The sequence below is a fragment of the Littorina saxatilis genome, linkage group LG4 (genome assembly GCF_037325665.1).
Source record: "Littorina saxatilis isolate snail1 linkage group LG4, US_GU_Lsax_2.0, whole genome shotgun sequence".
Taxonomy (NCBI): domain Eukaryota; kingdom Metazoa; phylum Mollusca; class Gastropoda; order Littorinimorpha; family Littorinidae; genus Littorina; species Littorina saxatilis.
Window position 1 is genome coordinate 11,484,207 of NC_090248.1, and position 72,089 is coordinate 11,556,295.

The 72,089-nt window shown below is 41.9% G+C and overlaps 1 protein-coding gene across 4 annotated transcripts; it reads right to left on the reverse strand.

The window, feature by feature from the left end:
• Nucleotides 1-492: 492 nt before the first annotated feature.
• Nucleotides 493-42,058, reverse strand: LOC138963956 (serine/threonine-protein kinase WNK-like). 4 transcript variants are annotated; one of them, XM_070335812.1, is made up of 17 exons: nt 40,261-42,058; nt 28,169-28,192; nt 24,657-24,832; nt 23,903-24,123; nt 22,277-22,434; nt 21,792-21,880; nt 20,412-20,637; nt 19,423-19,623; nt 18,895-19,075; nt 18,475-18,551; nt 16,477-16,569; nt 13,409-13,629; nt 12,254-12,464; nt 11,536-11,727; nt 8,823-11,219; nt 7,182-7,270; nt 493-6,523 (listed from the first exon to the last, which is right to left on the reverse strand). In XM_070335812.1, the coding sequence occupies exons 1-17, from the start codon at nt 41,161-41,163 to the stop codon at nt 5,503-5,505; spliced, it is 6,480 nt and encodes a 2,159-aa protein (XP_070191913.1). In that variant the 5' UTR covers nt 41,164-42,058; the 3' UTR covers nt 493-5,502. The 4 variants fall into 4 exon arrangements, with proteins under 4 accessions (XP_070191913.1, XP_070191916.1, XP_070191914.1 ...); XM_070335815.1 differs by having other exon boundaries at nt 9,210-11,219; nt 40,261-42,053; XM_070335813.1 differs by lacking the exon at nt 28,169-28,192 and having other exon boundaries at nt 40,261-42,056.
• Nucleotides 42,059-72,089: the final 30,031 nt, after the last annotated feature.

A 72,089-nucleotide genomic window follows, 5' to 3' on the forward strand; every position in this document is an offset into this window, starting at 1 on the left:
AGTTTGACTAAATGTTGTAATTTCGCCTTACGCGACTTGCTAATTAATGTTTCAATCCGCCCAAAATAAAAAGATTGTGTATATTTTTTGTTTTGATCTCTCAGCAGCTTTTACGTTGATACATGTATATCAGAAAAAAACAAAGTAGTTTCAGCCAGTTCTGGGTGCTCTTTTTAAACTCTCAAATGTTCTTGTGTCCAAAGTGTAGACCATTTTTCTATGACATGTGTGTGTGTGAGTGTGTGTGAGTGTGTGTGAGAGAGAGAGAGAGAGAGAGAGAGAGAGAGAGAGAGAGAGAGAGAGAGAGAGAGAGAGAGAGAGAGAGAGAGAGAGAGAGAGAGAGAGAGAGAGAGAGAGAGAGCTGCCAAAAGACAGACTCTGAACTTTTTTAAAAACAGGAAGCTGTTCAAACACACACACACACACACACACACACACACACACACACACACTCTCTCTCTCTCTCTCTCTATCCAACAAAAATAAATGGCATAGCATTCGTTTCTTTATTTTCACATCCTGAATAACCTTCAAATTATCAGACAGCAGTAAAGCATAATGCATTTAAAGCATTCATGTGGGACATGCGCCGCAGGTCTTTCACTTGCAGAATTCTTTATACAGCACAATCTTAGGTGTACTACAAATCCGTCAAAATAAAATTAAAGTGAAATTTTGTGAAGAAGAAATATGACAAGTGAGAAAAAAACGCACACACAAAAGGGAAAAAAAAGGGAAAAAAAAGAGAAAAAGAGTCTAAAATAACACAATGCCATAACTTCCACTGAAAAGCATACTGATCTTTTCTGAAGGTTTGTTTTCAATGCTCTTCAAAGACACCAAGAGCGCCAAAATATCCGTAAATCATAAAAAAACAATACTATAGGACATTTTACAATCATGAATTTTCTTGGTAACCATCTTTGAGCAAAAATAACTGGACACAAGCTTGGAGGGAAGAGACTAGATGTGAACAAAAAATCTTTTAATGTCAATCGCCCAAAGCGCTCAACACACCAATGCCACTGTGCAAGAGGCAAACGGAATCAGCAAGGCCGCATGAAGAGTCCATGTATCTCACAGTAGTACTATTTATTTCATGGACAACGTAGAGAGAGAAAAACTGGCATGAGCACTTTTGCAATAGGCAGCGGAAACGTGGCCGTCATGACACAATAACAACAGGAGTACCGTGTTTAATTTCACAGCATTTAGCACCTTAGGCGTCACTTCTCTCTCAAGATTTTTGACCACAATCGACACCTTGCCTACGACTCAATCGGCACTGTATTATTTTAATCATGACAATGAAGATGTCAAGAAGTCACGCTGAACTCCAAAACTAATGTGGAACAGCAAACAGGAACACCAAACTTTGTCAACTGAAGAAAAATCACCAAACCCACATATCTACAAACATCATTTGCAATTAAGATGGTAGGTTTTTGGAGCACATTGAAAAATTAAAACAAATCAACCACAACTAAATGTTCAAAGTGAACAGACATCATTTCTTCGTGTATCCTTCCCTATCTTCTTGCCTCAAAACTTCTTCATTAAAATGCGAAGCTCTTCCACCACTCTCATCTCTCTTTCTTTCTTTATTTGGTGTTTAACGTCGTTTTCAACCGTTCAAGGTTATATCGCGACGGGGAAAGGGGGGGAGATGGGATAGAGCCACTTGTCAATTGTTTCTTGTTCACAAAAGCACTAATCAAAAATTTGCTCCAGGGGCTTGCAACGTAGTACAATATATTACCTTACTGGGAGAATGCAAGTTTCCAGTACAAAGGACTTAACATTTCTTACATACTGCTTGACTAAAATCTTTACAAACATTGACTATATTCTATACAAGAAACACTTAACAAGGGTAAAAGGAGAAACAGAATCCGTTAGTCGCCTCTTACGACATGCTGGGGAGCATCGGGTAAATTCTTTCCCCTAACCCGCGGGGGGAGCCACTCTCCTCTGAACATAGCTGATCAAGACATATTTAAAAACAGTGCAAAAAAGTAGAGGGTGCCTGACAAATGAGGAAAAATACAGTACATGTATCATCATCTCTAACCCCTTCTGCATCCAGGTTCTCCCTGAAACTTCAACTATTCTTACTCTTCTCCAACCCTTTAAACCTCTATAAAAGCAAATTTGTACATGTTGCTAAACAGCCAAACCAAACCATTTACCAAACGTGTGCTATTTACGTTAATAATAGCTATGCGTGCACCAACAATTACTTTCTTGATTTGATCCACACTGTTCAAAAATTAAAGCGGAAGACAAATGGTTAAAATTATAAAAGAAAAAGAACCTAAAATTTTCATTCAAGTCTGATGGTAATGCACACTGCATACTGAAAGATCTACCCAACATCTCTAAATGTTTGGTTGAAACATTACTTGTGAAACATGCTATCCAAATATTCACACAAACGAGAAAACTTCAGGAAACACAACTTGTCACTTTTGAATTCAATGCTTTAATGATGAAGATCATTTACAGATTAAAGAACACATTTAATTTGCAAGGAAACTCTCCCAAATGCACAAGCTTAAATTTTGCGTGTGCAAAAACTTTGATCCATCAATTTGAAAATGTATGTAAGAAGCTATTAAGGGTGTGTATGGACATAGTTGAGACTGTATGTGCAAATATGATGCATAAATGGCAATCAAAATGAAGCCACACATCAAATGGAACTGAGCTATCTACACATAGGTATCCACGACTTGCAGTAGGGTTTGAGACTGTGTGCATTGTGGCTGCCCTTATTAGTGTCAGCTAGCCCATTTATTGGGGGGAACACAAACTTCTGGTTTACAGTTCTTTTAGAAAAGGATTTAGACATGTGTTGCTACGGTCTAGTCAAATGTATCATTACATCATTTTTTTTCTCAGCTGAAAGTGATTGTGAATCTGTTGCTCTCTGAGACATGACAAATCTGTAGAAAGGGTCAAATATATTTTCCCATGAAGTTTAGCACGTGAGAATTTTGTGTGAGAACGTTTTACTTAGAATGATAAGTGAATGGCTGCAGCTGTGTTTCGGCTTTTAGGGCTTCTGTGTGCTGATCAGTATTTCAAAGCAATCCATGTTGTATGTTTCCACATGTCTACTCTGACCGGAAGTTCATGTTCCCCCCCTAAAATGTATGACCTTCACCACGGACCTCTTAATTATGCTGGGTCACGGGGTGCTGCAAGTCGTGGATTAGTGTTTTTGCAGGCATGATGATTTTCAAATTGCGGCGTATAACTTCAAAATACTATTTCCCCAAATAAATTCTCACATATTTAATTTTGTTCAAGACAGAAGGAGAAGAAGAAGAAGACACTAACCAAAAACAAAGCTGAAATGCTTTGACCATAATCACTAAAACAAATAAAGATAAAATCGAACACTAAAATTTTGAACAGCAACACAGGCAGAAATCATTAAAATGAGAAAAATCAACTGATTAAAACCTTTAAGTATCTCAACTCACACATTTCAAAAAAAGACAAGTGGTGTTTTAACTTATGATTTCACCAAAGACATGACATTGTCAATATTATAAGGTTCCAAAACTTCAACTTTCTATCATACATGTATTTAATTTTGCATGAATATATTTCATAAATGACAGAAGACAGAGGCACATGGCATACACCAATAAAGTAATTTTAATACACTTATAAGATGGAAGTTGACACAAATTCTCAACTTCCTTAAATGTTCCTAAAATAAAGAAACACTGCTGATGCAGTACAGAATGATGTACACAATAAAAATCAGAAAGCAGACATCCATTCTATCTAAGACTGACGAGGTGTGAAACTTTCTTATACATTCTTAGTCAAAATGTCGTCAACAACCAGTACGGTACATGCAGACTGCATTTATTTTTCACATGGGATGATCTTACAGTTTTCACTCTGCTCAGATTTAAAAAAACAAAAACATTATCTCTTCTTGTCCACAAAATCTCACAACAGGCTTTTTGTTTATTGCAGGGAAAGGGTCATCATAGATGAAAAAGGTAGTTCTGATGTCCTAATATATAAACACAAATTAAGTACATCAATACACATGAAACATACCATACTCTCCTGTACCAACAAATGCTTTTGTTTAGTGAATTTTGACATCGATTCATGGAAGGACTGAGAACGACTCATTTCTTAGACCATACCTGCCCAGAGCTTACAAAGTAAGAATGAAAAAGTCCACGAAAAAAACACTGTCATATTCGTGCTCACGTTGAATATACATTTCTCTAGCTTTTCTCTTCATACATCTTAGACTCTGACTTGTTTCGGATCGGATTCGTGCAAGAAGACACATGGCTTTAGTCACATGCAGAAAACAGAAAGAAACATGCACATATAATGCAAGAAAACAAATGTTGTACACTGACAGAAGTCAATACAGTGACATAGGTGAAAGAAAAGCACAACCCTGCAATATTCCGAGATGACACTGTTCTTCAAACAAAGCCACAGGAAAGTCATGTTGTATTTTTAAGATAGTGATCTATAAATATTTGTTGTCTTACATGTTCATTCTTCGTATGGATGAGTGTTGTCTCCTCTATTCTGTCTTAGGTGCACAGGGTAAAGAATCAAGGTGAAAGCGGCTTCATTAAATAAATGCATTGGTGCAAGGTTTAAACCTTCTTGTCTCTTGTTTTTCTTTCTTTTGCATTCATGAACACAGCATAAAAATAAAGCAATCACTTATATCAATCACTGACCTTGCACAAACCATGCATGCCCTAACACACATGTGCACTCACACTCACTCTCTCTCTCTCAAGGGAACATGTCTGTTATGGACCCATAAGTACCACCCTCAGGGTACAGCAAATTATTATTCGTGTTGCCCAGCTCACCCCTTTTCTTATGATTAATTTACATATTTTACAAAAGTAAGTTTTTCAATCAGAATACAGGCAAAAGTATGATAATACTGGTGATACAAGCAGCATGTTACTACAGACGGTACCATAGCACATACCATTTTCGACAGACGGCTGCTACATGCTATTGGCCAGGCCATCAGGCTCTACACTCTCAGCTACACTTTCTGTAAAGGTGCCAAAAAGGGAAATCCTTGGGGAGAGACAGAAAGGATGGATCCTGTGGAAGCGAAAGGCAATAAATAGAATATTGGATCATTCAATCAAACAGACTAAGGGTTCCTTGGTAGGAATGTCATACAACTGACATAAACCTATTTCTGTTTATCCGTGCTGAATGATCCACTGTCAAAGAGTCACTGGCAAAGCAATCCCATCCAGTTCAAGAAGACGTCCCCCGAGTCAAGTCACCGAAGCATGGATCCATTTCATGCCAGACTGAGAGGCTGTGTGGGCTCCTGTCGCGCAACGAAAAATCTCCATAGAAGGACGCACATGACAAGAGCCACAACCATGACGAATGGAGGGGAAGGGAGAGAGAGAGAGTTCAAAACAAATAATCCACGAAAAACGAAAGACTTGTGGTATGTTGCTGTGTGGCTCAGCCACTAGCACCAGGCTGATTGTTGTTGTTGGCCCCAGGACTCTGGTTGGAGGGAACAAAACCAGAGTTGCCGCCATTGCCAGGTGGGGCCGCCGTAGGGAGAGGGGCCGGGCCAGCGACGGGGATCACTGCAGGGTTTATGGGGGTGGTGGGATGCTGGTGGGCCGTAGGCATGACGAAGGTGTTGTTGCTGAGGGAAGTGTAGGGCTGTCCTTGCGTCCCCGAGGCAGCAAAGGCGGGGTAGGGCCCGTTATAACTGTAGTAGTAGGGAGGGAATGGACCAGTGCCAAATATGGCGCTTAGCTGGCTCATCTGCTGAGACACCTGATGATGATGCTGTTGACTGTACTGACTCTGTGCAGCAGGGTGGGGCAGGCCTAGCCCTCCAACACTGGGAAATGCTTGTTGTTGTTGCTGCTGCTGCTGTTGCCGCATCAGCTCTGGAATGGAAGACTGCGAGGCAGACATGTCCGTGCTGGACTTTCGACTGCAGTTTTCGGAGCCCCCCTCGCTGATGTGGTCAGGCACGGCAGACTTGGCCCCACCCTGCGCCACAGTCACCGGTGCAGAGTCAGCACCAAACACTGGCTCCCAGCCCTTCAGGTCCCTCTCATGTTTCAGTTCGTTCAGCGACTTCTTCACAGGCTCGGACTTGGGGCCGACTGGCGGCAGGCGGGAGAAGTCTGCGTATTTGAGCATGTCCTCCAGCTTCAACATTTTGCGGGCCTTCTCTTGGGGGCTGCCGTCAAGGTGGGCCTCGCCTTCAGCCACACTGCGACGCTGAGAGTTAGGGGACAGGGGGGTCCCCTCGTGGTGAGGTGGCCCACCGTGAAGGGGGTGGTGGTGGTGGGGGGTGGGCAAGTGGAAGGGGGAGGTGGTGAGGGCCCCCATAAATAAGGGCGGAGTGGTGGGGTTGGGCATCACTGGGTTGGCTGGGTAGCTCAGGCCGCGCTTGTGGAGGAATTCCCCCAGCTCCTTCTGGTGCCGCTGTCTCAGCGCTTCACTTTCTTGTGCGTGCCTGCATTCAAAATAGAACTAAACAACTGAGCGTCAGTCACAGGTTACAAGATGGCATCGTTCATGACTCCACTATCCAAACAAACTTAGTTTTTTTTAATGCTACTACAACTCAAAATCTGTCAGCAAAGACAAGCTACAGTCCCTTTGACAAATTCTGCACTTACCACATCATCTTCAATTATTAACCAAACAAAAGGTTTTCCTGTCTTTCTTCTGTAGGAATTACTTCTCCAACCCAAAACTTCAGCTCTTTCCTTGGACCACCCATCCCTGCTGGCCCAGCTTCAATTACCCCAAAGCAGTGTCTTAATCAAGTCACCTATGTGTTGTTAATCACTTGACTGCATTCACCGCAGGCCAGTTACTTTAAAAAGAAGCGTTGATGTCCTTATTTGGTAACTGACTTGAGGTGAATGAACGCAAGCCATCTTCAACATGACCAGCAACTCTTAATGAAGACGCTGCTTCACAGTAACATTCAGCGGAACCCCCAATTTGAAGCCAAAACTTCCTTTTTGTCAGGGCCTTTTTTCCTCAACTTTTCTGTATACCTTTACTTTCATTTTTAGGACTCCCGCTCATTCATTGAAGGCCTAATTTTCTCATATTGTTGGATATGTTACAAGGCAGGTTCTACTGCACCCCCCGACACCAACCTTTTGATCATGTCGCAGTACTCTGGGTCCTCCTCCAGTCTGTAGGGCTTCTTGCTCTCCTCCTTGACCGCCTCCACACCATCCTCCTCCTGCACAACACACCACCTACATTTTGCACACATCATTTTATCGCAATTATACATCCCAGCATTTTTTTTATTTTCATGACTTTATTTTCTCATTACTCTGGAATTCGGGTCGCTTCCTCCCAGTGGAAAGCTAGCAGCGACAGAGTAGTGCTACCCAGGTGTGTGTGTGTATCTGATTAGGTGTAATCAGCCTCCTGCACTTATGGCAGAATGCCAGAGGTCTTTTACATGCCACTGTGGTGACAAGGGGGTAGGACATCGAAACCATCTCTGAGTCTGCACATAAAGTTGACTGGTGTCCGTCCTGGCCCGGATGTCAACCCGTAACCTACAGATCACAAGTCCAGTGCTCTACCAACTGAGCTACCGGGCCCCCAAAGACGAGACAAAGTGCTCAGATCTACAATGTTACTGGAATGGTATTTGGCCTAGAATCCCCTCAGATCACCTATTCCCTCAGAAACCAATAATAAATGTGCACCAACAGAATTCCCTTTATATTCCACTGCTGTTTCTAGTTCATCAGGTATTTCAGCAAACATAGTTAATCAGACTTTTTGGAAAACATCTTTTTATGGATTAGGAGATACATAATCATCCACGATTTCCCTACCTTTTCTCTTTAACCTTTTCTATTTTCAAAAAAATAGATAAAACATTAGAGAACATGTTCAGTGGTAATGTTGGATACTTTGTCTGCTTAAATATCGAATTACCTGACACGACTTACTGACTGACGTTCTTTGTGACAATCATTCCCCTCCAAATATAATAGCACTGCAGGCTTTTACATGATTTGACTCACCATATGTTAGCAAGACCAATTTCTGTGAGACCAAGTTGTTTTTTTACAGACATACTGTGCGGTAAACGTTATGCTTAAAGGCAAAATGCTTTGACATTTTTTTAATTGGTTACAATAAAAAGTTGATGAGTTTACTTGACTGGTTAATAAAACCTGAATGTTTAGCCATTTAGAACCATTTAGAATACTTCCTCAGAATGTCAAATCCATGAATTGTATGAAATATCAATTTAATAGCCCTGTCCTCACATAAGAAATAGGTAATGAAGGAATTCAACAATAATCCAAACCCGTTCAATACCATATTAACTAAAGTTAGTAACATGATATGCTACTAGTACTATCATATGTCTTGTTAGTAATCCACCAATTAGGGAAAATTCCTTGAAAAATGTGTGAAAATACAGTAACTTGAATAAATAGTGGATGTGTGAAATGAGACCTCATATACTGATACCGGAATAAAAATTGTGAACATTGCATGCAAACTGTAGTAGAGCTGTGTTAAAGTCTTAAAAAGTAAAACCAACACCAAATAAAAATACGCCCCACCCCAAAACAACCCCTCACATTTCTTAAAACCAACCCAACCCAACCCAACTACTGACTTGCTACCAGAGCTACAGTAAGTGGACAGTATGTACTAAAATAGCAAGGGTGAAACACTACAAATGACCCAAAGGGGTACAGGTGAATGACGATACACGGCTACCAGGCCCTTGGTAAGTGGGCGGGCCCCTTACTCACCAGGCGTTGCGCCCCCTTGGCCCTGACAAAGGGGGGTCTGTCTTTGTGCACTGCTGGGGAGGTCTGGGTGGCTATGTCTGCCTGTTCTGAGGAGGTTGACCAGCCGGGGCTGCTCTGGGTCACGGCATGAGCCAGGATAGGTCTAGCGGCATTAGCGTAAGCCCCATCACCATACATGTAAAGCTCCTCACTACCGTAACAACTACTGGGGGGGAGGTGGCTAAGGGAGGCCGAACGTTTCTTGTAAAGGTTTCTCACTGCGGACGTGGGGAGATCGAAAGAGGCAGCTCTACCCATGCGCTGCGTTTGCAAGGAGTGGACGTCGGGGTGTAGGAGTTTACCGTTGGGGTCTTGGACCACTAAACTACAGGGAACGTTGCTACTTACATGGGACAGTTTTCTATCTACGCCTTGCGACCCATCTTCCTTGTTAGAGGGTGCGGACGGAGTACTGTGTGGCGTGCTAAGAGCAGAAGCGGAAGCAGCAGAGTTAGTAACGTCCTGCCCGTCATGCTTGGCCGAAGTGGACATCCTGTGGTCACTGTCCGACACGTCGGGCTGGCTCTTGCTATCTCGCATTGTGGTCACCTTGAACCGCCCTTTGATCTTGGTCGCCTCCGTGGGAGAGACACTACTAGCGTTTGTGTTTTCACCCTGCGACGTTTCAGTCAGACTGCAGGGCAAGGTCTCCACAGGGAAACGAGACCTGATCACGTGCTGGCCCTGGTGCAGCAGAGGCTCAGACTTGCTCTCCGAGGGCCCACCCCTGACGAAGGAACTTTCTGACGCCCCTGGCGCAATGCCCACATACAGTGAACTGTCAGCATCGGAATGACGATAGCCTTCTGCGTGATCCGCAGCACTCTCTGGATTGACAGGGCTCACCCCTGACTGTGGAGCAGGCACAGGGGGCACCATGGCCATGTCTTTCCTGTTGCCGTGAATTGTTCTAATCAGGGCCTGCTCCAGGTTGCTAATGTTGGACAGTTCCGGCTTGCCCTTGCCCGACCCTCCCGGCATCTGCCCACCGTCCTCCTGGCCCCCACCGTCTTCTGCCATCCCTCTGCGTGCCGTCGTCGGGGACCTGGGTGGGGACACCACCCTCATGGGAGAGTAGATGCCAGACTCGGAGCCTTGCGAAGCAGTGCCAGGGTTGGTGGGGTGGACGTTGGGCATGGAAGGGTTTTGGCGTAGCGGGTAATGCGGTACGCCATGATGCTGCTGTTGCGGCATCAGTTGGTGGTACAGCTGGTACATCTGCCACAGGTGGTGCATCTGCTGGAACTGGTTGCCGGGGTAGTAGTGTTGGGGGAACTGGTAGTTGGAGGTCAGGTGGGGGAACATCTGGTGCATGGCCATCATGAACTGAGGGTTGATGTTGAGCGGATGGTGGGAGGGCAGGTGCTGGGGGCCGTGGTGAGAGCCAGCATCGTGCGTTGTCTTGCCGGGGGGGCTGTCGTCGTGGACCACCGCTCCACCCTGTTGGGGCACCGCCTGACTGCCGCCCTGGTCCGCCTGCTGACCCGCAACACCTGGCTGCTGGAACTGCTGACCCACTTGCTGGACAGGCTGCGGTGGTTGCTGGCCGGCTTGCTGGTTGCCTGGGTACACAGGGGAGGGCTGCTGCTGACCCACCAGCTGACCGGGCTGAAGTGGCAGAGTTTGCTGCTGAACCACCGGCCGTCCTTGTTGGACTGCTGGCTGGAGCATCTGCTGACTGGGTTGAGGCGGCTGCTGTTGACCAACTGGCTGAACCGGTTGAGGCTGTTGCTGCTGGCCAGGCTGAACCTGACCAGGCTGTGCCATTTGCTGAACTTGCTGAGGCTGTTGCTGCCCTGCTGGCTGAACCGCCTGGGGCTGTTGCTGTTGCTGAGTTACTGGCTGGCCAGTTTGGGCCGGTACAAGCTGGACTGACTGAGGCTGTTGCTGACCAGTCTGAGCAGACTGCTGTGCAGGACGCTGCTGGGCAGGCTGGCATCCTGACCCTGACTGGGGCTGCGGAGCAGTCTCTCCAGCCTCTCCTGTTTCTTGCTGAGGCACCATGCCCGCGGGCTTAGGGTTGGTGTGGATGCGGCTCAGCTTGTCCTGCAGGTCGCTGATGTTGATGGGTACGGTGGGCTTAGTGACGCTTTTCACCGACCGCTGCTCATCAGAATCTGCACCACCACCAGCCTGCGCCGACATGCTGGCCAAGTTGTCTGGAGAAATGTTCGTTTCTTCTTCATCGTCTTCCGCAATGCGTGTCTCAGTCAGTTGGTGGTCGTGCACCTTGTTGACGATGAAACGTTTGCTGTTGCTGATGACCACCTGCGAGTCCGGGTCGGCCGAGTCCCCTTCTGCCTTCTGGTCCTTGTCGTCTGCATTCAGAGTCTCTTCTGTTTCCGGCAAGTCCAGTTTCTGAAAAACAAATTTTATGAATGAGTGATAAATCAGACTTCAATTGTAATATTTTTTGCTTGCCTCATGTGTGTGGTATGTCTGTGAGAGAAAGAGAGAGACAAAATTAAGTTGAAAGTTGGTTTGCAGTGTCTGAAAGATACCAAACTTAGTGCTGCTTTTGGTGTCACAAGTTATGTGTTCATATTCTTTTCCACCTAGAAATTTAGGCTTTAACTTCAGAGTGAGAGAGGGAGGGGATATTTTGTTTTCTAAATGGGTGATGTGCCTAATCAGTCTCACATGTTAACATATTGTTATTCAATAACGTTCTCACCTTTTCGTGCTCAATGCCTTCGCTCAGCTTGGTCTTGTGCAGGGAGCGGGGGCTGGACGAGGTAGAGGAGGCCACGAAACTGACACACCAACCAACGGCTTCTTTGCTGTCCTGCATCACCATTCTCACCACCTCTTCCAGAAGCTCAATCACCATTAACACCTGCGTCTCGTGAAGTAGGCCCTCCACTTTCTATGCACAGAACAAAGACGTCAATCTGGTTAGGTCACAGCACAAGCCAATAAAGAGCATGTAAAAATGTATTCAAACCTGCATAAGCAAGTACAGTGGAGCCCACCTTTCAAGATCCACCAATTTAAGGATTTCCTCCTTTTTAAGACCTTCCTTTTTCAGATTTGCTGCTCATAACCTCTAATTCAACTCCCTCCTTTTTAAGACCTGATTTTATTCGATGTTTGGAGGTCATAAAAGAGGAGTTACACTGTTTTTGCATTAGAGAACCAAAGTTCCTGCACAACCTGTGGAAATCTGGAAAAAGACTCAAACACTGACCAATAAATGTACGTGCATCTTTTTTGCCCTCTCTACAATTACAATGGACATTACCATCACCTAAACAGCTTAAAATGTGGCTGCAACAATGAACAATCGGCTAAAGAAGCATCACAGACACACACATCTTTTTCATTTCACAAGAGTCAACAAATCACGGAATACCATCACCTAATTAACAGACAGAAAACACACAAGTTCTAACCAGATTCTCAGCAATTTCCTCCGGCTCGTCATTCTCCAGGGCAAACTTGAAGGTGATGGTGTTTCTGTTGGAAAGTTCCAGTCGACATTCTACCTCCTCGTCTTCATCCTCAAAGCTCAGTACCGTCACTCGCGGAGACTTCTCCAGTGTTTTGCGCCGTTTTGTCTTTGTCTTCTTTTTCTTGTCTGTATTGGAAGTCATTTCTGTTTCACTGAAAACAAAAAAACAAGGACATCTAATATTTTCATCGTAAAGACATCGCAAATGGTTTTCTCCTACAGTGGAACCTCCCATAACGACCCCTCCTAAAAGCGTCACCCTCTGTTTGCCGACCAATTTTCTGGGCACGGAGGCCTTTCACATTGTAACTAACCTCCGAATGGCAACTCCTTCCTTTTTCAGATGACCCACCTACCCACCAAAGGTCAATAACGACTTTGACCATTTTACCAGCGAGTGTCCAAGGTCGTAAATACCCGGTACCTAGCGCACGCCCCTCATTTGTCATGCGTCGCGGACAGACCATCACGTGTGGTAGTCAGTAGTGCGCCAAGCAGTTGTCTCCCTTGTAAAGATCCTGGACCAGCAAATTCCCAATAATGACCCCTCCATTTTACAACCGATTTTTCTGGACATTTTCTGGGTAGTTAGTTGGAGGTTTTACTGTACTACTAAGTATTCCATGAGTTCAGTGCTGATGGAGTTTTCAAGGCTAAAACCTGCAAGCCTGACAAATTTGCTGCTCTGGGGTTGTTGTTGTTTTGACAGGATATGATGCCTCACGATGATACTTTAAAACTAGGCAAGGGACATACAATGATACATCAAAATAGCAAAAGGTAAATATGCACTCATGCGATTCACAGTAAACGGGAATCTAACATGGCAAGGTTCTGAATCTTCTCATTGCTACAGCAAACTACCACAACAGAAACAATTAAACAGCCAAGTTGCAGATTTTACAAAACATTTGGCAAATATAACCTCTCTCCACATGTGCATATCCAGCAAAACGATTTTTCCAGGCCACTTGTAAGCAAAATCAATGAGCTGCAATTTTGCTGTCCAATTTTAAGTGCAATAAACTATTAAATGCTAATGACAAAGTGTGCAAGATTACTAATACTATGTAATATTGTTGCCTTTCCAGCTTACCTCTCACGGTTGGACATTGAAGCCTCATCAGTGAGGTACGCAGCAGACTGACTGCCAGAGGCCAGGTAGGCATTCTGGGACGAGGCACTTGCAGCCGGTTGGCCAGTTGCAGGAAACGTAGATGTTGACGGTCCTGGAGTTTCCATTGGAGTCGTTAGCTGCTGCTGTTGGTGTTGCAGCTGCTGTGCTGCAGTCAGATCCAGGTGGGCCAGGTTGGCTGCCTACACACAGAACAACAGTCACTTAGCAATCGGGAGTTGTTGTGGGATATGCTGTCACTGCTGTTGTCAGTTGTGTACACTCGGCTTCCTCCAGTACAGACCTACTTTAATTCTGTCCGATGTCATTTTCTGGCAAATCACTTTTCTGGTTTTATCCGAAAAAAGGGGCTGAGAACCAATCTCTTTCCCAAGGCTTTCTGAACTAACAAAGCTGACAATAAAAGCTAATGAAAGGACATTTAAATCTATGTTTATGTCATTGTAAAGCAGCACAACGCTTTAACCTTACCACTGCATGTGCGGGGCACCATGTAATTCAGTGCATGCCTGTAGCATACATCTGCCATAGTTTACTGCAAAGCTGCCTCTGTGGTTAAGACTTTCCATTCTCTGGTATTAAATTGATTTATATCAGGTATTAACATGTGCATATAAAACCATTTCTTACAAATCTTGTCTTGTAAACCTGCTCTGGAATGAGTAACAAACAAAAAAGCTCAGGCACTTTAATTAGCGAGTTAAAACAGTAAAAATAACCAAAATTGCTCCAAAAAATTGCTTTCAAAAGACAGGCTTGTTTTTTAAAATGTATTATGCATGCTAACAGATGTGTGCACATGTACTATGTTCCTGTAAGGGATAGCTCAAATGTATGCCACAGCTTGGTGGCACACTGAACATTTCGGAAGTAGGTTTCTCAGCCTCCTGTGCACAGCTGCCTGCATACACGCATGCCTAAAGAGAAATCTCAAGACACGAGGCCTTTCTCCAAAGATCTGATGTATGTCAGTACAGTATTCAGAGTTATCAGCGGATGTCCTCAGGATGAAGATATTCTAAAGGCATGATTTGTGGTCATTTTATACAAGGAATGGTCAAATAAGTCAAAAGGGAAGTTAATTCAAGTGAAATATTGTTTAACTGTGTGCAACCCTCAATATTCAATTCAAATGAAAGTGCAAGAGATGGATTTAACTAAACAGTGATGGACAATGAAGCATTGGTTAGTAATTTAAAGCTTTAGTAGAAAAGAAATTTTACCCTGAAAAAAACCCCCACCACCAGAAAGACTCCAGCTAATCTCACAGAAGATCATCAGCACCTTCACTAATTGCTGGCATTCACTAATGCTGTCCTTCTACAGTATGCTCCATGTTCTAAATGATGATAAAACAACACAACACTCGAAGCATGCTGCTGCTATCCACACAGTGCAAGTGTAAACATTTGCATTTCTTCTAACATCCATTGGAGGCAATCAAAGTGATCAGCAATCTGAGACACCAATACACACAATAATACCACATGCATATGTATCATTGTTAGTAATTGCAGCTAACAGTAACACACAAAATATGCAAAGTGCACAATTTTGCCTTGGTGAGGAACAAAAATGCTGCAGAAAGAAACTCAAACTTTTCTGACAGCATTAAATGACTTCTCCTATTGCAATGGTAATCTCAAACAACTGAAGCAAGACACCAAGAAATGACACAGCTCACAGGTGACTGCAACGGACAAAACACAAACACACCATGACAGCTGAACTACGAATGTCTAGTGAATAATAAATGATGCTTGTATAACGTCCAGCTCTGCTACTCGTCAGCTGCTACAAGTAATGAATACAACTTCTCAGCACATGCACTGAAAACAGCATCCACTGAAACAGGTCAATCATGCAGGTCTGCGGGTTGTTTATTTCAAACAGATGCGTCATAACTTGAGGCATCGGAACAAGCCAGCATTAAGTCAGGCAGATCAAGACCCCTCCTGTGAAGTCAGAGCATCTGATGGCTTGCAGCATGTTCATGCCTTTATCAGTGCAGTTGAGTACATGTAGTTACCACATAACTCCTAAATGGGATTGTGAAAACATGTGTCAAAAGCATGCTGCAGCTAAAATATTGATAACTTTTGGGCAGATGAACTTTTATCCCTGATTTTTCCCGGGAACGCAGAAGAAGAGAAGAAGAAGATCCCTGATTTTTATCCTCAAAAACCATCAGCTGAGTTCTTCGTAAATCCCCTACTTTAGTCAGTTTGCAAAGAACTTGACCACCTCATCAAACCCTTTGTCAGTCATTTGGCTAACTCACCACCAAAATGATTGGCCCTTTTAAATTTCAAAGTGTCAATGACAAATGAGTCAGCTACTGAAGAGAAGTTCTATGATAAAAGTCTGTTCACAGCAGGTATCTGGATCTGGATTCCCACTAGTTGTTGGATGTGGGGTACGTCACATATAGCCCGAAATCAGCTCCTTTGATGTATCCCCCATGTATCCAGATTTGGGCTATATGTGACGGTTGGTATGTGCAGAGCACTTTAAAAAGGACCTCTTTGAACACTGCCCTAGGTATGACTGGCATCAGACCGTTGAACAGCAGATCCTCCAAGAATGTTGTTGCTTCATCAGTGAAGCATAACTAAAGGCAACTACCGCAACATCTTCTCTCACTGAAGCTCATTGCTACAGATGTAAAGCATGCTATGTGATCCAGCAACACAACTTTCATTACACACATGCTGACACCAATCAGTAATGTTCAACCAACTATGCACGAAGCGGTCTGCATGACAGGAATAATTCCCCACCCAACCCCCTTCTGCCACATTTCCGAAGTCCAGCTGCCATACGAGTGGGTCCGTCTGCCTGCAAAGCACGCTACTTGACAACACATGTGCTACAATAAAAAATATTGCCAAAATAAAACTGCATTCCAAGGTGGAAACACCAACCAATCTACAGAGGAAGCAAAAACGAAGCACAAAAAAGCGAGAGATTCACCATACAGTGCGCAGTGACCAAAAAGTGAAAATAACCATACTACCATACTGACACACCTTAGCAAGCAACCTGCTTTTAACATGTGTGTGGGGAACAGGAGGGTGGCCACCGCTTTGCTCCGGCCGATTCTTACTGCCAAACTTCCCAGACTGAAAACAGTCACTAGGCACTGACAGAACACAATTCTAGCAAGACCAAAACAACTGAAAATATAATTCAAAAACCAAGGAGGGAAACTCACACGAAAACTACAAAAAATAACAGGCTATTTAACTAACATCTCAAAATCAAAAAGGTTAAAACTACCACACATGCTTCTAAAATCGATGTCTAAACACAACAATAAACAAACAGATCAATGAGAATTAAGACAAAAGCTCTTGGAATAGTAAAACTGATAACAATCCATAAACCATTACAGGGATGTCGTTAGGCGTCGGACATCGGTCATAGACCGATTGAAAGGCTCAAATGTCCGATTCACTTAGCCGCATGGCGGTCAGATGTCCTATCTTTTTGAACTGAGCGCTTTCATTGTCCGATAAGAACTTCATTCCTTCGGACTGCGTGATATTCAATATTTTCCGTTCAAGATACACATTTTCGAAAAGCGACCGAGCCTACAGGTGCACTGAAGTTGTGCCGTGCTGATCTTGCGTTTTCGGGAATTCCGAACCGTTTGCGATATGAGCCGAATGGGTGCACCCGTCTGCAAAAAGTTAAAGTTAGTAGTACGGGAGACAACTCCAACTGACTATAAGTCTTGCGTCTGCTTTTGGTTTAAGTTTGTGACATTTTGACGAAGCGCATTGAATTATGCCACCGAAATAAAACTAAAGCCTGCCAAAGATCAGCAAAAGCTGAAAACCTTCGTCTTTTCAACGGCATTCTGTGCTACATTTTGATCAAAAACAGGTGAAAACACGGCGAGCGTCATTCTTAAAAATGACAGTGACAATGACAGTGTCGCCGCTAAAAATGACGCATGCACGAAAAGAGAAGTTTTGTCTTTTGTACTTGACAGTGTCGCCGCTAAACATGACGCATGCACGAAAAGAGAAGTTTTGTCTTTTGTACTTGACATGGTGTCGGCACAGCAGGAAATTCGCAGAAACGGTCTTTTAATTATTCATGGCTGCATCCTGTTTGGTTGGTTAGACCTTGACAGCAAAGAGACCATACTGCTTTGTCGAATCTGTGTTGAAACGAACTTTTTAAAAAAAAATTCTCAGTATTTCATTTTCTAGTCAAATCATGCAGTATGTGAGACAATCAAAAAAAGAGTGCTGAAGGTTTTGGTTGCTTTTTAGATGTTTGTTTCTTTTTGTGTGTGTCCTATTTGGAACTAAATTAATAAAACAATGTATGCAAATATGTTCGGTGTATATATGCTATCATTATGTGTGTGTGTTAAAGCATGTGTATGTGCACATGATTTTGGAGCCATTCCATGGATCGACAGTGTTTTGCACAAAATTATGTCATTTCTAAAAGCGGTCAAATGTCCTATTGATTCCGAAGAGTTCAGGACATTTGTCCTATAGGTGTGAATTTGTAATAACATCCCTGCCATAACAATCAAATGACCGATTAGCAGGGGTATAACTAAACCTCTTATTACACGACAAATGATTTCCCCTTGATTCTTGTGATTATACGTTAGTGGAAATTATCATCAAGCATATTAGGTGCATAAACCAAGGCAATGCATACTTGATAATTGCCTATGTACAATGTTAATTTCCATTTGCGCATTTGTGCATTTCCCAACCAGTTTGTGACTGTAGATGTTAGTATCAGAAGTGAGCGGTTGGAATATAGGCTACTCAGTCCTTTTTTCATTGAAACTGTCTGTAAGGGTAATGTTTACACTATTATAAAATGTTATGAAACATCTGAGCCCAGAATTAAAGGAGCAATGAGACACAAAATTAACTCTTACAAAATTGAAAACTTGACCTTTACAGACACAGTACAGAAACACTCATTAACCACAGATTAGAGATGATAAATGATGCAACTAGATACTAAAAGTCATCTATCATTTTACTTACCGTTGGATCTTGCTGAGCAGCAGCTGACATGACTTCAGCATTGCTCACTGGAGGGGAGTCTGTCACGTCCTTTCCACCTGAGAATTATAGGTAATATGGACACAAATGAGCTGAAAGCATTGACAGTTTCTATTCTCATCATACTAAATCTGCATTTCAGTCTGAGACTTCTTTCACACATTTATGTAAATTTATCAAGAAATGACCACAGCTCTTCTTCAAATAAAGGCACCTTTTACTGCAATATGGCGATTCTAGATTTATAGAAAAAGGTCAGACTTCAGAAAAAGTAATGAACAGTTAAAGAGAACATGCCATATAGATTACCAGCTATGGAAAAGAAAAAGAAACCGCACCACACACACGTACACACACATCAAGAACAAATTAATCAGAGTACTGAATACTAATTCTACTCACTGGTAAGATCTGTAAGAGGCTTGCCGGAGTCGGTTTTGCCCACCGCCTGTTGTGACTGATGCGATGTGGCTGGAGAGTGCTGGCCCTGTCCTGGGGGCGTGGTCTGCTTCTGCACGGCCGCTGCGTACGTCGCCTGTGAGCCTGCTCCTCTGGCGTCCCCTTGTGGCTGCTGTGACTGACCCTAGGTACGGCACCACAATGATATAAGTCATCGATATATATATCTGGACTGAAAACACTTCATACATTTCTACATATCTGCTCATCTGAAGCCTCCATCGTATTAAAACTGCAATATGAAAGTCATTTTCAATCAAGGCAGTACGAACATCACAGAGAAGACCAAGCCATACTTGCCTGAACAATATCTGCACCTGTCCTCTAGAAAAGATCAAACGGCTTCACCTTAAATTTGGTCATGACCATTTGCAGAAACATAGAAAATTACGCTACATCAGCAAAGTAACAGCCAAAAATCTATATCAACTGAGAAAAGCGCTCAAGCCTGAGAGTGGATGCCTGCTGTACCTGAGTGTGGGCAGAGGATGCAGAAGTGGTGTTCTGGGAGGCGAGATGGACAGCTGTGGTGTCACTGGCAGCACTGTTGAGGCTCTGCTGACTGCCGCCCTCTGCCCGTCGCTCCCTCTCTCGCTTAACTTGCATCACCCGGTCCCGGATCAGTCTGGTCACCACGCGCACGTCATCTTCGTGCAGGAACCCTGAACTCGCCTGTAAACATCAGGAATATCAATCTTGCAGTTGGCTTGAAGTAAAACTAAAGCCCACGATCATTACAAGACAAGACAGATACAGTCAAGCCAGAACTGTACGTTGTCCCACTCATTTTTCCCAACCACAGTGTAACATAGAAATCAGAACATGATGAACTCAAGGTTATCGGAAAGACTAGTCAGATTGAATAGACATATATAAAATGTATATAATTTCACCCCTGATGGATGAAACTGCTGCAATAACATTCTTTGCTTTTGAGAATGTGTGTGTGCGTGAGTGCATGCAAAAAAGGTACACCATCAGGCATGAAAACTGAAAGAAAAAAAAATACTGAAAAAAAAATTCGAAGGCGCGTAGCGCCAAGTTTTGCAGGCGCATGGCGCCAAGTTTCGCAGGCGCAAAGCGCCAAGACTTCTAGGGGGTCCGGGGGCATGCTCCCCCGAAAAATTTTTTTTTCAAGGGTGCAATTTGGTGCAATCTGGGGCTATCTGAGCCTTAAAATTGGATTCAAACATGGCCCCAAAACTATTTTACTATAACTGTGACTAGGAAAAAAAAAAAAAAATTAAAAAAAAAAAAAAAAAAAGGAAAAATACGGAAATTAAAAAAAAATACGGTTTATTTTTTTCAAAAATACGAAAAATACGGAAAATACGGAGAATTTTCATGCCTGACCATATCTTCATGCACCTTTGAAGCAGTAAGCGTAACTATGAACAGGTTATTTTCTTTTTGTGAGTGCAAGAAAAGAACATGGCAGCAGCCAGACTGCCAGTACATACAAGTTCCTTGGCCACCTCCTCGGCCTGGTCGTTGAGGATGTTGAAGTCAAACTGGATGGCCTCGTTCTCCTTGTGCTTATCCTTGCGCTTCTTGGGGTCCACCACACGCAGACGCATCTGGATGTCTGAGGTATTGCTGGCCTCATCCTCCCGGTTGACCAGCTCCACCTTGTAGCCAGAGTCCTCCAGGAAGAAGTCATGCTGCAGCAGGTCCTTCACTGTATACCTGCAAAGGGCACCAGTTATGTGCTTCATGGCTCCTTGCTTCAAAGGGCTTTAACGACTCAGCAACTTTATATGGCTGGTAGCAATGCAGAGGGTCACAGTAGACTGTTTGTCAAGCTTCTTGTCCAAGCAACACTGATACCGCACCAAAATAACAGCATTGTCTAACTAGAAACGTACAAGTAAACATTGGACTGGCGCAATGAAACCATTTCAGCACTCGGAGAGCATTAACCCACCAGATCATTAAAAATATAAAAACGGTGCATAAAAAACGCTCGCGCTGGACCCGAGTACTCTTCAGACATTCACACACACACACACGCACGCACACACACACACACACACACCCCCTCTCTCTCTCTCTCTCTCTTTCTTACTCACACACACACACTCTCTCTCTCTTTCTTTCTTACACACACACACACACACACACACACACACACTCACACACACACACACACGAGTACAGACTCATGCATGCACACACACACACACACACACACACACACACAAACAGTAACACTAACACATGTGCACAAAATGGACACAAACACACACACACCGCGCGAGAGAAAAAGACTACAGGGAGGCATTGACGTCAAAGACTTTCGACCGTGACGTAATTACGTCACTATTCTTGGTTTACGGTACCATTCGGCGGCTTTGCTACGAGTATGCCATAGTCTTGGTTGGCCGAGACCTTGCACCGTTCTATCAGACTGCCTGTTGCACCGCGAATTCCTCCCACCGCCAAGTCGTTTTTTTGTGGTTTATTTCGCATTTAGGTCCCAGGTAACATTATGAAGTTTTAATACGATCAATCGGACCTATTATCAAGTTAGTGTATCAACTTTTGAACGAGCTGCGCCCAGTAGTTTCCCAGCAATAAGCTGTTAAGTCGAGACACACACACACACAGACAATTAAAGTCTGCTGGACCCTTGTACTAGCGTACTCGGGGATAAAGCCTGTTCTTAATGTATGCCGCACGTACTGCATAGGTTTTGCTTTGAGCAGGTAGAAAGGTGTGTCTCCCGTTACTAAAAGATACTCTTAGCACAGGTCAGCAAGTTTTCACTGGCACTGGGAAGCACCAGGGCTGTCTATCAAGTTTGTTAAGAACGGAAGTTCAACATTTAGCCACAAACATACCTCTCATCGGTCTTGATACAGATGCAGCGCTGGATGATATCTCGAATTTCAGGGATCACCACCTTGTCCAGTGCCTCAGGATGTACACCCTGTAAAATGAAAATCAACACAGAGCATGTTAGTCAGGCACTCATACAAAATCAGCAACAACAATAATTCTCTAAAATAAAACTAATAGTTACTCAGAAGCAAGTGCCCTGACAGAAGCTGAACAGAATTAATTCTTTTACATTTGAGCATTTGCTGTTCTTACATTTCTCAGTAACAATTCATTCATTGGTAGTAACTGGGTATTAGTTTACTTGAATTCCGCGAAGAGCAAAGAAAACCTGCTGAAGATTTGCTGACTGTCCCCCACCACCCTCATCCATCCCCCCCCCCCCCCCACCCGCAAGAGGAAACCTGCTAATAATACCCATAATGCTTCTGACCCCCAAACCCCATCCTCCTTGTTCTCCCAGCACAGAAACAGCAACAGGCCTTACCATGGTGACCCTCTTGTAGATCTGTGCAGCGTTGGTACATTCCTTGTAGGGGTACTCGGAAGAAGCCATCTCCAGCATGCACATGCCAAACGCGTAGACGTCCACAGCCTCGTCATAGTGCTCCTCGTACATCTCCGGAGCCATGAACTCTGGCGTACCTACACAACACAAAGGAGGACGGTGTGTGATGGCTGCCTATCGAAGGCTATCGGTATGGAGCGTGCCTGTGTTGCTGGGCTAGTGAAGGCAGACGACTGACTCGCTGGCTGGATTCCGCTGTGTGCACTAGAAAGGGAAAGGAAGGCACGAGCGAGACAAAGATTAGTCATGAGTTCTTCCTCCTTTTAGTGTCCTAGGATTGCTGAAAAGGAAAAAGGTCAGTTGTGCAAAGAATGAAAAGACATGCCAAGTTAGTCTCGCTCGCCTTACCTTACCCTCGATGATTATGTGGTGGTTACTGTTGCCTGTGCTATGAGAAGAAACAAAAGAAACAAAAAAGACAAAAAGGGACAAGAATTAGAAGACAAAAATACACAGCATTAAGTGTCCGTGATCATGAACCTTAAGCCTGCTGAAACGGAGCCAGTTATTGTAGGGCCATACACAAATTTATATAAAACTTAATGTATGAAAGCTTAAACCTTTCTTAATTTTAGTGTCATTTTTAATCTGAAGTTTACTTTTAGCGTCAGTTTTCATTTTCAATTTACCAACTGAAATCTAAGTATTACCAATATCATTAAGTTATAGCTACAAGGATCGTGTGATATATTGCAACTGCTGTACAGCCACTTGAGTGCCACTTGCCAGTACTCCTATTTTCTCATGGAGATACATTCAAATAAAAAAAAATGAAATTTGTTTAAGATTTACACCTATTATTTTTTTTCTTCTCAAAAACGTCTGAACATTCAGCACAGACACTTGAGTTAGAGAAGACAAAAGAAAGCTTCTGGTGATGATCCAATTCATCATCTGTATTCATTATATCAAAAACTAAATAAGTCCCTTGCTTACTTCAAGGGAACTGAAAAAAGAAGACCTGTAACAGTGCAATGCACGGAAAAAGAGACAACATAAGTCTGCAAAACTTTGGTTGAAAATAATTTTAATATGGAACTAAAGTATGATTAGCTGACAAAAGTCTTGTCAATGAGGAACCTTACAAATTAACTCATTCCCAAATTTGATTCATAAATGTTACAATTTAAGTGGGTATAATACCCAGAAATAGGCGACACAGTGATACCGAATATCAAACCCTGAACAGTAAAATTCTCACTTGTCTTTGGTATACATACCCTACAATCTAAGGAAAAGGGGGCTTCCCTGCTTCAAAAACAAAGAAAGGGAAAAGATGGCATGATACAAAACAAAGGACTGACTCAGTGACTGTCCTTGTACAAGACAGAGACAAACAAAACACAATCTTACCTTGCACTCAACTCTAAAAGATCAGAGCACAAAAGCATACAAGTCAAGGCATGAATGTAACTTATTTCTGGCAAACCATTCTCAAATTGCCTCACAAAGAAAAACATCAGTCACAACTTCATCAAATCAATGGTCTCATAACAATTCCAAAATCCTAACCTACATGAGGGCTGTACAAAAAGTTCTGCTTACCTATGACACTCTTGGCAAAGGACTTGTTCTTCAGTGTCGCCAATCCTAGGTCACCAATTTTGACAGACCCCGTTGTGCCGGTGATGAAAATGTTGTCGCACTTGAGGTCACGATGTATCACAGGCGGGGTTCGGGTGTGGAGGAAGCATAATCCCTTCAGGATTTGCCGACACCAGTTCTTCAACACTTTCAAGTTAATCTTCTTGAATCTCTTCAGGTAGCTGTTGGAAAAAGAGGAAGAAAACTGAACTGATGCTTCGCATGAAATGCAAAATCACAATTTTTCACGGTTTACATGACTAACTTCACTAAGTCAGCCAAACAAACTTTATTCTTCAAACTCATTGTCATTTTCTTAGAAGACGGAACACAAGAAAGGACAGACATTGTATGTGCGCAATAGTAGCATTACAAAGTCTTCTCAAACTTTGTTTCGCTTTTGGATGACATAGATTTCATTTTGGAAGACAAGTTCAACAAGAGATGTCTTGGCTTCTTTGATCGGTATGGTATGCCATTAATTTTATTAAGTTGACCAACCTATGTGAATTGTAACTGTTAAATACAGACACACACAAAAGCAAACTCGACATGAGAAATGAAACACTGAGAAAAATACAAAGGAAAAAGTTTACATGAGTTAAAAAAAGAAAAGAAATGCCCTTTGGCTTTATTTAATTTTATAAATACTGAGCTTTTCCGAGATTCCTGGACTGTTAACATTCTAGTTATTCTACATTTTGCACAATCTTACGTTTTCATGGTCCCAGACGTCATAAGCTCCGTGACAAGAATGATGACTTTTCGGTTCCGGTGGTTGTGTTCTTCCCAGTAGTCGAAAAAGCGCACAATGTTGGGATGTTGTAGTTCTTTCAACATTTCGGCTTCTTCCTTGAATCTCTGGCGCTCGCTCTTGTTCCATTTCTTATCCTGCAACACAGTAAACAAGTTGTGTGTTTTTGATAAATATGTACAAGCATCAAATGTGAAAACATCCGGTTCAAATTAAAGCTACTCTGTTTTTCTGAGGCAAACACAATGTTTCATTAGTTTGTCTACTCATAGTCATACACCCTTTCAAATAAAGTGGTATATGTTGGAAAGGTGTCATTTCTCTTGTAAAACCCAATCCAACAGATAAATAAAATAAAAACTTGGGTCAAACAAAACCATTTCAAGGCCATCTTAAAAAAACATACGTAGATGAATGGTTTCATAAAGGAGGCAATGTATACTGTCACTACCAACCGATCTTATACACAGGCCCTCCCCTAGTGAGATAAAACTGCGTGATCACGGAAAAAAACTCCTGGACTCAACAGAGGAAATGGTTGGCAGCGAAACCATTCACCAGACTCTATGAGTAGAAAAATTACAGAAACACCAAACAATGAACTATTATGCCTTCTGATGTCAGGATGTCTTAACCCTTAGGCTGGTTGTCGCGACATATGTCGTGCTACTGTATGTATACTGTCACCTGGTTGTCACGACATATGTCGCGCTACTGGCTCAGTCTGTGTGGTTGGTTCTAATTACCTCCCATGGATGCGAAAACCTATACATGACCGTTTTTCTTTATTTTTCCCTCTGTTAATTCACCAGTGGCTATGCAACATGTGTTACAGAATTGCTCCAGTGTAACTTGTAAGGGTTAAAGTAACTTGCTAAAGGAGTTAAAAAATAAATACAACCGTTACAAGTAACTTAACTTGTAAGTTGTAATCTGGGATTGGTTAAAATAAACTAGCTTCAAGCAACTTATTTATTTGATTTTGACATGAACAGAACATGCCATTTCCCACTCAGAACTAGCTTCTGTCTGATGTGCATTTAAAAAAGATGTTTTTTAAACTAAACTAAAATGATCAATTGATTAATAGTATACCTTGTTGAAAGGGAAAACAATATGCCAGCCCTACCACACCAAAGCAGCTATGTTTCTCTCGTTTCTGCTCTTTCTCATAACAAGTAAGGGTCAGGAAGCTGACAGTAAATATCTATACAGCTACATGGACAACCCGATAGTTGAATAACATGCGTGGATTTCACTAACACTTTACATTAAAGAAAACCTACACAGGCACATAAAGAATTAAATTACTACTTGGCAGGTACTGCACTGCCTTGCAAATACACTCTTTACACCTATGTTTATTCAAATTAGTCATGAAATTGTCATAAGGGGAAACTTCCTAAACAAATTGTCAAACACACCAAAAGAAGTTTCAAGCAGCACAGCAACTAAGTGACAGTCCTCAGTTAAAATTAAATAAAATGGACAACACTCATCATGCAAGATGTTTCTAGATGAATGAACCTATGACTCAAAACACTAGACAGCTTCTGATGAGAGGTATTAAATGACCGAGGTGTGATGCTTGCCTTACAAAGTTACAGCAGTTTAAGCACAATCTCCAAATAACAATCCATTTAATTGAAACACTCATTGAGTCGATTGACTCAACTGGCTACAGGAAAACATCTAATCGAAAATTAGATAGATAGAAGCCCTGCTTAGTGATAATGTAATTGGTACTTCAAGCTGACTTTTTTTCTTCTTTTTTTGTGTGTGATTTTTTTTTTATATGACATTCCCAGTCCATTACTTTGACTCCCATTCCAAGAAAACAGTGACTTGAATTTGAAAGAGCAGAAACAAGAAGTCATTGAAATCACCATCCCCAAGCACTTGATGATATATATATGACAGAGAAGCTATAAATGGGGCCTGCAGTATTACATTACAAACTGCAGTAGACTGTAGAGTAATTAATACACTTACAACTTACATCAATGTGAGAATACGCAATAGTAATATTACATAAAAAAGTCCTTTATCAAAAGCTGATTAGTAATTTAAGAACACTGCTTACACAAGAATTACTGACACCTGAGCAGTAGGCACTGGTGTAATCACCATCATACATTTCCAAAACCAACAAAAACTGTGTTATTACAATATTTACAAAAGACACTACATCAAACGCAGCAGCTCCTGCTAGATGAGTATGAAGATGACTTGCACTACCTCATAAAAATAGTCCCATGAGAATATCATCAATGAAAATAAACTACTGCAAAATAAACTACTTTACACTGCAACTTGTAGCCAGCAATCTAATTAATAGGTTGTGGTTGGAAAGTTTTTAATTATGACTGCGTTTCACTTATTTGTGTACAGATATCCCTTCTAAATCCCTGCGCTTATAACTGTACCCACGGAATGCGCGCGATATAAGCCTCATATTGATTGATATTGATTGATTGATTGTACAAACTTCAATCTGTACAACTGTATCAGTGTACTCTCAAAGCAGAAACCTATACATTTACTCTGCAGATCTGCCTAAACTTTCCCTCAAACTTTTGTTTGTTTACAGATGGTTTATTTTTGACAGATTCAAGTTAGTGACTAACGGTCTGAAAATGAAATACCAAACTATTTCTCGCTGAAGCCTGACTCACAGTCACACCAGCAGTAGCAATTCTCAAAATTCATTTTAAATTATGCGCAATTCTACTGTGAACATACTTGACCCATTGACCTACTCTTTCACTATGACGCGCTTCTTAATTCTTCTTCTTCGTTCAACTTCAAGGGCTAAAACTCACACGTCCACTCATGTTTTTGCACGAGTGGGGTTTTACGTGTATGACCGTTTTTGTGCTTCTTAATCTTAGTCTTACTCGAAGGTGAACTGCTGTTATGCACACTGTGCTATCACAATAACTGATATAAAATTCTATTCTTATCAACTCCAACACACGCCTAAATACTAATATTATGTAATAATCAAAATGAAAGCAGCCAACACTGCTTAAACTCTGACAGTATTCTAAGAACACTAAAAATAGATCAAAAACTGACATAGTGACATCGTAATTACCTTGTGAAAAGATTAAAACGCCAAGGTTATTAACAAATCAATGATTTACAAGATGATTGTTGACTGTGATGAGCCAGATACACAATCACAAACTTCACACCAAAACTGAATTGAGTTTGAAGCATTGCGAACTTCCTGGGGATGTGGGAAGCTTTGAACGTTGATATCACACCATTGAGTAAAACAAACACACACACACACACTTGGATAAAACAAGAACAGTTCATCAACAAAACAATGCATAATGATTATTGTGCGTGTGGGCTAACCAGGAAGGGCAGCAGAATTTAAAAACGCTAGGTAAAAAGGGAGAAAATTGCATTCAAACAAGCAGCTCTGCAAGCCTCCTACAAACAAAAGGTCATTCTGTACTCACACAAGAGCTGAACACAGGTCTATCCTGCATTGAAAGGAAGAAAGGCCAGAGAAATCAATAACCAAGACAGAAGGAGCAAAGTCACTTCAGGTTAATACACATAGCAGCTACAGACCCAAAGGTTTACAGACTGTAAGTAACAGTTACTGTGCCTAGCAGATCAGACACCTTCAATGTTTTCCCTATCAAACCTCAACTGGTGTAACCCCCCCCCCCCCCCCCCTCAATGTGCCTGTAGAGTCCAAATGCACCCATGTTTGACTTCAAGGCATGTCAAATGCCAAATAAAGTACTAACACACACAAGGTGTCACATGACCTGACATTGACAAGGATAGAAACACCAGACATGGTCGGGACAGAAGGGGAAAATTGGGTTTCACTTATGAAAAATGTACACTTTGCACCTACTTTTTTTCAGCTTCTGTTCTTTCTGGACACGTTTGTTTCTTTATTTCTTTGCTTTTTATATAGAGGGGGAATCGAGAGGAGGGTCGTGGTGTATGTATGTGTGTGTGTGTCACAGTGTGTGTGTCTGTCTGTGCGTGTGTGTGTGTAGAGCGATTCAGACCAAACTACTGAACTGATCTTTACGAAATTTGACATGAGAGTTCCTGGGAATTATATCCCCGGACATTTTTTTCTTTTTTTCGATAAATACTTTTGATGACGTCATATCTGGCTTTTTGTAAAAGTTGAGGCGGCACTGTCACACCAGGGTTCGACACTAGCGGGGGCGGGGGGCGGAACGCCCCAGAGTTTTGTGTTCCGCCAGTAGTAGTCCTTGGTTCCGCCCTAAACATTGCCGAAGCTTGGGGCCCACTCCGCCCCAGGATAAATTCCAACAATGACATTGACAAACCAAAAATTCTAATGCGCCAGAGCCAATCACTAAAAAATCGCCAGTCAAAGTCGTCGCTGAAATTTGCGTTACGATCAATGCCGCAGTCAAGAAAAAAATCACATTGAAATCGTCGAAGGACAATGCCGCAAGGGAAATAACTCCCAGAGTGCGCTCTTTAGCGTGAGAAATAAGTATCGCCTTCAAATGCCATACGTTGATGCCGATCATGGGGTACAGTACACTCTTTTTCACTTCTCTTGTGTTTTTTATTTAGTCAAGTTTTGACTAAATATTTTAACATCAAGGGGGAATCGAAACGAGGGTCGTGGTGTATACATGTGCGTGTGTGTGTGCGTGTGTGTGTGTGTGTAGAGCGATTCAGACTAAACTACTGGACCGATCTTTATGAAATTTGACATGAGAGTTCCTGGGTATGAAATCCCCGAACTTTTTTTCATTTTTTTGATAAATGTCTTTGATGACGTCATATCCGGCTTTTCGTGAAAGTTGAGGCGGCACTGTCACGCCCTCATTTTTCAACCAAATTGGTTGAAATTTTGGTCAAGTAATCTTCGACGAAGCCCGGACTTCGGTATTGCATTTCAGCTTGGTGGCTTAAAAATTAATTAATGACTTTGGTCATTAAAAATCTGAAAATTGTAAAAAAAAAAAAAAAAATTTATAAAACGATCCAAATTTACGTTTATCTTATTCTCCATCATTTGCTGATTCCAAAAACATATAAATATGTTATATTCGGATTAAAAACAAGCTCTGAAAATTAAATATATCAAAATTATTATCAAAATTAAATTGTCCAAATCAATTTAAAAACACTTTCATCTTATTCCTTGTCGGTTCCTGATTCCAAAAACATATATGATATGTTTGAAGAGCAAACGCTCGATCGAGTCACTTTCGCAGTTCTGAATATTATATGAGGCATCAGATGGACAGGAAGAAATTGCTATTCACAACACAATGAGTCACGTTCACATAAAATTTGAGCCCGGTCACTTTTATAGTTTCCGAGAAAAGCCCAACGTTAAGTTGTGTGTTGCCGAACAGAAAAGGCTAGTTATCTCCCTTGTTTTTCTGATAACGTTCGTAAAAGGCTACAGATGTAAATACTTTGATGTAAAGAATAATCCTACAAAGTTTCAATCACATCCGATGAACTTTGTCAAAGATATAAAATGTCTAATTTTTCCTTTGACGCTGACCTGTGACCTTGAAAAAGGTCAAAGGTCAACGAAACCATCGTTAAAGTGTAGAGGTCATTGGAGGTCACGACTAAACAAAATATGAGCCCGATCGCTTTGATAGTTTCCGAGAAAAGTCCAACGTTAAGGTGGTGTCTACGGACGGCCGGCCGGCCGGACAGACTAACACTGACCGATTACATAGTCACTTTTTCTCAAGTGACTCAAAAACACGCTCAGAAAGTTAAAACAAAGAGAGGTACAGAAAAGCGTGCTATCCTTCTTAGCGCAACTACTACCCCGCTCTTCTTGTCAATTTCACTGCCTTTGCCATGAGCGGTGGACTGACGATGCTACGAGTATACGGTCTTGCTGAAAAATGGCATTGCGTTCAGTTTCATTCTGTGAGTTCGACAGCTACTTGACTAAATATTGTATTTTCGCCTTACGCGACTTGTTTATTATCAAAATTTTTTGTATATATATACTTAGCATGAATAAGAGTGGGCCCCAGAAATTTCCATTGGGGCCAGTGTGGCCCCAGGCCAAATAAGTTAGTGTCGACCCCTGCACACCTTCATTTTTCAATCAAATTGATTGAAATTTTTGTAAAGCAATCTTCTACGAAGGCCGGACTTTGGTATTACATTTCAGCTTGGTGGCTTAAAAATTATTTAATGACTTTGGTCATTAAAAATCTGAAAATTCTAATAATTTTTTTTTGATATTATAAAACGATCCAAATTTACGTTCATCTGATTCTACATCATTTCCTGATTTAAAAAACATATAAATATGTTATATTTGGATTAAAAACAAGCTCTGAAAATTAAAAATATAAAAACTATGATCAAAATTAAATTTCCGAAATCGATTTAAAAACAATTTCATCTTATTCCTTGTCGGTTCCTGATTCCAAAAAACATATAGATATGATATGTTTGGATTAAAAACACGCTCAGAAAGTTAAAACGAAGAGAGGTACAGAAAAGCGTGCTATGCAGCACAGCGAAACCACTACCGCGCTGAACAGTCTCGTCAGTTTCACTCCGTTTTGCACAAGCGGCGGACTACTGTCATTGTGAAAAAATGCAGTGCATTCAGTTTCATTCTGTGAGTTCCACAGCTTGACTAAATGTAGTAATTTCGCCTTACGCGACTTGTTGTTCTTTTCTTTTGCAGTGCATGCAAACATGTTTGTTTAATCCTGTAGTGTGCTCTTGCTCTGGCAAAATTAAAAGGAGGCGGGTATCTGAGCCTGACTTGAAATGTGTTCCGAGTAGCTAGTAGTAGTACAACATACTTAAACATCCAACAGGCAACACCATGTTATCTTCTTGTTTCATTTGATGTTGAACTGTATGCGTGTCTTCAGACCATAAGTATGTGAATGGGAAAATTCAACTACCAGTACCACTTTCCATGTTTATTGTTATAGCAATGCAATACAATCTCAAGGTTTACTTTAACACAAACAGTAACAGTAAATCTGTTTTTCTACAGAGGATTCACTTATGATTTGTCATATATGAAGATAATTCACAACTGCTGTGTTGTCACATGTTCCTACTGTTGATGCCTGAATAAACCATTAAGAAAAAAAAAATCTGTTTTTCTTTTCATTACACCAGTGAGTAAACCCTGTAGAGATGACCTGAATGTATCAAAACTATCATGTTGCAAACGCTGACTACAGTATTACTTTATTGTACATTTGTCAGCTGCAAGTTCAATGCGAGGCCTCTAAAAAGTCTGCACCATGTCAGACTGTATTCCAATTTTACACATCAAACATCATAATAAATACTACAATAGTAGGTAAGTACCAGACAAAACACTGCAAACAACTAGTGTTATAAGTTATTAGTCTGGGTGGCCGAGTGGTAACGCACTTGCGCTCGGAAGCGAGAGGTTGCGAGTTCGACCCTGGGTCAGGGCGTTAGCAATTTTCTCCCCCTTTCCTAACCTAGGTGGTGGGTTCAAGTGCTAGTCTTTCGGATGAGACGATAAACCGAGGTCCCTTCGTGTACACTACATTGGGGTATGCACGTTAAAGATCCCACGATTGACAAAAGGGTCTTTCTTTCTTTATTTGGTGTTTAACGTCGTTTTCAACCACGAAGGTTATATCGCGACGAGGGAAAGGGGGGAGATGGGATAGGGGAAAGGGGGGAGATGGGATAGAGCCACTTGTTAAGTGTTTCTTGTTCACAAAAGCACTAATCAAAAAATTGCTCCAGGGGCTTGCAACGTAGTACAATATATGACCTTACTGGGAGAATGCAAGTTTCCAGTACAAAGGACTAAACATTTCTTACATACTGCTTGACTAAAATCTTTACAAACATTGACTATATTCTATACAAGAACCACTTAACAAGGGTAATAAGTGAAGAATTTTATGGGTGAGAAAAGGAAAGTAAAAGGACTTTGGGGAGGCAGAAATAGAGAAGAAACAAGAAAAAGATCCTAATTAGGTTCACAGCATCGAGAGTGATGCGACCTTCTCTCAGAAATTAGTAGAGAAGGCTCCCCCATCCACCACCCGGGGGACGCGCCTCTAGGCCAATTAGGGGGCGCGAGGTGACAAAAGGGTCTTTCCTGGCAAAATTGTATAGGCGTAGATAAAAATGTCCACCAAAATACCCGTGTGACCTGGAATAATAGGCCGTGAAAGGTGGATGCAGCGCCTAAAGGCAGTCGATCTACTGGCCGATGTGAATGCGTGATATATTGTGTAAAAAATTCCATCTCACACGGCATTAAGGGAAGCTTCTAGCATGAAAATCGACAAAAAATCACTTCAAATTGCTCTTCAGTATGATGCCCAAATAACTTGAATTTATGTGTGTGTGTAGTCCAACTATTGAAGATTACAAACATAAAAGGGAAATTGGCCTCAGGTATTTTATTTAATTTATATAAATATTTTAAAATAGGGTATAAATACGGATTCGCAAAAATTGATGTTTGGCATTTCCCACATAATTTGGTCATGAAAGGTAATACAAACTTAAAATTTTGCATATACAATTCTAAATACATGAACTACATTATCACATAGGATAAAATGTATAACTTGAAATTTAGTCGCAATTTTTAGTAACGGTTTAACGCCAAAAAATCTAAAAAATGAAAATTGGTTTAAAATGATTGCATCAACTAAATCCTATGTGGGATTATAGCTTTATGTGTCCTGAAACACTGTACAAAATTTTATAAGCATATCTGCAAAGGTTCATGAGATATTCAAGAAACGGTCGGTCAAAATAAACTGAAACGCGTTTTGAGAAAACGGTCAAAATGTAAGCTCTTTACTTCAGAAGAGGAGATGCATGCATATATATATCTGTCATGGACAAAAGTTTTTACAGGACATCACATGTGCATGTGTACAACAATCTGTGACTTACCTAGTCTATTCATGAGCCCCAGATAAGTAATATTCCTCCCCATCTACATTCTGTTCAGCGGCATGAAGGGACCGAAGTCGACGTGCAAACTGCACAGCCTCACTTGCTTGGATTTGTCCAGCTGACACTCTGCTTGCATCCACTTTTTTGAGAAATTGTCTTGTCCATGTGCCAGCTTCCATCCCAAGAAGAGGGAAAATATCCAGCCTTCCACATTCTCCATCATTATATACAATAGTTGCGTCCGCTACAGCTAAGCAAAGTCGCTTTCGGCCGACAAAAACAGTCTTCGGACATCTTTGCCAGATGAGATTGTGGAAGCTCTCATTGGTATTCTGAGAGCCCCCATGAAGACATCTTTCCAGCAGGCTATCTTGGGTCAGGGTCACAAAAATTGGACGGATGGCTTCGCACACAAAATCTGGAAAGGCATTTTTGTCTGGATCTCCTCTGCCAGTTTTGGATGGACACCAGGTCCCACAGTTGTCATGTTTTTTATTACGGTGTTGCCAGATGGCCCAAATGTCCTTTTTCATCTGTCCTAAATTGCCAGAATTCTTCCTTATAGCTGCACCAAAATGAGCTTGAATTTTGAGTATTGCTTTTTTTGTCAACCCACCCCCCTTTCCGCCTATGCCTTTGACAGATTTGCCGTTCTTATTGAAAGTTTTGTTTTTTAGTTCATTCACTTTATTCAAAAGTTGGCGACCCATTCTTTTTTGCACATGCCCACAGCATTCTAACTTTTCTATTCTAACTCCCTCATACACAGGTGGCTCAGAATTTTTTAGACAACTATATGTCTTGCTGTCCCCGTCCCCAAGAAAGTTGACATATCTAAGACCATGTAGCTCCTGTGACCTTCTAAAGATCTTCAATGCCCCAGCAGGTTCCATAGCTGCAGCACTCCCCTCGTGGTTTTTGTCACATACATTTCTCTGTCTGTGTTCATCTTTCCAATCCAAAAGTTCTTGTCCTTGTTTCTTTTTCTCTTGTTTTTTACAGCTGTCACAGTGATTAGACAGCACCTCGGTGTCTACAACTTTTGACTTTTTACCATTTACACTGAGCACAGTTACCACTCCATTTTTGCTCTGAAATCCCCGTCTATGATAGGTGCCATCCCCAGATACAGTCACATCATTCCCCTCACAGGCCTCAGAAACCTCATGTGCAGCAACAGATTTGCTGATATCGGCTACTTTTTCTGTGGCCTTCCTGATCTGATTCTTGTGATTGGCCCACGTGCTATTGTTTAGTGAGCATGGTATGTTCATGTTGCCAAGGAATCTCTTAGCAGGTGCTTGGTCCCGACCGATAACAAACATAGAAAGAGGGAACCTTCTATTTACCTCAAAAACTTTGTTACATTTTTTAGATGTAAACAAAGTCATGTTGTGTTGACAACCACACTCGAATTTCAGTTCAGATGCAAGATCTGTCCTCACCTCAGTCACAGAAGAAAGCCGCGCAGCACCGATCGGTCGTTTGCACTCAGGACACAATAATCCGTTGATGAATGTGACTAAAAGTTCACAGTCAACGAATCTAAACCCAGTAAGTTCATCTTGGCTGTCAAAAGGCACAGATTCTTCTTTATTTGTGTCCAATTTTCGCAGTTTGGCACTCGATGCACACAAATGCAGAGGTGCAGACGACGCTTCTTCCTCTCCACGTTTTCTCTTTGCAGGCCGCCGACACTGATCAGGCACATTTTCCACAGTTGAATTGCTTGCATCCAAGGGAAGCCTAGCCAAAACATGTCGATTCCTTGGAGGTGTCTTTGTCTTTTTCTTGTAGCAATCCTTTCTTTTACCCATTGTAAGCTATAAACAAGTTTTGATGGCAAACACACTGACCCAATCGAAAGTAGCGTGGAAGACACAGACAGAGGCTGATTTGACCCACTTCTCAACTGGGTGGGCCGCAGCCGAAGCCCTTTTAGAAGAAGGCTTGTGATTGGTTTGTTTTCAGGTTGGCCTTCTTTGGGCCATTTGCCAAACAACCAATGAAAATCGTTGTAATGGAGTTTGTTTGGCGTTTCTAAACGGGGCTAGAAGGGATTTTGCTGTTCATATCCCAGTTTAAATTTTGTTTCTATGTTAGGTAGAAGAGAAGATATGGCCTTTCAAATTTTTTGCATAGTTAATGAGGGGTAGACTGGTGTTGTTTTTAAAACATTTACCTCAGAAATAAAATAAATAAAATATTTAGGGTTGCAGAAATAACTAATACGGTTGATAGGGGGGTTGGAAAGGGTTTATGGAAACAAAATCACATGAAAACTCAAATCACACCAAAAAGCGTTTTTTGTCATTTTTTCATGCTAGAAGCTTCCCTTAATAGGTAAGGCCAAAAAAAAAAAATTGTCTGTTTAGGGTAACCCGACCGACCCTATCAATTTGGCGCCGACCCAAAAACTTTTTTTTGATTTAAAAAATAAAAAGAAAAAAAAAGAGGTAAAAATGCTAAAAAGAGACATTTGGCGTTTCATTTACACACACACACAAAAAAAAACAAAAAAAACAAAAAACCTACCTACCTACCGACCCTACTTTTTTGACTCACATGCGAAGCAAAAGTGAGTCTATGTACTCACCCGAGTCGTCCGTCCGTCCGTCCGGACGTCCGTCCGTCCGTCCGGAAAACTTTAACGTTGGATATTTCTTGGACACTATTCAGTCTATCAGTACCAAATTTGGCAAGATGGTGTATGATGACAAGGCCCCAAAAAACATACATAGCATCTTGACCTTGCTTCAAGGTCAAGGTCGCAGGGGCCATAAATGTTGCCTAAAAAACAGCTATTTTTCATATTTTTCCCATTTTCTCTGAAGTTTTTGAGATTCAATACCTCACCTATATATGATATATAGGGCAAAGTAAGCCCCATCTTTTGATACCAGTTTGGTTTACCTTGCCTGAAGGTCAAGGTCACAGGAGCTCTTCAAAGTTGGATTGTATACATATTTTGAAGTGACCTTGACCCTGAACTATGGAAGATAACTGTTTCAAACTTAAAAATTATGTGGGGCACATGTTATGCTTTCATCATGAGACACATTTGGTCACATATGATCAAGGTCAAGGTCACTTTGACCCTTATGAAATGTGACCAAAATAAGGTAGTGAACCACTAAAAGTGACCATATCTCATGGTAGAAAGAGCCAATAAGCACCATTGTACTTCCTATGTCTTGAATTAACAGCTTTGTGTTGCATGACCTTGGATGACCTTGACCTTGGGTCAAGGTCACATGTATTTTGGTAGGAAAAATGTGTAAAGCATGTGAGTCGTATGGGCTTTGCCCTTCTTGTTGGTCATGTTACCCTAAACAGACAATTTTTTTTTTGGGGGCCTAACATGCGCCTTGAGTCGCCTTGTGTGGTGAGATACGTGCGCGATATAAATCCTCGTAAATAAATAAATAAATAAATAGTCCAGGGATATTGCTTTTCCTTTCAAATCTAAGTGTTTGTTTCTAACATTAGCAACAGAAGTAACTAAATGTACAGCATATTTGAACCCATTTTCTAACAAAGTATGAGTAGTTCACATTGACATGGAACTTATCCTGCCTCATCTTTTGCTGCTCAGCATGATCATTTAGATTTGTATCTCACAGATACATGTATACACTCAATCAACATGTACGTCAACAATGGCATAACTAACTAATCAACTTTAAATTGCAATATTTTACTAATACTAAGCTTCAGCAGTACACTGTCAAATGTAATACCTGTATTTATTCATTAGATTTACTATTTATCTTATTTATTGGATATTTAGCTTAGGTCGGTTGGTGAGGTTGTTGTAGACCAGTGGATGTTGTTTAACAGTAACACAAGCATACTGGGAATGGGACTAAAACGGTGAACTGCCAAAAGCTCTAGTATCACAATCATAGTATTTTTAGTACCCTTGCCAACAACAGCTCTCAGTCTCACTTTTGAGCAGCTACTACCTAGGCATTATTGTACCCCCTCCCATGCACTGGCCCTCAAAGAATCTGAAGAATCTGTCTGCCAGCAGCATGGCATGCCACCTGAGAGTGAGGGGAAGGGCATGCTTGGCTTTGCACTATATATATATTGTAAACAGTTTGTGACTGATTTAGCCTCACAACACAGGGCAGACCATGGCCATTACAAAGGTTCAGCCTGGATCAGTGCATCTTGTCACCACCAGTCAGTCCTGCTTTGGCAGGTTTCCAACAAACCTGTCTGAGCCTTTCTGTTCCAAGTATCAGACCTGAGTCTCTGAGCAGGTTTGCTATGTCAGTCTGTCTGGCCTTTCATCACTGCTGACAAGTGTCATGCATTTCAAACTACTTGCAAGTTTTGGCGCAAGGAAGCCCGGTGACGTAACAACTTACATGCCACTGTTTTTACATGATCCCAAACTGAGTGGTTATTAATAAGTGACCAGGCTAAATTGAAAGCTGTTGCTGCCCTCACCCCCTCCCCCCTAGTTTTACTGACCTCTGATTTTCCAAACTGTAGGATTAATTTATCTCATCCTGTTTCCCAAATGTTCAATTTCAAGCCAAGGACGATCCATCATTATAGAATGATGCACAATTTTATATGAGTTCAAATAGTAAAGGTTCTCAGTCGTCATGGCAAGGAGCCATGTTGCATGTTTAACATTAAAAATAAAAAGCCATGTCAGTTATTTTTAAAAGTGCTGCCTTCAGGTCATACCACTGAGCGCTGGAAAATGGCCTGGGTTATGAACAAAAACTGTTGTAGCCAAATAAACCAGAAGAATGAAATAAACAAAATCTTCAAAGAAAATTGTTCAGCAAACTTACTTCACAAAATACACTCAGGAATGGGGAGAAAAACAACAAATACACTGCTAAAATTAAATGCACATTGCCTGACCCAGTTTTTGCACAAAGTTCTATGAGGCCTAAAAAAAATAGGTGTGGTTACAGTAACCCGACCTACCCTATTTTTAGGGGCCGACCCTATAAGTATAACTTTTTATTACATTTGTCAAAAAAAAAAGAGTGCAGAAAACGCAATGAAAGCGACAGCGCTCGAGTCGCACACTTATTTCCCTGTCAAGTAAGTTTAATTTGTACTACACATTAGAAAAAAAAGTTTTAAAAAAGTGATTGCCTACCTTCCTACCCTAATTTTTTTGGCTATGTTACCTTAACGGTTAACCACACCTATTTTTTGGGGGGGGCCTGAAGAATAAGTCAAAGCAGAACTTCTAAAACTTCAGTCACTGTTTTGCATACCCAAATTTTATCTGATTTCAAGATGAAACGTCACATTAAAATTTGAGTATCAAAAGTCTTATAATTATATTCATGATGTCATACTCAAAGCTAAATCTCATGAACCACACAAGGGTAATGCAAAACAGTCTAAGAGCACTTGTTTACTGGGTCAACATCTGGGGATGATCTAGTATTGCCCTGGTCGCAGTCGTCTTTGTGACTGTCAGATCCCTAGTGCTACACACAACGGATACAAACATTTAACGTAATCATAATAAAGGATACTTTTTTCAACACATATCTTTCACACACAACATGAATGTCTTTGTTCACACAATCACAGGCATTTTGTATTACTTGTCTTTTAACTAAGTTTAAACCAGTGTTTTATATTAGGCAAAAAAAAAAAAAGTCTGTTTACGGTAACCCGACCGACCCTAGTTTTTAGGCCCGACCCTAATCTTTTTTTGACCGACCCTAGTTTTTAGGCCCGACCCTAATCTTTTTTTTAGATCGTCTGAAAAAAACAAAAAAAACCATCCAAAATAGAGCTGTTTGCGCTCAAACAGCAGACGACAGAAGGGAGGTAAGCTCAAAGTACTGTTTATAGTTATGTTGGGCAAAAACAGGGATTGATGAGAAGAAATGAACTGTGAAACATCATAGAGAGGGGAAAAAAAAAAGAAAAAAAAAAGAAAAAAAAAAAAGCCGACCTACCGACCCTATTTTTTCACCCTATGTTACCGTAAACAGACCTCTCTTTTTTTTGGCCTTAGCAGCAAGATTATTACCAGCCTCCATCAACTTAGCCAACTTATAAGTTTGAAACTGAAAGGCAAAAAATGAGCCTCTAGTTTTTCAAACAAAAAATACAATTCAAGTCATTTCCTCAGCTGTCCATGTAAAATCAGCTCAGAAGAAAAATGATGCATCCATGTTAGTATCGTTACTAACAAAACCTGAATCAACAAACTTGTAGTACAACTACCAGTAGTTCTTGAATAGATTTACTTGTACTAGTTTTAGATCAGGAATTAACTTACTATACCAGTCAACCTATGAAGTAATAAACTCCCAATCCCATTCCCATAAAAGTAGAATTTGACAGTTAAGAATGAGACAACCAGTGGCATGTAAATCTTAGAAAGATCTCTCCTTTGTTGACAAGGTCCTTGATTGAAAATGACCCCCAGCTTGGAAACTCAACTAAGGGAAGACGATCACAAGTTAGAGACAAAGACTAAGAGTAACCCAGAGTTGAGAACTTTTGTTCTCACTTTTTTGCGATTGGAAATTATGTGAGTGAAGAAAGTCTTCTTTTAATTGATGTCCAGCTGTCCAACTGATGATTAACAACTATATATATAATCAAAATAAAACAGTATACAATTACAAACCTGCAATTCACACCACGCGACAGCAACACCAAGTTCCGTGTCCAGTCCCTTGTACACTGTCTTGAATGACCCTCGTCCAATCTCAAGATCAAACTTGAGGAAGCGGTTATCAGGCGAACTGGCAACAGCTTTCTCTTCCACCTCATTCACTCTCTGGGATTGCTGTATATCTTTTATTTCCCCTTCAAGCTGAAGTTTAATTCCGGTGTCTGACAACACACTGTCAATGGTTACACCTTTGCCTTGTTCAGCATAGAAGAACTGGCCTGCAGATTTTTTTCTCTTTTCTGAGTTTTCATCACAAGCCTGACCAGTTTCTTCTTCAACAAATCGCATCCCCCTGAAAGGCCTGTTTTTCCCTGAATCTTTGTTTGTAATACTGGCTGTGTCATTTATTCTATCACCGTTCTCTGATAAGCTAGCAGAGCTGTCACTAGTCCTTGCCTTGCTGTCTTCTTGAACATTATGGGTTTTCTCACTCGGTGGAGTGGGGTTCCTTTCAGGAATTGGCAACTTTGTGACATGAAACCTTGAGCTTCTCTTAACATTGGATGTACTGGCAGAGCTTTCCACATTGTCAGCCTTTTTCGTACCAGAGGTGCTTTCGCCAGTACTATCAGTTGTTCTGTTTGAGACAGTGTCTGAGACACCTTTCATCTCCTTAGCTGCTGTAGTAGACGTCGCGGATGTGGACTTCGTCCGTAGACAAGATAAACCTGCCTTAGTTGTCTCTTTTGACTCACCAGCAGCATGGCCATGCCTTTCTATCTTCTTTATGCTGAATCTCTGTCCCATTTCTCCAGAAGGCCTTCTTATACGTGTTCGTTTTGATTTCCCATGTTCAGCAATGTTCTCTGAGGAGAGTTCCCCATTAACAGCTTTTTCGATATGAGTCTTGCTCATCTTGAGAGTGACGGTAAGTGAACCACTCTAACAAAAAATCCAACATGAATTAATAATGCCAGGTCACATCAGGTTTGAACCTCAAGATCTTTCATGTGTCCGTCTTGTCAGGAATTACTGATTGTGTCAGTCATTTGATCCAGCACAGAATCCGCTGAGAACAAAGTAGTCAGCTCGAATTCATCACTCTATAAGAGTGTTTTAACTGTAGTGTTATACGACTGATTCGTAGGTTTTACGCCGTGTTCTACTCAAGACCAAAGATGGCCACATGTGAGAAGAACACGTTTCATGTCGGTTCGTCACAAAGACAGAAAACTGTGCCTCTGGATCCCAACCTTCCTGTCCAAACACACAGAAAACGATGAAATCCTGAGAATAATGTACATCCATTCTTTGGTTTATTCCGCTGGAATGAAAATTCCACACACAGCAGCAGACTCAGTAATTAACATGATCCCCTATGTCAAGACGTTCGGTTTCTCACAGTGACTTTACCACCCATCAACACAGATGGCTGACGTGAATATCACCACACAAACCCATTTCCGCACATATTCTACACTACGGTCAGGCTGCAGGCAAAGATCCTGGTCCAAACAGCGTGTCTCCTCATGATACATCCATTTTTTCATTCAAATAACACCAGATTGTTCACGGGCGAAGCTCTTTCTTGCGCAGTTCCACAAAACACAGTATGGCGGATCCCTCCAGCAGGGCAGTTGGAAAATAGTCCACAGAAGAGGTTTAGTTCTGAGTTGGAGGGAAGTCACAAATCATCTAGTGAGTGATAAAAACATGTTCAGCAAAGGTATTCTCTTTAACCAGCGATGACAAACTGTCTTGTTCGCCCTACAAACCGTCTACCTCATTCTAACATTGGGCACTATTTTCTGTCTGCACATTGAGTTTGCGTGCTTTGTCGGATATCCGTCTGCGCAGCAGTGACTGGGCGGTGTGGTTTAGTGGCCAAAACTAAAAGGTGCGGGTCGTGACGGGTTCTGCAGCGAAATGCATAAGAATCAGCGCGCTTTTTCTGTGCCAAGGCGATTGGCCTATGCAACGATTTATCACGAGACAGAGAGCTTCATTATGGCGACAAAAAAGGCGACACTGATGCGAGATTGCGCAAGCCGGATCACAGGCGGAAGGTATCGTTCACTGGACCACTACTTTCATAGAAAGACAATGAAAGTAGTGGTCCAGTGAACGATACCTTCCGCCTGTGGCCGGATCCGCCATGAAATGATGATGATAGTATATAGCTCTTCAGTTATAAGCATCATCAAGTCATTTACTGCAATCTCCCATAATTATTGTCTGTTGTCTGTGTGAACTGTGACTGCGGAAGGACAATGAGTGCTGTGAACTGTGACTTGGAGGACTATGGGTGATGTGTAGTAGGTGTGAGCGATGGTAGAGGACGTGTGATTGGCGGGGGGGGGGGGGGGGGGGGTAAGAGTGAAATGTTGACGTCTGTTTACTTTGTATGATGGGGGGGGGGGGGTATGATGTAATGTAATGTATGATGATGTACTATGTGTTGATTGCGTATGTATGGGGGTTATGATGTAATGTATATGTATGATGATGTATTCTGTGTCGATTGTGAATGTATGGTGGGGTGGGGGGGGTATGATGTAATTTAATGTACGATGATATATTTGGTGTTTGATAGTGTATGATTGTTTGTTAGTTGTAGATTATAGTACGATGTTTGATGTTGTAATGTTTGTGCGTGTGTTATAATGAAATATGTTATGATGTAATGTGTGATGATGTATTCGGTGTTTGATAGTGGATGTATGCTTGTTAGTTGTAGATCTAGTACGATGTTTGAGGCTGTAATGTTTGTGCGGGTGTCATATGTAGCCGTACGAGGGTTCCAGTGTGTGAGTTGTGCATGGCCGGGCGCTAGAGTGCTGCATGAATGAGTAAGTGCATGTGGAGTTGTATGGCTGGGTGAATTGTGGGTTGCGTACGTCCGAGGGGCACATGTAGCCTGTGTGTCTGAAGTAGTGGGTATGTGTGCGTAAGGGTGTGCTGATATTGAACTTCAGTTGTTGCTTTGTAAATGTCTATGTATCAGTGTATTATGTCTTGCCACACACATGCCAAATTTCCTTGTATTGATGAGGACAATAAAATTTCTTGTATCTTGTATCTTGTATCTAGCCTGTACCAGCCTAAACTCACTATCTATCGACTTGACTGATAATTTACATCTGGACCAATTTTACAGCCCCTGTTTTTCTGTTATCAAAGACTTGTAAGGTTATTCTGCAAGAATTAGGAAGCATTGAATTATAATGCTAGTTCTGAGTTCCGAACGACTTCTTCAGACGAGTTAATTTGGACATCCGGCCGCCGCGCTCAAACGAAGTGCAATCGGAGTACACAAATGCAAATGTACCATCTGTGACAGTCTACAATGTTGCGCAGCTCTTCGGTCTTGGCCGCACTGCATGTGACTCAGCTCAGGCTCTCCGATTCGTCACCGAGCAAGGCATGATTGATTGATTGACTGAGTTATTGATTGATTGATTGATTAGGTAACCTTCAAGGACGGAGAATTCTGAACACAAAAAGTATAGGGAAGCTTCAAAATAAAATTAAATAGATAGAGGTGGGGTTGTTTTATAAACTGATAGTATATTAGTCAATTAGAATTGTGTTGTGTGACTGGTGCAGCAAAAATATATTGGAAAAGAAGTGTTCAAACCACCAGTAAGCAAATATAAACTGACCTGTCTTTTTTTTTTTTTCCGTCTTTTTATTTATTTATTTATTTATTTTTTTTTTTTTTTTTGGGGGGGGGGGGGTTAAAGCCTCTTTATGTCTTTCTATTTTTGAGCAGAATACTGGGGGAAGTTTTGACTGTTCGCTCAGTTTCAACATAATTATACAGACCATTCTGTTGTTGAACTCACGGTTTACTTACGGTCAGTCGTGATATACTGGTTTCATCGACGTCATCAGCCGAAGCCGTACTTAGTCGTGGTTGATGGATTATGATCTCATTATCCAAGCAGGCACAATGCATGAAATCGAAAGTAACCGTGTTACGTCCAAAACGCACAATCGACTAAGGCCCTGCTGAGCCGTAATGCATGACACCCTGTTCAGTCTGGTCATACTTACAACTCTCACTAAAATACTGTACAGCGACCCGTTGATCTACCTGTGCCGGTGTAATACGAAATTCTTACTCCGAGTACACTTTTCGTACGAGAAAAGAACTCCCCAAGGCACGAAAAAATTACTCCCTCCACGAAATTTTTACTCCCCATTTTTGTACGAAATGTTTACTCGGAACTCACCTGTCTTGGGGAGTAATTTTCTCGTGTAATGGGGGAGTGCTTTTTTCGTAAAGGGAGTAACTTTTTCGTACGAAATGTTTACTCCGGAGTAAAAATCTCGTGGGAGTAATTTTCTTGTGTTACACCGGCTTGTAATAAAATCCTGTCAGTGTTGCGTATTACAATGCGGGACTGTAAAGAGAGGTTTCTTTGGGTTTTACGCTGTGTTTTTTTGTATGCATGTACCGTTTCGTATCTGACGTGTTTTTGCCTTTGAATGAGGTGGCTTTATTTTTGTGACTAGTTCAAATCTTTACCCGTGGAAACTTTGTTGTGTGCACTGCGTTGTTATGACTGATACTTGTGATTCCCACCGACTAGTTTCAGTACGGTTCGAGTCATATATATATAATTATATAGTTGTCCTGTGACTTTTATTCAGTTATTTGTGCACAATGTTACTTTCTAATTATTTCACCGCAGTGCATGTCATGTCGTAACTGTGTATTACTCATAATCTACGGCAGACGCACGTTTTATCAACTGTAATGTGTTAATATATATATATATAGTGTCTCCTGTGGTATCAACGGGCAACGATCATGTCTCGCCAATACAGTGGGAGCTTTGAGTTTAGTAACAGCCACTGATCAATACTTTCTACATTTAAAGACTAACTCGTTTTCTCTTCATAGTATTGAAAGCTGTGCGGCGGGGATGTAGCTCAGTCGGTAGCGCGCTGGATTTGTATCCAGTTGGCCGCTGTCAGCGTGAGTTCGTCCCCACGTTCGGCGAGAGATTTATTTCTCAGAGTCAACTTTGTTGTGTGCAGACTCTCCTCGGTGTCCGAACACATGACCAAGTGCGCAACGAAAAAGATCCTGTAATCCATGTCAGAGTTCGGTGGGTTGGGAGAAACACGAAAATACCCAGCATGCTTCCTCCGAAAACGGCGTATGGCTGCCAAAATGGCGGGGTAAAAAACGGTCATACACGTAAAATTCCACTCGTGTAAAAAACACGAGTGTACGTGGGAGTTTCAGCCCACGAACGCAGAAGAGGAAGAAGAAGAAGAAGAAGAAGAAAGCTCTGCAAAATTCATCTCCATTTTTCGACCACCTGTCAAACTAAAAGAAAGTGTAACAAATTCTGATTTACTAAAGATACTCTGATTCAATGATAGCTTACTTCCTCTATTAAGAATTGAACGTATACCGGCCCGGGTTTTCTGTGACTACCGTGGCACCTATACAGTAATTGGGTCACCTCTAAGTTACGACCAGCTGAATGAAAATCACTGTTGTAATCAATTGTTGTGGTGGTTTTGAAACGGCACATAGCTTTATCATGAGTGTGATGTCATCATGTGTGAAAGATGTGTTGACAGACCGGTTGGAAGTCAAACCCTTCCCTGTGTTCCCTACACACCTTTCCCAACACCGCTGCTTCTAATGCCAGTAATCTCGTTGCCCAGCCTTGCTAAAGCTTACGCTTGTCGCCTGCACGATGCTGTATTACAGCTTTTGAACCCGCCAGGGTTGGCTGGTTCGGCTGGCGTTCCGCAAGTTCAGTGACCCGTGACTGTCTCGGTCATGCCTGCCTGCTCGCTCATGGCCCTGGGAGTTTTGAATGGTCATCAAAGTCAGTGTTCCGGCAAAAGGATCGCTGTGACAGCAAGGTGACGACCTTGATCAGTTTCGCTCTCGTTGGTTGATTGATTCAGTGTACTCAAATCAAATCAGTGATGTGAAAACGGTGTCCTATGTAGAAGATTGGAGCTTGGAGTGGTTGTGGAAGTAGATGGGCGCGGGGAATAATTGGTTCTTTTTTTCTTTTTTTTTTGTCTGCGTATAATACGATGTGTTACACAAACAAGTAGGACAAAAAGACAGAAAGACCCAATACATTTACATTTATAGATTTGACAAACACAAAACACTTAGAAACATTAAATTACAGCCAGTGTACACAATAATTCTGTCCTTGAGCTTGTCCAGATACACCAGCTTGGTACATTTCCTCTTGTTTCAAACTGTCAAAAGCAAGAAAATATTTTCCTTCCGTAACAATAGGCGCAGTTTCCGTTTGGCAAAACAACAACTTTGAACCCACAGTCAGTTTCTAATCACTGAAGTCTCATTAACTGAGGTCTCAATTTTTGATTCATTCCATTTGTCTAGTTGCAAGAGCACTCGGTATCGAAAGTGACTATGAACGGTATGGTTCGACTTTTTATATTTAGTCAAGTTTTGACTAAATATTTTAACATCGAGGGGGAATCGAAACGAGGGTCGTGGTGTATGTGCGTGTGTGTGTGTGTGTGTGTGTGTGTGTGTGTGTGTGTGTGTGTAGAGCGATTCAGACTAAACTACTGGACCGATCTTTATGAAATTTAACATGAGAGTTCCTGGGTATGAAATCCCCATACGTTTTTTTCATTTTTTTGATAAATGTCTTTGATGACGTCATATCCGGCTTTTCGTGAAAGTTGAGGCGGCACTGTCACGCCCTCATTTTTCAACCAAATTGGTTGAAATTTTGGTCAAGTAATCTTCGACGAAGCCCGGACTTCGGTATTGCATTTCAGCTTGGTGGCTTAAAAATTAATTAATGACTTTGGTCATTAAAAATCTGAAAATTGTAAAAAAAATAAAAATTTATAAAACGATCCAAATTTACGTTTATCTTATTCTCCATCATTTGCTGATTCCAAAAACATATAAATATGTTATATTCGGATTAAAAACAAGCTCTGAAAATTAAATCTATAAAAATTATTATCAAAATTAAATTGTCCAAATCAATTTAAAAACACTTTCATCTTATTCCTTGTCGGTTCCTGATTCCAAAAACATATAGATATGATATGTTTGGATTAAAAACACGCTCAGAAAGTTAAAACAAAGAGAGGTACAGAAAAGCGTGCTATCCTTCTTAGCGCAACTACTACCCCGCTCTTCTTGTCAATTTCACTGCCTATGCCGTGAGCGGTGGACTACGAGTATTACGGTCTTGCTGCGTTGCATTGCGTTCAGTTTCATTCTGTGAGTTCGACAGCTACTTGACTAAATATTGTATTTTCGCCTTACGCGACTTTTTTCTCTTTAAAAGGGCCGGTGTTGGGTACCTGTGCGGGTGTCTGCGCACAGGCAGAAGGTATCGTCCACTGGACTACTACTATCACAGAAAGACTACTTCTGTGATAGTAGTAGTCCAGTGGACGATACCTTCCGCCTGTGGTCTGCGTAGGGTACCTGTGGCCACATACCCAACAGTGTGATTTTCTTTCGTTCAACTTTCAAAGCGACAATTGTTGCGCTGCTCTGTAGCTTTTTGACGTGTGTCGGTCGAATGAATTCGAGTCATGCTCTGTAAGAAGGTTTTGATACCAGTCGCTTCACTTCAGTAACTATCTCCTTCTGCTCTCATTCCCCCACTTCTTTCTTTGACTGCTGTAAACAATTATGTTGTTTGATCATTAGTACTATAGTGTGTGTGTGTGTGTGTGTGTGTGTGTGTGTGTGTGTGTGTGTGTGTGTGTCAGTGATGCGTGTGTGTGTCAATGATGCGTGTGTGTCAGTGATGTGTTTGTGTCAGTGCGTGTGTGTGTCAGTGTGTGTGCAGAGACATACATGATTGAATTATATCTATGTCTCCGGTGTGTGTGTGTGTGTGTGTGTGTGTGTGTGTGTGTGTGTGTGTGTGTGCCGTGCCGTGTGTGTGTGTACCCGGCTTGTGTGTGTCTGTGTGTCAGTGTGTGTGTGTCAGTGTTTGTGTGTGTGTGCATATATACATTGCTTCCCGCGTTGCAAATCACACTGATTTAGCCCTCTTGCCTGCATTGCATGTTACTGGAACTGCATCGCAGTTTTAAATGTTGCGCGTATATATATTATTCCATATTTTTGTGTGGATGATAACCGCGTGAGAAGTAAACATTTTGAAAACCGATTTTTAGTGCAAATCACATGATTTAGCTTCCACTGCATGTATAACGTGTATTGTATTACTTTTTATATTTAGTCAAGAACGAGAACAAATACTATACTGTCTGTCTTTACAAAACAGAAAGGCCTCTCTGTCTTCACATACGCAGTCCAATTTTGTGTGTATATGCATGAAAACATGTTTTTTGGTCTACAGAGACGCAGACATAGAAATGGCGTATCTCTTGTTTTCTGACAAGTCTGCAAAATCATGATCTCTTGCCCCTTATCGCTTGCACAGTGAAACCGCTGGCAGCTGTAGCCCAGCTAGTGTTTAACCTGCTGGTCGATAGCCATGCTGAGCAGTGACACTGTCCGCATGAGGCCCGGGTACGTCATAAATCCTTTTCTGAGCAAATGCTGTGGACAGATCGAGGAGTGCGGGAGGGGTGAGGGTGAAGTGTGTGTGTGGGTGTGTGTGTGTGTGGGGGGGGGGGGTTGGATGAGGGTGTGGGTGGGAGAGATGACATGTCAGCTCATTTCTGGATGAAGAGAAACTGGAAGAAATATGGAAGAAATATGGAAGAAAAAGAGATGGGAAAGTGTGTATTGTAACTGCATTTAAGCACAACAGAGAGAGAGAGACAGACAGAAAGACAAAGACACACACACACACACACACACACACACACACACACACACACACACACAGAGCATTATTTCAAGATCAAAATGTAAGAGAGATCGAAATAATAAGTGCAAACAACATACTTTTAAAACATTCTGAAACAGAGCAGGCAGAGAAATCAAAATAGATGCTGTGTCTACTGCATATTTGCTTGCCTTCTTGTATACATTTCTTCCTCCGACAGCGGCGTATGGCTGCCTAAATGGCGGGGTAAAAACGGTCATACACGTAAAATTCCACTCGTGCAAAAACACGAGTGTACGCCGTGGGAGTTTCAGCCCACGAACGCAGAAGAAGAAGAAGAAGTATTCATTTCTACGTCGTGATAGACCGAAAGAAGTAGAGAGCAATGCAGCACCAAGCTGTCAAAATTGTTGCTCTGTTTCCAACAGAAACAAACTGTGAGAACTTCTGAGAATAAGGCAGTCCTACCCATTCGTTGGGATCGAGAAGCCGGGTGTAGTATGCTGACGTAGATATGTGCTGGTGATTTAGCATGCCGCCAGACAAAGCTGTAAATCAGGCTATACCTTATTTACGCCACCAGTATACCTCTCTGAACATACGATTAGCCTAATAATGCCATGTTCGTTACAGGTAAACACAGGTACCTGAAATCACTCATTTTTGTCTTATTTGTTTTCTTTTAGTCTCAATGCACCCCCCGCGGGTTAGGGGGGAGTCCCATATTGGCCGTTGGGACAAGCCGGAAAGAATTTACCCGATGCTCCCCAGCATGTCGTGAGAGGCGACTAACGGATTCTGTTTCTCCTTTTACCCTTGTTAAGTGTTTCGTGTACAGAATATAGTCCATTTTTGTAAAGATTTTAGTCAAGCAGTATGTAAGAAATGTTAAGTCCTTTGTACTGGAAACTTGCATTCTCCCAGTAAGGTAATACATTGTACTACGTTGCAAGCCCCTGGAGCAATTTTTTGATTAGTGCTTTTGTGAACAAGAAACAATTGACAAGTGGCTCTATCCCATCTCCCCCCTTCCCCCGTCGCGATATAACCTTCGTGGTTGAAAACGACGTTAAACACCAAATAAAGAAAGAAAGTCTCAATGCAGAGGAACCCCCTTTTAAGACCTCCAACATCTGAGAAAATCAGGCCTGAGAAAGGAGGGAGTTTAAAAGGAGGGGGTGGGGGGGGGGGGATCTTAAAAGGGGGGTTCCACTGTACAGGCACCTGAAAGCACATAGTTTTGTCTTATTTTTGTCTCGAAGTCGCCAGGTAAACACAGCCACCTGAAACAACTAACGTTTGTCTTATTTTTGTCTAGAAGTCGCCAGGTAAACACAGGCACCTTGAATCACCCATTTGTGCTTATTTTCATATTCAGTCAAGTTTCTAGGTGAACATAGGCACCTAAAAACACCAACCTCTGTGTTCATTTTGTCTTGAAGTTTCCAGGTAAACACTCGCACCTGACTCATTTTTTACATTTAGTCAAGTTTTGACTAAATGTTTTAACGTAGAGGGGGGAATCGAGACGAGGGTCGTGGTGTATGTGTGTGTGTGTGTATGTGTGTGTGCGTGCGTGCGTGTAGAGCGATTCAGACCAAACTACTGGACCGATCTTTATGAAATTTGACATGAGAGTTCCTGGGAATGATATCCCCGGATGTTTTTTTCTTTTTTGCGATAAATACCTTTGATGACGTCATATCCGGCTTTTTGTAAAAGTTGAGGCGGCACTGTCACACCCTCATTTTTCAATCAAATTGATTGAAATTTTGGCCCAGCAATCTTCGACGAAGGCCGGACTTCGGTATTGCATTTCAGCTTGGTGGCTTAAAAATTAATTAATGACTTTGGTCATTAAAAATCTGAAAATTGTAAAAAAAAAAAATATTATAAAACGATCCAAATTTACGTTCATCTTATTCTTCATCATTCCCTGATTCCAAAAACATATAAATATGTTATATTTGGATTAAAAACATGAAAATTAAAAATATAAAAATTTTGATCAAAATTTATTTTTTGAAATCAATTTAAAAACACTTTCATCTTATTCCTTGTCGGTTCCTGATTCCAAAAACATATAGTAAAGCGTGCTATGCAGCACAGCGCAACCGCTACCACGCCAAACAGGCTCGTCACTTTCACTGCCTTTTGCACTAGCGGCGGACTACGTTCAGTTTCATTTTGTGAGTTCCACAGCTTGACTAAATGTAGTTATTTCGCCTTACGCGACTTGTTTAATCTTATTTTTTGTCTTGAAGTGTCCAGGCACCCGTAATCACTCAGTTTTGTTTTGAAGTCTCTAGGTAAACACAGGCACCTGACATATCACCCACTTTTGTCTTATTGTCTTGACTTCTGTAAGTAAACATAGGCAACCGAACCCACCCAGTTCAGTGTGTCATACATTTTTGTTGGAAACTCTGGGCGCAGTGGCGTGGTGGTAAGACGTCGGCCTCCTAATCGGGAGGTCGTGAGTTCGAATCCCGGTCGCTGCCGCCTGGTGGGTTAAGAGTGGAGATTTTTCCCATCTCCCAGGTCAACTTATGTGCAGACCTGCTAGTGACTTAACCCCCTTCGTGTGTACACGCAAGCACAAGACCAAGTGCGCACGGAAAAGATCCTGTAATCCATGTCAGAGTTCGGTGGGTTATAGAAACACAAAAATACCCAGCATGCCTCCCCCGAAATCGGCGTATGCTGCCTGAATGGCGGGGTAAAAACGGCCGTACACGTAAAAATCCACTCGTGCTAAAAACATGAGTGAACGTGGGAGTCTAAGCCCATGAACGAAGAAGAAGAAGAAGAAGAAGAAGAAGAAGAAGTTGGAAACTCTAAGCAAAACGTGACCAATGTTCAGCATTGTAGTGAAATAACAGAAAACGGTACATGTGCTGCAACAAACGTCGTCACACCTGCCACTTCTGCCTATGTATCATGACTTTGTGTATACCCATGTACAAATGTACACCTGTATCAGTACTGTACAGTCTATTTTAAATGATGTCTTCTTCTTCTTCTCACTATGATTATTAAACAAGCTCAAGTTCAGTTAAGTTAATATTTGTCTTAAACCAGCCCCAAAAAGTAGTCAGCAAGCTGAGTGTTGCTATGACTGGTTTATTTAAGAGAACGCACGGACGCACGTGAGGCCATACTTTTAAAGCTCATAAACATTTTTGAAACTGTGTCCGGGTCCCGAAGAGGACATCCCCATGCTTTAAAACATGCTATTAAAAGTTAATCACACGATTCAATCGCTGTTTATTTGAAGATGATATGAAGATAATGCATCCTCAGTCGAGTCATGTAACTGATGTAAAAAGCTGAATACAGCAATCTCATGGTTAAAGTTAAAAACGAGTATTTGAATTTACAAAATGCTCTGCACTTGTATTTTCACTAAGTCACACTTATCACTGACATGTCTTGCTGTTGTCTTAGTTTGCTTGTCAGTACACGGTTTGTAAAATCATTGGGATTTAAAACACATCCGCAAAACACTTTCAAGTTTCGTCCAAAGCAAATTGTATCGCCGGTAGTCTAAATATTTCCCGCTGTTGTCTTGCTTCGCCGCCAGGATGCAAACTCATCAGGATTTATAACACACATCTGCATAACATTTGGGTCTGGTTTCGCACATTTACTCAGTTGTGGCAAAGCTGAGACTGCTGACTCGCCGGCTTACTGAGTCAGTGGCCACGTGGTTCATATCAAGTTCATCACTGAGATTACAAATGAATGATGGTGAGGGGTCTCCGTGTACACCTACTACTCACACGTTTGATAGCAATCATGAGTCTGGCCTGAATGAAATTTGACCCCTGGTGATTTTTTACACTTCTCGCGGCCTCTGAGTCACAGATCAGTGAATGAAACGGCCCAGCCTACACTTACCCGCTCTGTCTGCCCTTTCCGGTGTAACACGAAATTTTTACTCCACGAAAAATTTACTCCGGAGTAAATATTTCGTACGAAATTCTTACTCCGAGTACACTTTTCGTACGAGAAAAGAACTCCCCAAGGCACGAAAAAATTACTCCCTCCACGAAATTTTTACTCCCCATTTTTTTACTTCCAGTAAAAATCTCGTACGCAAAAATGGGATGCGGGCGAAGGGATAATGCCAATAAGTGATCTCGCGCACACGAATGTCGCGCTACCCTCCTTCCACCCCTTCCACCACCAAGACTAACAGGGGACAAGGGAGTAAAAATTTCGTACACCTGGCATGGGAAGTTAAATTGCTCGTGTTGGGGTGAAGTAATTTATTCGTTATTTATTCGTCAGGGGAGTAACATTTTTGTACGAAATGTTTACTCGGAACTCACCTGTCTTGGGGAGTAATTTTCTCGTGCAATGGGGGAGTACTTTTTTTGTAAAGGGAGTAACTTTTTCGTACGAAATGTTTACTCCGGAGTAAAATTCTCGTGGGAGTAATTTTCTCGTGTTACACCGGCTGTACCGTATACAACAGGTTCGGCAGATTAAAGATGAGAGGTTAAATCAAGTTAGCGACTGAACAAACATGTGATAGCTTTCATCTGGCGTGGTTAGGAACTTGATCTTTGTGATGTCTTCTTCTCCCTCTTCTTCTTCTGCGTTCACTATGATGGGCTGAAACTCCCACGTACACTCGTGTTTTTTTGCACGGGTGGGTTTTATATGTATGACCGTTTTTACCCCACCATTCAGGCAGCCATACGCCGCTTTCGGGGGAATTTAATGCCTGAGTTATACTGACATAAGCATTAATGCGAAACGGCGCATCCTGGGATATCGTTGGCTTTCGTTCACATGCAGTTGTACGCACTCACGACAAAGTTTGGCATGTGAGACGGGGAAAGCCCCGGCTTTGTATAAATTTTCTTTTCTTTTTTTTAAAACAAAAAAAGGGGGCGGGAGGACTTGATGAAGACCGACGGTTTGCTGCCGGCGGCAAAGAGGAGGAAATGGCTCGGGGAACCTAGCTTGGTCGTCTTCGGTCAGTGCTGTGGAAGGTCACTTTGGGGGCTGTCAACCTACTGGCCGATGGAGCAAAGGGGCTTGATGTATTTTGGTATTTGAAGAAAAACAAGCAGTAACCAGTCAGGTGCTATGTATGGCTTTAATGTCTTGATGGGAAATTACCTAGTGGCCAGACTCTCGTGCTAAAATTCCGGCATTCCGCTCAAAGAAATACCGGTAGGAAAGAAGAAAACCGAAATATTTCGTGATAGCTATGGTTTTCGAAACAATTTCTTAACACTGATTTTAATGACACTTGTAACATCATGCAGAAGTCAGATGTTTTCCTTCTGAACAGCGTGGGTGTATTTTCATTCCCCCGAGCGAATTCAGTGATTTCCGAGAATGTTTTACGAATTGCTGTGACACTAATGTAGGCCCCTATGGTCATGATGGTGCGCCAAATTGATATTACTATCGTTAACTGTTATATAGGGTTTTGAAACTATCGTTAACTGTTATACAGAGTTTTGAAACTATCGTTAACTGTTATGTAGAGTTTCGAAACTATCGTTATCTGTTATATAGAGTTTCAGAAACTCTATATATAACAGCTAACGATAGTTTTATCAAAACGGCGCGTCGGTATCGTTCCCAAATGGGAAAACCCTGGAACTGCCATTGCAAAACTGTCTTTGTACATTTTAACTAGAAACACAATTTAAAAAACTACAACATTAGTTATTGACCGTTCTTCTGTTGTCGTCTTCTCAAATCATTGTTGAGTTTGTTTAATATTAGCTTTATCATATCATTTGTACTTTCGGCCGTACCGTTCAGTCAGTTCACGTGTGCGGTTTGAAGACGGTAGGCCGACTGAATATTCGCGGAAAAGACCATGACAGACGCACTACACCAAAACAGTGGGTTTATTTTTTCAAAACAAACACAAAACAACGTGACATCCCCCACGACGCGTTTTGGAAAACACTGCATGCTTTCGCATCGTGTTTTGGGTACTGGACGGGTCAACCTGACACTGACCGTTGCACACTGCATGCATGCCAGCCGGCGTATGTGTACAAACTGACCCGCACACAGCGCGGTAGCTAGAACGGGTCATAGGCTATTTGGTCTATGAACGGGTCAAGCGGCTGACACTGACCAATATTTCTGTGAAAACAGGAAGCGTGCTAGCTGTAACGAAGATTTGATTACTTGATTAAACGAAGCAGCGAAATGATGGACTTATCAGACGACAGTTAGTTGAATATGATCTACTAAAATAATGTTGTAGCAATTTAGTGCAAATTCGCTCGAACGAAACGTTCAGCAGCCATTTTGCCGGCATCGAAACATCCGACCACGCCTTCGCTATTTTTAGAAACTCTATACAACAGTGTTAACGATAGTAATATCACTTGCGCGCACCATGCCGCCGTTTTGCGAAACCCTCGTTATCTGTTATTCAAACTGTTTTAGCAATAGCGCGCACAAACGCGCTATTGATATAACTCTAAATAACAGTTAACGATAGTTTTGAAACTCTATTTAACAGTTAACGATAGTTTCGAAACTCTTTATAACAGATAACGATAGTTTCGAAACTCTATATAACAGTTAACGATAGTTTCAAAACCCTTTATAACTGTTAACGATAGTAATATCAATTTGGCGCACCATACTAATGGTCCACAGTTATTGTTCGGATGTAAGACGAGAATGTTATGAATGTTGTAAGATGGCTAAATGAGAGGCTGATGCAAGAGACATGTGACACAGAGCCTTAATTTTTGTATCATCAAAACTGAAACCTTCTATTTTCTTGTTTCCTTTTCTTTACTGTTATCATATTTCCCGTGTTCGCTTTTTTAGGGAAACAAAAAACTTCAGTTTTTAGATTTGGGGTAAATATAATTTACGCAATTGTATCAAAGTCAATGAATTTGTTCCCATTCTCATTCTTGTCAAATCAGCAATCGCTTGGAAACAAAATGCTGACAAGGTTCGATATACTTCACACACAACATTCTCACACAAGCCAATTTTACAGCGTTATGGTGTTTGAAACCATATCGTTGTGCAGCGAGTTATATTGGGAGTTTAAACAGATTTTTTTTAAACTCTTGTTGTTTGACTGACGTGTAGGATAGGTATATGTATGTGCAAGAATGTTTATTCTCCTTGTGGCAGCGGCTGTAGGTGACATTTCAGTCACACGTTGTTGTTGTGAGTCACGACGGAGTACAAATAGTATACACTCCGTATTGACTGTGAAGTGTGTGTGTGTGTGTGTGTGTGTGTAAGACGAGAGAGAGAGAGAGAGAGAGAGAGAGAGAGAGCCAGACAGACAGACAGACATAGCGATAAAGAGAAAGATTTTTTGTCCAGTAAGTGATTATTAATTCAGTGTTAATGCTGTTTTTTGTGTGTGTGTGAGTGCGTGTTCGTGCGCGTTCGTAAGTACGTACGTGCCTTTCTTCTGCGTCTGCGTGAGGAGTGTGTGCCTGCTTACCGTCTACGCGTGCCGAAATGTTTCTGTCATTGTCAGTGTGTCTTTCTGTCATCTGGTGTGGTCTGCATCTGCATGTGACACACACGGTGTGTCTTTAATGACATGGGACTGACAGACCAGCTGCGCAGTTCAGATCCCCGGATAGATTCGACCAAAGCAAGAGAATTAACGTACAGTATGGGTCACTACGATGTACACGGCTATCAAAGAACTGTCCAAAAACTGGGTGAGAAGCGGGCGAGGTCGTGAACTGTGTACAATAACTGTGTTGGCGAACTGTGTTACCCTTGACCGCGGGTCACACTATTCTGACTCATTTACAGGCACACACTGCATGGTTGAACGATGTGAGGGTTGATTCAAAGGGCACAGGCACATTCTGCTTGAATATACATGTAGAAGAAATGAGGGTTGGTTTCAAAAGTCTTTTGGGCACACATGATGTTGTTCTATGTCAGTCAGTGCAATTCTAGCAGAATGAAACGAGGGTCTTTTGGGCACATAATGGTGTTCTGCGTAATTAAAGTCGCATTCTGGCTAAAGGAAACGAGGGTCTTTTGGGCACATAATGGTGTTCTGCGTAAATAAAGTCGCATTCTAGCAGAATGAAACGAGGGTCTTTTGGGCACATAATGGTGTTCTGCGTAAATAAAGTCGCATTCTAGCAGAATGAAACGAGGCCCGGGTCTTTTGGGTACATAATGGTGTTCTGCGTAAATAAAGTCGCATTCTAGCAGAATGAAACGAGGGTCTTTTGGGCACATAATGGTGTTCTGCGTAAATAAAGTCGCATTCTAGCAGAATGAAACGAGGGTCTTTTGGGCACATAATGGTGTTCTGCGTAAATAAAGTCGCATACTAGCAGAATGAAACGAGGGTCTTTTGGGCACATAATGGTGTTCTGCGTAAATAAAGTCGCATACTAGCAGAATGAAACGAGGGTCTTTTGGGCACATAATGGTGTTCTGCGTAAATAAAGTCGCATACTAGCAGAATGAAACGAGGGTCTTTTGGGCACATAATGGTGTTCTGCGTAATTAAAGTCGCATTCTGACTGCAGGAAACGAGGATCTTTTGGGCACATAATGGTGTTCTGCGTAATTAAAGTCGCATTCTGGCTAAAGGAAACGAGGGTCTTTGGGGCACATAATGGTGTTCTGCGTAATTAAAGTCGCATTCTGGCTAAAGGAAACGAGGGTCTTTTGGGCACATAATGGTGTTCTGCGTAATTAAAGTCGCATTCTGGCTGAAGGAAACGAGGGTCTTTTGGGCACATAATGGTGTTCTGCGTAATTAAAGTCGCATTCTGGCTGAAAGGAAACGAGGGTCTTTTGGGCACATAATGGTGTTCTGCGTAATTAAAGTCGCATTCTGGCTAAAGGAAACGAGGGTCTTTGGGGCACATAATGGTGTTCTGCGTAATTAAAGTCGCATTCTGGCTGAAAGGAAACGAGGGTCTTTTGGGCACATAATGGTGTTCTGCGTAATTAAAGTCGCATTCTGGCTGAAAGGAAACGAGGGTCTTTTGGGCACATAATGGTGTTCTGCGTAATTAAAGTCGCATTCTGGCTGAAAGGAAACGAGGGTCTTTTGGGCACATAATGGTGTTCTGCGTAATTAAAGTCGCATTCTGGCTGAAGGAAACGAGGGTCTTTTGGGCACATAATGGTGTTCTGCGTAATTAAAGTCGCATTCTGGCTGAAGGAAACGAGGGTCTTTGGGGCACATAATGGTGTTCTGCGTAATTAAAGTCGCATTCTGGATAAAGGAAACGAGGGTTGGTTTTAAAGTGTTTTGGCGCTGATTGTGTTCTAATTCATTCTGGTTGAACGAAACGAGGGTTGATTCAGACGCCTTTGAGCACATCATGTATGGTGTTCTGCGTCAATTAAACGGTCACTTCATGTTCTGGCTGAAGAAAACGAGGGCTGGTTTAAAAATCTTTAAAGCTCACAGATATTGTTCTGATTCAGTTAAAGACAATTTAAGTTTGATCCTAAGGCTGAGAGAAATGAGGGTTAATCAAAAAGCTTTTTTTGTGTGCATACTTCTGATTCAGTGACATCCACACCCTTGCTGAATGATATCGAGGATTGATATGACTCACAAGTCTTTTCGTTTCAGTTTCCTTGCCATTGAAACAATTAAGGCTCTCACTCAAAAACTGGTTTTATCATTATCAAAACAATCGCTGCTGTTCAGAATCAAGCGATAGTCAAGCTCTTTGTCTTTTTATCGACAGCTTAAAAGAAGAAGAAGGGTGGGTCATGACGCATCAATCACTGAAGACCAAGGTCGCTTCTATCAAAAGTCGCTGGATGGGATATGTGAAGTTCTGGATAATAGAAAAACGACCTGGGGTGGGGGGGGGGGGGGGAGCTTTGAACACAAAGCAACGCGTTTGTCAAACGCGAGTACCATGCACATTGCAATCAAATCAAGGGTGAATGAATAGTAAATGTAAAGCATGGGCAAGGACAACCAATGGTTTGTGAGAAACAATGGTTTGTCCTTACTGCACGTTTATGATTAGCTGGTGCAATATGACCACCACAGTCGAAATATCCTACTCACTTCAAGACATCCCCCCGCGGGTTAGGGGGAAGAATTTACCCGATGCTCCCCAGCATGTCGTAAAAGGCGACTAACGGATTCTGTTTCTCCTTTTACCCTTGTTAAGTGTTTCTTGTATAGAATATAGTCCATTTTTGTAAAGATTTTAGTCAAGCAGTATGTAAGAAATGTTAAGTCCTTTGTACTGGAAACTTGCATTCTCCCAGTAAGGGAATATATTGTACTACTAGATGATTACCCGCTTCGCCGGGTACCGGCTTCGCCGGGAAGAAGTAGAGCATACCAGGCTGCGCCTGGGACCCGGCTTTGCCAGGTGTACGCCGGCTTCGCCGGCGCACGAAGGAAAGGAGATAAACGCGCAAAACACTGGAGACCTTCTAAAAATAGTAACGTGCAGTGACCTTCTAAAAATAGTAACGTAGTAACGGGAATATGGATTGACGCCACACGGAGGAAGGGAGATAATCGCGGCTGAAAACACTGGAGAAGATAAGGAAGAGTTACTGGTAGTGGATCCCGAAAAGAAAAACAAAATCGGTTCAGCGCGAACAGCGCTGCGCGCTGAGAGCACGTGTTGAAATATCTCATCGATGAGGTTGTGTCCGGGGTGTAGCTGAATACGGTGTCCAAATTTGAAAAAGATCCACCAAGAACTTTGGCCGTGCATCGCGAACAGACAGACAGACAGACAGACAGACACTAGTCGTATATATATATAGACGTTGCAAGCCCCTGGAGCAATTTTTTTTATTAGTGCTTTTGTGAACAAGAAACAATTGACAAGTGGCTCTATCCCATCTCCCCCCCTTTCCCTGTCGCGATATAACCTTCGTGGTTGAAAACGACGTTAAACACCAAATAAAGAAAGACTACAAGACATGTAATGGTAAAGAGGAGTTGTGTGCATGGTGGTGGGAATAGGGGAGGAGGTTGGTAGGTGACAGCTGGACTAAAAAGGAGGACTGAGGGTGTGGGCAGAATTAAAATAACAATATTCTTTAGTATGTGGGAAAACGTCTCTATGTTATTCTCTGCAATTGCATTTTCAACGAGTAAGTTGAGAAGTTCCAAAATGATGACAGTCTGGGCGATTGGTGTAATAATTTACCCAGCACATAATTCCCAACTCCATTCTAAGCCACAGAGAAACCAAGTGCAAGCATTTTGAAGACTGTTTAATTTCAATGCGAAGCTAAACCCTAAACTTGCGCGCAGAATTAACTTCTATTACATTTTCCCCTTTTCGCTGAAACCGACATCAGTCAAATCAATATCCAGCGATTCAATTGAGATCAATTGAGGGGAAACCGTGTCTCACTGTTTTCTTTCTTGTTGCTTTTTTTCGCAGAAGATATTTCCGTATTCTTCGATTTTTTCACAGCAGCCAAAGCTGTGCCGACAGCGTTTTTATCCTAGTCGGGAGGATCGGACAAATATGCACAACTCACTTTTGCAAACTTTGATGTCGTGCTAACACTCTCTTCCCCCGCTCCATTGGCCCTGAAGATTTGTCCGTCTGTCTTTGTCCGACTGCAGGTCTGTCTCTATCTCCAAGTCTATCTCTGTCTGTTTGTCTCTCTTTCTATCTCTGTCTCTCTCGTGTGCGTGCGAGCTTGCGTTCAAGTTTGTGTATATCTGGCAATATGTGTCAGTGTTTGTGTATGTCTGGCAATATGTGTCAGTGTTTGTGTGTGTCTGGCAATATGTGTCAGTGTTTGTGTATGTCTGGCAATATGTGTCAGTGTTTGTGTATGTCTGGCAATATGTGTCAGTGTTTGTGTATGTCTGGCAATATGTGTCAGTGTTTGTGTGTGTCTGGCAATATGTGTCAGTGTTTGTGTATGTCTGGCAATATGTGTCAGTGTTTGTGTGTGTCTGGCAATATGTGTCAGTGTTTGTGTATGTCTGGCAATATGTGTCAGTGTTTGTGTGTGTCTGGCAATATGTGTCAGTGTTTGTGTATGTCTGGCAATATGTGTCAGTGTTTGTGTATGTCTGGCAATATGTGTCAGTGTTTGTGTGTGTCTGGCAATATGTGTCAGTGTTTGTGTATGTCTGGCAATATGTGTCAGTGTTTGTGTGTGTCTGGCAATATGTGTCAGTGTTTGTGTATGTCTGGCAATATGTGTCAGTGTTTGTGTATGTCTGGCAATATGTGTCAGTGTTTGTGTATGTCTGGCAATATGTGTTTGTGTGTGTCTGGCAATATGTGTCAGTGTTTGTGTATGTCTGGCAATATGTGTCAGTGTTTGTGTGTGTCTGGCAATATGTGTCAGTGTTTGTGTGTCTGGCAATATGTGTCAGTGTTTGTGTGTGTCTGGCAATATGTGTCAGTGTTTGTGTATGTCTGGCAATATGTGTCAGTGTTTGTGTGTGTCTGGCAATATGTGTCAGTGTTTGTGTATGTCTGGCAATATGTGTCAGTGTTTGTGTGTGTCTGGCAATATGTGTCAGTGTTTGTGTATGTCTGGCAATATGTGTCAGTGTTTGTGTGTGTCTGGCAATATGTGTCAGTGTTTGTGTGTCTGGCAATATGTGTCAGTGTTTGTGTGTCTGTCCTCCGTCTATCCGTATGTCAGTCATTAACTGTGTTTCCTGTGTTCATTTGCATATCTGTCTGTAAGTGTGACTGTTGTGTTGTCTGTGATTGTGTATGTGTGTGTGCGTGCGTGCATGCGTGCGTGCGTGCATGCGTGTGTGTGTGTGTGCATGCGTCATGGTGTGTGTGTGTGTGTGTCTCTGTGTCTCTGTGTGTCTGTCTGTGTCTGTCTGTGTGTTTGTGTCTGTCTGTGTCTGTCTGTGTGTTTGTGAGAATGTGTTTTGTTATCATCGCCTTGGCCTCAGCTTTTTTGTGCCTAAAAATCGAATCAAATTTGTATAAATTTACACCACTCCGTGGGATCCGCAACTGAAATCAAACGAAGGATCCACACTGACAGTATGTCCATAAGTTTGTTAGAGACAAACCAATCAACTCATCAATCAAACGGTTACCGATCTCATGTTTAGACAAATCTCTGTTTCTTTTCTTGCTGCACTTTGGTTGTGTGTGTGGTGGTAGTTGTGCAGGGGGGGGGGGGGTGTTATTGTGTGTATTGATTATGGTGTGTTTCTTTATTTTTTCTTGTTGCCACTCTTACACCACTGACACGGGAAAATTGTCTGTTTGAAAAGGGGATGTGTTTAACTTTGGCCATAACTCGTCCGTCTGGTACAAGAGAAAACTCCCTGCTTATACCGTACTTTTTGACTAAATGTTTTAACGTAGAGGGGGGAATCGAGACGAGGGTCGTGGTGTATGTGTGTGTGTGTGTGTGTGTGTGTGTGTGTGTGTGTGTGTGTATGTGTGTGTGTGTGTGTGTGTGTGTGTGAATGTGTGTCTGTCTGTCTGTGTGTGTGTGTGTGTAGAGCGATTCAGACCAAACTACTGGACCGATCTTTATGAAATTTGACGTGAGAGTTCCTGGACCTTTTTTTCGATAAATATCTTTGATGACGTCATATCCGGCTTTTTGTAAAAGTTGAGGTGGCACTGTCACACCCTCATTTTTCAATCAAATTGATTGAAATTTTGGCCCAGCAATCTTCTGTTAGTTCGACAGCTTGACTAAATGTTGTAATTTCGCCTTGCGCGACTTGTTTTAACTTATCACAGGAAGGCCACAATGTACCAGAATTGTTCCTAGCACTCGAAGCATTTAATGAAACTAAATAATATTCGCACTTTTAAAAGTCTTATTCTTTGGTGAAGCAGCTTGTGATCAGTGCACACACACACACACACACACACACACACACACACACACACGCACACACACATACACACACACACACACACAAACACACTGCATCTTCTTTTTTGTCAATTTAAGCGCAGCTGTCATTGAATACACCCATTTTTCTCAAGCTCGCTCATTTCCTGGCATTTACTTACCTTGTCAGGTAGTTTTGGGCCTTTGGCCTTCACTCTCTTTTTATTTGTTTGATTTTTTTTGTCAGATAAAGAAACGCAGTCAAGTACGCTCACTTCAGTTTGAGTCTGAGCATAACTGTGAATCGCCCATAAAATACAGGGACTTGTCGCATCATTATTTACATTATGGCCCGTTAAAAATCCATTACTGCAAGCATGGGGCTGAAAAGCTAAATACTGTGCAAACAGAGTTGCATTTACGCAACACGCGTCCATTGTTTGACAAGAACTGCTGTAGATTGCGAGATAACCGGCTGTTCGAACAGTTTATTATATGTGAAGCGCATAATACTATTTGCGTGTACTTTGGCTTTTAGATCGTGCAATGCTGATAGCTGCTTAATGTTTGTTTATACTGCAGCATGGTGATTTTGGACATGCTCAGCATTACCTTATGTGTGCAGATAATTAAATGTCTTGAGTGCAAGTCAAGCAAGACTATGATGGTGTCACAGGTTCAGGTCACTTCCGGGAGCCTGCAGGTGTTGTTATGCAATTGCGGCCTGTCCGTCTCAGTATTCCTCGGTTGGCGGCATGTACAATGTAGCGGGGAAGTTTTCAAGAATTTACCCGATGCTCCCCAGCATGTCGTAAGAGGCGACAAACGGATTCTGTTTCTCTTTTTACCCTTGTTAAGTGTTTCTTGTATAGAATATAGTCAATTTTTGTAAAGATTTTAGTCAAGCAGTATGTAAGAAATGTTAAGTCCTTTGTACTGGAAACTTGCATTCTCCCAGTAAGGTAATACATTGTACTATGTTGCAAGCCCCTGGAGCAAATTTTTGATTAGTGCTTTTGTGAACAAGAAACAATTGACAAGTGGCTCTATCCCATCTCCCCCCTTTCCCCGTCGCGATATAACCTTCGTGGTTGAAAACGACGTTAAACACCAAATAAAGAAAAGAAGAAAGAAGTTTTCAAGGAGGTGTGCTTTCTTTTTCTTTTGATACGGTTAAGATCAAGCGTCTAGGTGGCTTTGAGGTTTTAGTCTCTACCCCACCCCCACCCCCCCCCCCCCCCCCCACCTCCCCCTCTTGTCTTTAGTTTAACCAATGAAACACGGAACCTGCATGCTTCGAGTGTTTTGGTTACGGGTGGTTACTAAGATGTTGATTGGTTGTTTGAAATGATTTCCGAGTGTTCCTTCAGCTAAAGTTGGATGAAGTGTGCATATGTCTCTGATGGTACATGTTAGAGTGTGAAAGAGATCTTTGAGAACTTCGGAAGAGTGTGGACGTATTTTGTAGTGTGCTCCACTAACTCAGGAGATGTAGTCAACTGTGTATGTTGTGGCTTGTGGCCACCCGGCTTCGGTGATATGAGAGGGTAAATTTACATAGTGCAATATCATATTTGATTGTATCCCTTTTATGTTTTATGTGTGTCGTCCTATACAATTGTTGTTATAATCGTTTACAGGCAGACAGGGTGTGCCGAAGAAAAATTTCCATTTTTATGTAATATTTTAATGGACAATAAAGTGCTGTTATTGTTATTATTGTTATTGTTGGGTCGGCGGAGAGGAGGAGGAAAGATAGACACAGGAATAAAGAATACCATGCCAGTTATATCTTCTGCTGTTGTCACATTTGTTGTTGACGGACTGGAGAGAGAAAGACGTGTATGACGGTCTTTGTGTTCGTGAGGGATAGTCCAGTGAGTCCGGCCCTAACACATTCCCATCATAACAACAAATTCTCATCGATTAAAGTTTCCATCTTTTTGGAACCTGGTCACAAATGGCTGATCAGTAATCGATTTTGTTTCCAAATCGTTCCTCGAACCTGGTTACATCTGCATGACAGAAATGGAATGGACAGAGAGAGAGTTAGAGAGTGTCAGTCTGGTGTGTGTGATTGTGTGTGCTTGATTTTGTGTGTGTGTGTGTGGGTGCCGTGTGTGAGTGCGTGCGTGCGTGCGTGTGTCTATCTGTGAGTGTGTCTGTCTGTGAGTTTGTATGTGAGTCTGTCTGTGAGTCTGTCTGTGTGTCAGTGTCTGTCTACCTTCCTGTCCGTCTGTGTGTATATCTGCAGCAGTATTCGACTGTTTCGCCGTAGGAGTAGCTACCGGTCCATACATCTGACTTATATATGGGTCAAGAAAGAGAGAAGAAACAAATAGACCTCAGCTAAGCCTACATTGGCGAATTGATCCAAATACTGATTTCCCTCCTGCTGCACTTTTTCACGGCGTGTCAACTGATTCCGTTCATACACCGGATGTTTCCGTTCATACAGCCTCATTTGCGGCACTTGCTTGGGGAAAAAACGTGGCGGTAAGTAGTGTGGACAGCGCACTTTTGTGATATTGCAAGAATTAGGTAGCTAATTGGTTGGGCTATGTGTACAATAAGTACCAAGGTGCTAGTAATCCTCATGATAACACACGCGGGCCAAACGTGGCAGAATTGCCTGAATTTTTAACATTTTCGTGTTTTTCTCGCTCTGTTATCAAATCTGAACCCTTATTTGCTAATCTTCTTCTTGTCGTTCGCTGTTAGATCGTCAGTCCGGACTGCACCAAAATCATTGCCTGTTACGACATTTCGCTTGAACAGAAGTTTATAGAAACCCATGGCTTTTATACAATCACTTGTCTTTTGAAAACATGCCGATTCCGTTCATACGCCATGATTCCGTTCGTACAAAAGTGCATGTTTCCGTTCGTACGAAAAAGCGTTTCCGTTCGTACACATTCGATAGATCAGGCAGAAACAGGCCCCCACTTCAAGTTATGTGTGTTCCAATGGTCGTCATATAGCACAGAGTCCCACTACGAGACATATTGGACCTATGTGAACCATAAGATGTATTGAATTTACATCAAACAGACGAAAACAGGTGACGAAAACAGGTGTCCGTTCGTACCACTTTCACCAAATTGTTTCCGTTCGTACGCGTTATATGACGTTCGTGATTTTGGTTGATGCAAATTCAATACGTCTGATGGTTCACATAGGTCCAATATCACTCGTAGGCGTACTCTGTGCTATATGACGACCATTGGAACTTCTGTTCAAGCAACATGTCGTAACAGGCAATGATTTTGGTGATCATGTGCATATCAGGAGTCAGATTTGATAACAGAGCGAGAAAAACAAGAAAATGTTAAAAAAATCAGGCAATTCTGCCACGTTTGGCCCGCGTGTGTTATCATGAGGATTACTAGCACCTTGGTACTTATCGTACGCGTAGCCCAACCAATTGGCTACCTAATTTTTGCAATATCACAAAAGTGCGCAGCCAGCACGACTTACCGCCACGTTTTTCCCCCAAGCAAGTGCCGCAAATGAGGCTGTATGAACGGAAACATCCTGCGTACGAACGGAAACATCCGGTGTATGAACGGAATCAGTTGACACACCGTGTTTTTACTTCCAGCAATAACGTCTTCATTATCCTTCCTTCCAGTGACTTGGGGCCAAGAACAACTGAAATAGCCACTTTCTCTTTCAATTTTGATGACAAACCTCCAGTGAATGAGACATTTCTGCCTTTGAACTGCACAGCCTGTGGACCAAGATCGCATGTATGCTGGCTGATTCCAAGGATATTGTCAATCAATCGTCTTCAAAGAATGACGGGAAAGCAACTTTATCAGTTGCACCCGGAACCCGGGAGCAATAAAACTGCATTTTCAAAAGAAAAAGAAGAAAGGACGAAAAAAGAGGACAAAATGGAGGACAAGATAGACATAATTATGTTTTCCCTTGTGACTGTCTAGTCTCGGTCGCTAATAGCGCGAGATTTGGACGCGAGAGGGGGCCTGTCTGATGGGGAGTGCTCACTCGATCAGTCTGGGTTGACTGAGACTGGCCCCGATCTTCGCTCTTGAAACTTTCTGTTCCAATCTCGCGAAAGATTTCCTTGTGAAACTCCAATCAGCGACACAAGAACAAGGCTTTGAGATCGATATTGGTGATCGAGATTGCGGGTGGGTCTTGGTAGGGAGTAGATGAGAGGGGGAGCCACAGGGAAGGGTGGTGAGAAATGGGGTCCAGCAATGCACCTGCTCGTGTCTGTTGTCTGAAGCCCTCCTCAGATGCAGAGGTTCTTGTCTGTCTCGGTGGCCAGACCCTTGTCACATGTTTTCCTCAAGGGAAGTAGAATCAAATCATGAAGTTTTAAAAGCGTCTGAAACATTTCCAGAGTGGTGGGACATGTGGAGTCCCCGGGTCATTGATGGCGTGATCGGGCTCTCTCCCAAGAACAGATTGTAAGAAAAGGCATAATCCTTGTAAAATATAGTTCAATAGACCCTATCGGTATTCCAAGCTCTCGTAATCTCTCGAAAACTTCAGAGTATAGCAAAGCATGCGGTACAGCGATCTCGTGCGAGCTGCACAAGCCAAGGTTCGAAGTTCTCGCGATGTTCAAAGCATAACAAAGAGCGTGTCTCGCGAGAGCTGCTCAGATACCGAAAAGGTCTATACAATTCTATGTCTTTTTATGTCTGCCTGTCTTTGTCTTTCTCTCTTTGTCTTTTAATAACTCTTTATACTAGGGCTATTATCTCTCTCTGTCTCTTTTTCTCTCTTTTGTTTAGCCAGATTTTGTTTGACATTAGGACAGATTAGAAGAGAAAGATCAGTTGCCTAATCTTAATCCTTGATAAAATAAGCCGTTGCAGTTCAGGGCATTTTATCTGTGCTCACCCCCCCCCCCCCCTCTCTCCGCTCTTGATAAATAAGTACAGTTGCAGTTCAGGGCCCGGGTAGCTCAGGTGGTAGAGCACTGGACTTGTGATCGAAAGGTCGCTGGTTCGAATCCGGGCCGGGGCGGACACGGGTCAACTTTATGTGCAGACCCAGAGACGGTATCCATCTCCCACCCCCGTGTCACCACAATGGCACGTTAAAGATCTTGGTCATTCTACCATAAGTGCAGATGGCTGATACCACCTAAACACGCATACATCAAAAGCCGTGAGGGCGTAAAAACTCGAATCGTATAAACCAATTCATGTCCAATATAGGCAATTAAGACCTGACGGACAATAAGCCCCTTAAAATGTACTACTCAGGGCATTTTATCTGTGCTCACTCCCCCCCCCCCCCCCCCCCCCCCCACCCCTCACTCCGCTGTCTCTCTCTCCCCCACCTCTCTTGTGTTGTCCTTGGCTGTCGCAAGCCTAATGGGTCGCTTGTCACGTTTGAAAGGAAAAAGATTGAGTGAGCGTGTGCAAAAGTGCGTCACTGTGTGTGTGCGCGTGCGTGCGTGCGTCCATGTGTGTGTGTGCGTGTATGTTTTCACTGCAGTTTTGTGAGTATTAGTCTGGTGTCAGTGTGCAGTACATTCTTTGTCTGCGTCGACTTACTTCCTTTGTTCCAAAGATTACCTGGAAAAAAAAGTGATAGCAACCCCGCTTAATCTGTGTAAAAAGCCATGACTTTGCTTTTTTTCAAACTTTCGAACTAAGCACTGACGTCTGTGCGGCCACAAGAACCTGAGGCAGACTGGACAACGTGTCTGTGTACCTAGACGCAACGAGGCATCACGCTGTTGTAACCTTACAGTGTATATTACCTGAGGCAGACTGGACAACGTGTCTGTCTGTGTACCTAGACGCAATGAGGCATCACGCTGTTGTAACCTTACAGTGTATATTACCTGTGGCCATTGCTGCTGACTGGACATGACGAGGTGTTACAGAGGTGTGAAGTGTCTGAACCGTAGCCGGATCTCACTGGATGGGATGAACATTGCGTAATTCGGCCCAACACGCAGTGAGGCATTACAGTGCTGAAATTACTTTGTCAACAGTGTATAAGGCAGTAGCCGGAGGCCATAATTGGCATTGAATGGACTTGACGAGTTGTTGCAAAGTCGTCTGAAAGCCGTGTCTTTCGGCCATGCCGTAAGTCCTCTGTGGGTAGCCGGTGGCTATTTCTTCGTGATTGGGCTTCGACGAGGTGTTACGGGAAGTTGGTGGCTATTTCCACCTGATTTATGACGGCTTACTAGTGCCAAAACCTGGGGTTACCCATTATCACGTGATAATTACTCATTAACGCTGTCAGTTACTGTTTTCACTCGTTAGTTACTCATTTTCACGGGATAATTAGTAATTTTCACGAGAAAACTACTAATTTTTAGTTTTGGCACTAGCAATCCGTCAGGAAGTGAGCCAAAACAAAAAATTAGTAATTAACAGGTGAAAGTTAGTAATTTTCCCTGGAAAATGAGTAATTAACACGTGAAAATGGTAAGTATCCAGGGAAAATTACTAATTTTCTCTTGATAATTACAATTATGAGGTTTTGGCACTAGTGAGCCCTATGAGTTACTGTTTTCACCTGTTAGGTACTCATTTTCACGGGAAGATTACTAATTTTTAGTTTTGGCACTGAAGTGAGCCAAAACTAAAAGTTAGTAATTAACAGGTAAAAATTAGTAATTTTCCCGGGAAAATTACTAATTTCCCCACGAAAATGACTAATTTCCCCGGGAAAATTAGTAATTAACACGTGAAAATTGTAATTAAAGGAGTAATTTTCCCTTGATAATTACAATTATGAGGTTTTGGCAATAGTAAGCCGTCATATTGATTGGGCTTGGACGAGGTGTCATGGGAAGTTCACGGCACCTATGGGCGCGTTCAAATGTAGTAACGACTGATTACAAAACCTTTGCTGACTGAAGCCTAAACAGACTGAGGGAGGGGGAGGGTGATGGGGATATATTTGTCTTCTTGTTTTGAATCTTAAATTAGTTCACGCGTGTGTGTTTGTATACGGACAAAAAAGAGTTTAAAAAAAGGCTCTAAACGTGTATGCGTGCATGAGTCATGTGTGTGTGTGTGTGTGTGTGTGTGTGTGTGCGTAAGTGTGTGTGTGCGTTTGTGTGTGTTTGTATGTGTTCCTGTGTACTTCTACACGTCCTGACGCCCCCCCTCCCCTCTCCCACCCAAACCCACACCCTTGCCCCGTTTATGAGTTAGAAGGATGTACAGTGTACAACGTTATCCTGTGAGTGGCTACCGCGGTTTCATGGACTTGGTTCAACCTGAACCTCTTCACTCTAAGTTTGTTTTCTTTACAACTGTTTGTTCCCCCTACACACGTGTCTGGTAGACTTATTTGCATAATTTGACATTTAAAGGCACAATCAACCTCCCGTAAACCATCACAGACACTGTCAGGCATTTACACACAGCACAAACACCCTTTCATTTAAACACTCACCGCTTGAGAACATCCTAGGTGCCTTCCGTAAAGAGCGAGCAATTTTCAAAGAAATATTTTTTTTGTGGTTTATCTTACCCCTGAGCGGCCATTGTGAACCCGTGTGATCCAGTTTCCTTTTTTTTCACAATTTAGTCGTCAGTTAAAACTTTGTGATTTCAATGCGACTCGCTGTAAGCTTATCTGCAATAGCACGTTATTGTGTACATCTGAATCTAAAACGCAACAAACGGCTGCGAGTCACACGAACTAGAGCGGTGGCGCTGACCGTTCAGAGGAACTGGCGCTATGGAGAACCGTCGTCTGCTACGAAAAAGATGTTTTGCGCGACACGTTTCCACGTTTCTTTTTTCAAACTTTCAAAACTTCGAATTGTACTGATCTCGTCTTAATGAAAAAAGATTTCTTTTATGATTTAAGAATGTTTGTGTAACAAGCTGTCAATTTATTATTTAGATTTTAAAAGTTATGTCTAGCGCTAAAACGAGGCGCCCGATTGTGATACTGAACAAAATTAATTCTTTGAAAATTGCTCGCTCTTTACGTAGGGCACCTAGGGTTTTCTCAAGCGGTGAGTGTTTAAACAAAGGGTGTTTGTACTGTGTATAAAAGCCTGACAGTGTCTGAAATGGTTTACGGGAGGCTTAGTGTGCCTTTAAGCTCTAGTTAATCGCGAGAGCTCCAGGGCACTTTTTTTGACAGATCGACAACTGCCCGTCCTTGGAAATGCGAATGACTCACACTGTGTTATCATGGAATTAAACTGTTTTGTTGGCTTGGTGGGGGTGATGGTAATGGTAGGGTTTTTTTCCTTCTATATCAACTTGCTTTTGTTGTTGCTGTTGTTCTCGTCGTTGTATTCCTGTCAGTTAAAAACACACACACACAAGAACGAAGATTCTAGCATGTATTTCTTCTTTGATGTTTTGTTGTTGTTGATTTCTGTGTCTGTGTGCTGCTTTGAACTAGTATTGAATCAAGTTCGATTTACAAAGCTTTGCTGCGACATCAGACGTAGTTCTAAACTTGCCGACGATCGGTACAGGTACGGTGTGTATTCCTACGCCGCCGTAGTATTTTCCGTTGACCTCTTTCGTTTTATCAGTGATTGCAAAACTAAACCCTATGTTTGCGGTACAGATAAACTATGACACAGGTGAAGAACACTTCATAAGACACTCTGCAAACAAAGGTTAGCCAAAACCATCACGAGTGGAAAAAGCGCCCTCTCTTCTATCGGTTCCAAGTCCCTGCACTATCGATGAGACCGCCGCAGACGTGGCAACATCCCATGGGAACGAGGGGAAGGGGAAAGAGAGAAGGCGAGTGAAGGAGGGGATGGATGGGGTGGGTACACAGAGATATGGCCTTGGCTCAGAATTGGTGTCTAGAAACTGTGACAAAAAGTGTTTTTCAGAAAATGTTGTTTTTATAAACTGCACCTCAAAGAGAAAAAGATGACAAAGACAACCCAACAAGTCTGGAAGTAATCGGACATTTATTGTGTTAACAGTGGACAAAAATGTGCGTACATGCTGTTCATCACACTTACATCATGTCACAAGATAAACATGCCAATTAAAAGGAAACCTGAATAAACAGCTTACAAATTTCAGTTGTAAATAATGACAAAGGAAGCCAAAAGGATAAATATGTACAAAATTCAAAATAAAGTAATTGGAATTACGTTCCCGACAAAAATAAACAGCAGGACAGTTCATCACCTTACAACAATGTGAGGGCCTCAGTTAAAAATAGCAAAAACTTACAGAATTATCAGTTAATATACATGGAATCACATTCATGTACCAATTAGCATCTGTAGCAGATTTCAGAGTGATAATGCAAGCAAAT

Coding starts and splice junctions, on each gene's coding strand:
- LOC138963956 (XM_070335812.1), bottom strand. CDS start 41,163: ATGAGCAAGACTCATATCGAAAAAGCTGTTAATGGGGAACTCTCCTCA. Junction 21,881..22,276: donor TCTACAAGAGGGTCACCATG/GTAAGGCCTGTT, acceptor TTCATTTTACAG/GGTGTACATCCTGAGGCACT. Junction 11,728..12,253: donor AGGAAATTGCTGAGAATCTG/GTTAGAACTTGT, acceptor TTCTGTGCATAG/AAAGTGGAGGGCCTACTTCA.